The 72,089-nt window shown below is 40.5% G+C and overlaps 3 long non-coding RNA genes across 5 annotated transcripts; 1 reads left to right on the forward strand and 2 right to left on the reverse strand.

Annotated features, from left to right (window-relative positions):
• Positions 1-5,770: 5,770 nt before the first annotated feature.
• LOC125386619 lies at positions 5,771-14,295 on the reverse strand. Its single transcript, XR_007226958.1, has 2 exons — positions 14,249-14,295; positions 5,771-6,082 (listed from the first exon to the last, which is right to left on the reverse strand). It is a non-coding gene; the product is annotated as an uncharacterized LOC125386619 (long non-coding RNA).
• Positions 14,296-25,723: 11,428 nt separating this feature from the next.
• Positions 25,724-40,169, reverse strand: LOC125386618. 3 transcript variants are annotated; one of them, XR_007226955.1, is made up of 4 exons: positions 39,811-40,169; positions 33,110-33,261; positions 26,049-26,230; positions 25,724-25,961 (listed from the first exon to the last, which is right to left on the reverse strand). It is a non-coding gene; the product is annotated as an uncharacterized LOC125386618 (long non-coding RNA). The 3 variants fall into 3 exon arrangements; XR_007226957.1 differs by having other exon boundaries at positions 26,049-26,168; positions 39,811-40,168; XR_007226954.1 differs by lacking the exon at positions 26,049-26,230 and having other exon boundaries at positions 39,811-40,160.
• Positions 40,170-41,902: 1,733 nt separating this feature from the next.
• On the forward strand, positions 41,903-42,641 carry LOC125386802. The gene is made up of 2 exons (XR_007227223.1): positions 41,903-42,134; positions 42,297-42,641. It is a non-coding gene; the product is annotated as an uncharacterized LOC125386802 (long non-coding RNA).
• The last annotated feature ends 29,448 nt before the right edge of the window (positions 42,642-72,089 follow it).

Below are 72,089 nucleotides of genomic sequence, written 5' to 3' on the forward strand. Positions count from 1 at the left end.
CCACAATCCAACGGAAGCCTAGAACGAACACATGCTGTAATATCCGACATGTTAAAAGCTATACAAAACGATAATGAAACAGAATGTAACAATAAATTTTGTGTGTCTAGCATATAACACTATGGTTCATGATGCCACTGGATATACCCCTTTCCAACTAACATTTGGACACAAGGCCAATCTCCCATCTACCATATCCCAAAATCCGCAAAGAACATACGCTGATGAGGTCAGCTTCAGGAAACGAGAATGAGATGCCAAGCTACTTAAAGCCAGGGAAACTCTAATGAAGAGTAAACAAAGATACCAAAGAGATCAAAGAAAAAAAATTATTAAACCTCAATCCATTTTTAGAGAAGGAGATTTGATATTAGTTCATAATGATCATAAAAAACACAAGTTAGATACTGAATGGCTAGGGCCATACACCATTGAAAAAGTAAAAACCCCTTATTACGAAATAATGGTGAATGACTCGATTAGGAAAATACATGGTAATCGTATTAAACCTTATTTTCCAGGACGGTCTTCACCTTCTCCATAAGTAGTTATGCACTTTGTTTTTATTTTGTCTTGTCGATTAAGACAAAGAAGAAAACACACTTTTAGCCAATTAGCCTCCATAAAACAATCCTGAAGAAATACTGAGATTTTAGAGGACCAAAATCAATCTAAGGAGGGAGGTATGTAACGTAAATCACATCAGAGACCAGGACACACACACACCTTGGGCAGCATGGTGTCCCGGTCGGCATACTTCGCACCCGATGCACCGACGAGAGGAACACATGGCGACCTTGGCGACAATGTATATTGGTAGAGTACCTAAGGATTCATTTATGGCCTAACGGTCCTGCCATAAAATGTTCCAGAAGCGTAGCAACGGTCACGTACGCCTACAGGGTAGCGGGGGGTAATGAGAGAACAGATGACCGAAAGTAAAAAGATTGTAGGGACTTACTCTCGTACGGTCACGGCTAGAGTTCGGAAGTGTCTTATACTTGTATAAACGAAATAAAAGTCTTCTCCTTCATAATAAAATTTCTCTTTATTTTTACGTGACAAAAGCATGGCCGATGTGGACAAGGAGATGAATCCAATCTTGAAGAAAGGAAATTACGAGTACTGGAGAACAATGACGGAAGCTTCGTTGGTCTTTCTGGGCTGCTGGGATGCCATACAGCCAGGATTTACGCCAGCGGAAATGATGAAGCCCGAATGCATAAAGATGGACAAAGCACGTGCGTATATTTTCCGGCATGTACACCGCCAATACCTTGGGGATATCAGAACCCTGAAAACAGCAAGGGAGTGCTGGAAGGCATTAGAAGATATCCACGGAAGATTCACGTCGATGGACATTGTATTATGCATGCGAGAACTAGGAACAATGGAGAAGACCCCTAGCATGGATGTGTCCGAGTATTGCGGTAGAATACAAGATCTATGCGACAAATTATCCAACGTAGGTATAAAAATCGATAACCACGTTAGGGCGTGTTTCCTCTTAGCCGGCCTCGTGGCGGACCCGGATTACTCAACCTATCTCAGAACAACGAGAATCGATAAGGATCTGAGCGCGAGTGTTGTAAAATCTGATTTATTACTCGAGGAGAGGAGATTCGATGCGGCGGAAGGATCATCCGAAAGGGGCAGCGCAATGGCGACCCGGAGACAAGGGAAGTCCAAGCAGCACAAAGATGGCGCCAAGCCGAAGACAAAGGACGCACATGATCAGAAGTGCTACAAATGTGGCAAAATGGGTCACATATCGTATCAATGCCAAGACCAAAAGGGAGACAAGGAGGAAAGGAACCAGAAGGAGAAAAGGAGACAAGAGGACAACAGGAGAGATAGAGAATCGGAAGAAAGGCCAAGGTCTAAGAGACTTATATCGACTCTGGCTTTATCTTCGATCAGCCATGTGAGTAGGGAGATGATAAGTTACCTGGACTCAGGCGCCTCAAACCATATGACATCGGACAGACACCGATTCGTAGAATTCACGCCCGCGACGGGACAGATCAGAATCGGCAAGGGGTATCTGGAAGTCAAGGGAAGGGGAACAATCATCGTAAAGATGGCGGAGTCCTGCGGTGGCTGGACGCTATCCCTATCCAACGCTCTATGGGTGCCCGAGCTAGACGTAAATCTAATTTCGATTAGACAACTAGCGAAGAAGGGCGTCACCACAGTGTGCACTAGGGATGAAGCCATTGGAACGCACGATGATGGAGATGTGGTATTCAACTCGAAGGTTGGAGACGACGTATATTATGTGGAGACGATACCTGCGGAGGAGCACATGGCAGGCCTCTCCATGGAGCATGATCAGGAGAAACCAAGCCAGGATGACGGAGACATTGAGGTCATTGAGGCAAGGGCATACAAGGGTACCACGTCGTGGCACGAGAGATTGGGTCACTTGTATGGAAATGCAATGAGAAAGTTTCCTATAGAGAGTGTGAAGGAGGAGTCCAAGAGACAAGACGAGCTATGTGGAGTCTGCGTAAAAGGAAAGATGACAAGGGTGCCATTCTCGAAGACAGCCCACCACATGTGCCAACGTCCTCTAGAAATCGTACACAGCGATGTCAGTGGCAGAGCCCAGTGCAGATCGTTAGGTGGACGTAATTATTTTGTAACGTTCATAGATGATTTCTCCAGGTACATGTACATTAGGATCATCAGTAGGAAGAGCGAGGTATTCAAGTGCTTCAAGGAATACCAGATGGAAGTAGAAGCCCTACATCAATCGAGAATCTGTGCCCTTCAGACAGATAACGGAGGGGAGTATACAGGAGTTGACTTTGAGAACTATTTAAAGGAGAGAGATATCTTGCACAGAAAGACTGTTCCGAGGAACCCTGCGCAAAATGGAGTTTCAGAACGGGCGAACAGGACACTGGTTGAGATGTCTAGATGCCTACTAATCCAATCAGGACTCCCTGACTCTCTGTGGGGAGAAGCGGTGAACACTGCATGCCACATCAGGAACTTATGCCCATCCACTGCTATCGGAGATAAGATCCCGCTAGAACTGTGGAAAGGTAAGGGATGCGACATCCAAGGGGAGATCAATAGGCTAAGGGTATTCGGATGCAGGGTCTGGTACCTAAAAAGCCCAGGTGAAGGTAAATTCGACAGCAGGGCGGATGAAGTGATATTTGTAGGTTATGACAGGCAGGTCAAGGGATATAGAATCTACCTACCGAAGACCAAAAAGGTAATAATTTCTTGTCATGTCAAGTTCGAGGAAAACGTATTCCCCTATAAGCGTATGAAAGTGGATGCAAGGAATATCAAAAGGAGATTCACCGAATGGATATGGGACGTTGAAGACATCGAACTCCGAGGAAGATGTAATATAACCGATATAGGGACTAAAAGCGACGGTGAAAACGATGAGGGACACAGTGACTACTTCCTGGATAGCCTAACAAATGAAAACAGTCAGCAAGAAGTTGTGAGTGCATCAATCGTACCTAGGAGATCAGCGAGATTGCACAAACCAAAGACGTGCAATAGTTGTGCCTGTGTTGCGACAGCTTGTAGAAAGCAAGGTTCATGTGAGTCAGTGAATGTGCACGATGCTCTAAAGGGGCCAGATGCTCAAAAGTGGACAGATGCAATTGCGAAGGAGTTAGAAAATTTAGCGAACAAAGATGTGTGGGACATAGTGAAAAGACCTTTAGACAGAAATGTAACAGATTGTAAGTGGGTGCTAGTCATGAAAAGAGACCCAGATAGTCATAAGGATAGACTTGTAGCTCGAGGATTCTGGCAAAGGCCTGGAGTAGATTATTCCGAAACCTTTAGTCCAATAGTAAAGCGTAGGACACTAAGGATATTGCTTGCTCTGTGTGCGGAGAATGAGTGGTGTTACGAACACATTGATGTGGAGTGTGCGTATCTAAACAGTCCTTTGGACGAGGACATATATATGGAGCAACCTGATTTCTACAAGGTTCCGGGGAAGGATAGAACTCAGTATGTGTGTAAGCTTAAAAAGAGTTTATATGGTTTGAAGCAAGCGGGGAGAGTGTGGTTTAAGTATATAAATTGTATCTTGAGAGATATGAATCTGAACCCATGTGTGAGTGATCCATGCATGTATGTGAATACATCCAAGCATCTCATTGTGGCTGTGTATGTGGATGATATCCTCGTATTCGGTACGGAGGCTATGATTCACACGTTCAAAACTAGGATTAAGGAGAAACTAGATGTGAGGATGCTAGGAAGCGATACTCAATTCCTATCCATCCACTTGAGTAAGCCAAACAGCACTACCGTGGTGTTCGACCAATCCATGCAGATAAGTCAAATGTTGGAGCTGTTTGACATTACTCAAGAGGTTGGAGTGTCTACACCACTAGCTAAGGAGTGCGAGGCTGGTCTAGACATTGTGGATAGTGAACCAATAGACAATAAGTTGTACGAACAGGCTGTGGGGCATATAATGTACATCGCTACAGTAAGCCGTCCTGATGTCGCGTGTGCAATATGAAAATTAAGCCAAAGATGTGCGAATCCGACGGTGTCTGACTGGAAGGCAGTGAAACGTGTTTTTAGGTACCTGTTGAAAACTAAAGACTTAAAGTTAGTATACCAAAGGACAGGGCAACCTCTAAAAGTGTTTTGTGATTCAGACTTTGCAGGCTGTGCAATAGATAGGAAGTCTAGAAGCGGTTATGTTTTTATACTTGCTGGTGGAGCGGTGTCTTGGTTGTCGAAGAAACAACCAATCATATCTCAATCGATATGCGAGGCAGAGTTTGTAGCGATGCAAGAGGCAGCTAGAGACTCTGTGCGGATGTCCTTATTATTAAGGGAGTTAGGTCAATCGTCATATTGTCCGCGTCCATGCAAAATTTTTTGTGACAACATTGGAGCGATCACATGGGCCGAGAGTTCTAAACATGTTCAAGTGCGTTACTTTTATGTTAAGAACTGCGTGTCGAAAGGGATACTGGATTATACCTATATATCTAGTTCTGAGAATGTTAACGACATTCTAACCAAAGGGTTAAATAGAGTTAAGACCCAATATTTTACCAAAGCTATGGGGCTTGTAGAAACTAGCGATCAAAGGGGAGTGTTGAGAAATGCTCAGTTGGTATGACCGCTAGTTACTAAAAGGTTACTAAGGTTATGTTGGTACCAGGTTGACACCTGACGACGCTTTTTTGTCTTAGGTGTCGACCGCGTGTTATTTTTCTAAGACGCATCCCGAGTGATTAGACGCTTGCTGTGTGATTTGGCGTTTTGTATAAGAAAGAAAAGGTGTGATAGCCAATCCGAGTGGATCAGCTTGATTATCAACCCCAACCTTTATAAAATAACAAGGTGCATATATAAATGGATTATACATGGAAGTTGCACGATGGGACGATCAAACAGGATGTATCATGGACTCTCGATTTAAAGAATTGTTTCCATTATTACCAATAATATATATATTAGGGCGATTACACAGGATAAGCAAGATTTAAAGAATATGTATGAATGTCCTGTTTATAAAACACGATCGCGAAGACCTACTTACGTGTGGACGTTCAAATTAAGAACTAAGGAGAGAGCTAGTAAATGGATTCTTGGTGGAGTGGCAATTCTATTACAAATCTAATTTTATAAATTAAATTATGGATTAAATATGCAATTAAAATAAAGATTTTCGAAATTGACAAAGAGTGTTGATATTCTTTTTCAAAACACAGTATTATTTTATGCAAGATAATATTTATATAAAAGAAGAATACAACGCATCTCTATGCACGATTACAATTTATTTCTCTATTTTAAATTTCTTTACAACTTACAAAAACATTAATCCGTACACACATTTTGTAACAAAACGATTGCATGATCGCGAATTTGAAATTAAATTTTTAAAATAAAAAATATAAATTATTACAATTTTATAAACATAGTTGTTTATTTGCGACATTAAAAACATTTTGTACACGTCAAAAATTGTTGGTATCAGTCATTATCTTCTATTAAACCCATATTTTTTCTTTTCATAATATAGATCAGTCTCTGAACTCCCAGGATTTATAACTTTTGGACAACCATCTCGCTGCAACAAAACAAATTTCAAATCTTAATCTATTACTACAAATTATAAGACATATATATGTCGGCTTAACGTTGGGATTGGGGGTAGAAGTGTTCGATGAATCTTAGTTGGTATTGGCCATCGATGCGGTGGATCAATGATGGAGTTTATTGACACAAGTTAGAGGTATTACAGCGTTGGTAGTTAATCACAATATTTAGATACTCGCGGCACTATGACAATGGTCTCGGGTCCGGTAACGAATGCGCGGTCAACGGGATGTCGAACGTGTATATTTCGTGAGAGGCTAAGTTATATTCTGGTTGTCACACAGAGCAAGCACTACGTACCTGAGAATTACTTGTATCGTCCTTAAGATCGTACGGAAGAGTGTCTCTCCATCATGGTGATGCTGTCGAGGAAAACTATGATGGGTGTGTCTAAGGGCACGAGATCATCGGATTCGTGGAGAAAAGTCTTCGTTCGGAAAATGAGAGAAATTGGTGTTACTGTTAATTGGTCAATTTCCATGTTGGTGGTTAGGGAAGGATGCTAGCAGCCCTTGAGAGAAAGTTGCTATCGGGTAGCGTCGTTCGTGAGAAAAATAGACTTCTACAATTTTCCCATAGTTGGAACAAAGACTGCTTGTCGGTTTGAAGGACTTTCGTTAAATAAATCTTAAGATTTATAGCGGGTCCTCGGGCTAGCTGAACATGTACTGTGGGTACGCGTCAACATCTGGTAATCGTCTTACTCGAAGAATAGAGTCTGCGCGTGGCGAGCCACGGGACAGAAACCATTGAAACGTTTACCGTCGTGCCCTGTCCCAAGTATTTCTTTTAAGGAGAGCTATAGAGTTACTTCATGCCTTTGTTAAACAAAACGTTCATCCCCTTGACCGCGACTACGTTCGGCAACTGGTTGTCGCCTCGAGCCCGAGCTCACTATCATAAATCTCAAATAAGTACAGTCGAATCGAATGACAACGGTTTTCTTAATACGACTATGGTGGAATCTAAATTACAGTACTAGGTGTCTTCCCAAAGTTCCGTTGGGAAGGTTCCGGCGCTCTTTCATCTCCGACACGGCCATTCTGACTATCACATGTCCTCGGGTGTAACTAAAATATTGAGTTTCCTAACATTAGACTCGATACAATTAACATTATTCGCAAATTAAATAGATGTTCGAATAAGGCAAGGGTCCAGTGTAGCAACAAATCCTGTTCGGGGGTTTGGCAGCAAAGAAATAAAAGATAATGAAAATTAGTAGCGTTATAGTTGGTATTCAAGGTGATAGTTGCATCCTGCAGGTTATCAGTTGGATCGTAACGGCATAATGGACCACTTTCGATTTCGCACTCCAAAGGATCTCGGTCTTCTGGATCGTAAGAGCACATAGAGCTTCGTTCCACGATCTCAGCGAGTTTTACCATATTGTCGCCCCGAAAAGCATGCAAGTCACATCGCATGTTCTCACTGAGCCTTATCATACTATCACCACAAAAAGCGTGTGAACCACATCACACGTTCTCTCTGAGCTTTATCACATTATCGTCCCGAAACACGTGCGAAGTCGCTCTGCCGGGAGTTATTGGCATAGTGCTACTGATCTTCCGAGATCGAAGTACTCATATCGTCATGGTCACTGTTATTGTCATCACTACAGACATCCAACTCGGGAGAGATGCGACAATCTGGCATTTTCCTCAACCCGTCATGACTGTACTTGTACAATCGCTTACCGTCTAATGTCTCTAAGATATGCCTGTCCCCTTCCAAGACTTCTGCTATTACAAGTGGACCTCTAAATTTTGGATCTAGTTTGGTTTGATTTCTTTCCTCATTCTTGCGTAATACGAAATCACCGAGGGTAAACCTAACCACTCTAGCTTTAGCTTTGTCGAACTTGTCTTTCGTGTATTTAGCATTCGTTTCTATCCCTTTTATTGCCAGTCGTCTTACATTGGAGATACCGATTTCCTTCACTTCGATGTTACCGGGTAACAACAGATCGTATGATTTTGCCGTTCTACCTATTAGTAGTTCTAATGCTCTCGAGTTTGTCACGCGGTTAGTGGTGCAATTCAAAGCCAACTGTATTTCCCCAATCGCGTCTTGCCACGACCGCCCGGTCGTTTCTACTGTCGTGAACACGTTTTTTCAACGTGACCATAACACGCTCTACCTGTCCATTAGCTCTACTGGCACCTGTCACTATCAAGTGGACTTTAATTCGTTTGCTTTCGCAGAACTCTCGAAACTCTTTACCCGTAAAACATCTTCCCTAGTCCGCTATTATCTGACAGGGACTCCCGAATAAAAATATAGCGGATTTAAGCGCTTTAATGGTGTTATGGGAATCCATCTTACGAGTATGATGCAGGTATACAAATTTAGTGAAGGCGTCGATCAACACAATGACGTGAAGTGGTATGTCGTGATAGGTGTAGAAGGAATGCTCAGATGTTTCAACAAAAAACGTTTATTAACTCAACAACTGACGTACAATAACAACAAGCAACAAACAACAATTAACACAAGTAACGATTAACAATTAACAGTTAACACGCTTGGTAACGATCAGTGCTTAACGTAGGTAATAGGAAGTAGAACGCTCGTATTATGTAATCCTTCGCACTTCGCAGCTCGGGGCAGACTGAATCTCTTTGATTCAAAAGCCACGCTGATTCCTTTCTTTGTTAGCCATCGATATCGCGCGCGTTTGTTTAGAAGTCCGCGACGACTGCCACGTGTGCGGTCTCCCGAAAGTTCGGCGAAGGAGCCGTAGGGATATCGATGACACCTAAGGCTCGTCGGCATAGCGCTTTTAAGATAAAGCGCCTCGTGCCGCGTAACCGTTGGAAATTTCCGAGGTCGAGTGTCGCCACAGTACCCCCTTACCAGTGACGTTACAATTTTTTTTTTTTTTTTTACAAATGTCGGGGTTGATTCCGCATTCGACGACTTTTAACGCCTAACCGAAACCTGCCTGGGAAATCGGACTCTACGCCCTGATCGCGTAACGTGTCTATTCCGAGCGTTTTCTTCGTTCGTCCGGTTGTTGTCGGCTATATCGCTTTCGTCGCGGGCGTTCATTTGATCGGTGTTTTGTTCGTACCGAAGCCTCATCGGAATCGACACGTTACGAGTCTCGGCGGTTCTTTGTTCGAGGTCCTCCGGTATGATAAAAGCGGGCTTTAAGCGGTCTATGGAGACCGTCACGTCGCGATTATTTATCTTTAACGTGTAATTTTTTTCGCCTCTTTGGATTATCTTAAATGGCCCGTCATAAGGCGGCTGTAAGGGACCTCCGATCGCGTCGTGGCGCAAGAATACGTACGGCGAAGATTCTAACTCGCGAAAAACGAAAAACTTCTTTTCACCGTGTCGCGTAACCGGGTGCGGTCTGACGTTGCCCATTTGTTCCTTTAGTCGGCTCGCGTATTCCGAATTGGCCCGTTGATTCGTCGGTAAGAAAAATTCTGCCGGCAATCGTATGCCGGTGCCGTAAATCATTTCGGCCGCCGTTGCGTTGAGGTCCTCCTTGATAGCGGTTCGAATGCCTAACAAAACTATTGGCAAAATGTCGACCCAGTTGCTCGTGTCGTGGCACTTGATTGCCGCTTTGAGTTGTCGATGGAGGCGCTCTACCATCCCGTTGGACGCAGGATGATAGGCCGTCGTGCGTAGATGTTTGACGCCGAGCAACCGGCATAATTCCTCGAATAAGCGCGATTCGAATTAACGTCCTTGATCGGTTGTAATTTTCAAAGGTACGCCAAAACGAGATATCCAGGTCGAAAGGAGGGCCGTAGCAACGGTTGACGCTTCCATGTCGGCGATAGGGATTGCTTCGGGCTAACGCGAAAAACGGTCGATACACGTTAGACAATATCGGTACCCCTGCGAATATTGCATGGCGATAATGTCCACGTGTATGTGCTCTAACCGGCCTGCTAACGTTCCGAACGTTCCGACGGGTGAGGATACGTGCCTGGTGACTTTGCATCGTTGACAAGGGATGCATTGTCGTGTCCATGTCCGGCAATCTTGGTTCATGGACGGCCAGACGAAACGCGTTATCACCAGCTTTTGGGTGGCGCGTATCCCGGGGTGGGAAAGTCCGTGGAGCGAGTTAAATATGTCACGCCGCAAGGATTTCGGTACGTACGGTCGTACAATGTCTCCTGGCACATCGCAATATAATTCTACGTTGTGACCAGGGAAGCGCACTCTCTTTAATCGCAACGCGCACGTGCCGGTGTTAACAATGTCGCGTAGTTCGTCGTCGCTTTCCTGCGCGGCGGCGAGAGTTCGGTGGTCCACAGACATTCCTATCGCTTCGATGCGTGATAAAGCGTCGGCTACGTTATTGTTGGGCCCCTTTATGTATCGGATGTCGGTCGTGAATTGCCCGATGTAATCCAAGTGTCGGAATTGTCGCGGCGAGCACTTGTCGGGGTTTTGTTTGAAGGAATACGTAAGGGGTTTGTGATTTGTGTAAATTATAAAATGCCTCCCTTCTAAGGCATGTCGGAAACGCTTGACCGCCGTGTATATTGCCAGTAGTTCGCGGTCGTACGCGCTATATTTTCGCTGGGCGGAACTCAACGGTTTAGTGAGGAACCCTAACGGCTGCCAAGAGTCGTTGACGCGTTGCTGGAGTACCGCTCCTACTGCATAGTCGGATGCGTCTACCGCGAGGCTAACGGGAGCGCCAGGTATCGGGTGCGCTAACATCGTGGCGTTAGCTAGGGCGCGTTTCGATTCGCGGAAACTAGCTTCGGATTGCTTCGACCATTCGATGGGCGCGTTGCCCTTTTTTCCTCCTTTTAACAGGTCGTTTAGCGGCTGGAAAATTTTTGCTGCCCCCGGTATGAAACGTCGGTAGAAGTTAATCATACCGAGGTACCTGCGTAGTGCTTTAACGGTCTCGGGGAGCGGTACTTCTACAATGGCGTCAACACGTTCTGCAAGCGGCTTTATTCCGAATGCGTTTACGGTGTGTCCCAGGAATGTGATCTCGTTCACACCGAATTCGCACTTTCCGGGGTTGATGACTACCCCGTAATGATTCAGGCGTTGGAAGAGCATTCGGAGGTGTTCGCGGTGCTGCTCTTCGGTTTCGGAGGCGATTAGAAAGTCGTCGATGTACGCGAACACGAAATCTAAACCTCGGGTGATTTCATCGACAAACCTTTGACACGTTTGCGCGGCGTTTCGAAGCCCAAACATCATGTTGGTTGCTTCGGAAAGTCCGAAGGGTGTCGTGATCGCGGTTTTCCTGACGTCTTCGGGCGCGATCGGGATTTGATGGTAAGCGCGGATGAGATCGATTTTTGAAAAATAAACGCGTACCGTGCAGGTGTTGCGCGAAATCCTCTATATGCGGGGGGGGGGTGGGAATACTTGTCGGGCACAGTGCGGGCGTTCAACGCACGATAATCGCCGCATGGTCGTAGATTTCCGTCCTTCTTGGGTACGATGTGTAGGGGTGATGCCCACGGGCTTTTCGATGGCCGCATCACTCCTTGCTCGATCATGGTTGCGAACTCTGCCTTGACTTGCTTGAGTCGATCTGGTGCGAGGCGGCGAGGCTTGCAGGAGCCGGGGGGGCGGGTGTGGTTTCGATATGGTGTACCACAGCGTGTCGAATTTTCTCCCGTCCGAAGGCCGATGGACGGGTTAGATCTGGAAACTCCGCCAAAAGTCGATGGTAGACCGTTTCGCCGTATACGGTTTTGATGGACATCTCCTTAGTCGAGGCGGGATATCCTTTTGATGCCAGTTGGGTTGTGGTGTCGAGGAGTCGTCTGTTTCGCGGGTCCACGAGCAACCCATAGTGGCTCAGAAAGTCTACCCCGATGATAGGCGTCTGGACGTCGGCTATCACGAAACGCCATTCGAAGGGCCGACGTAACGATAAGTCGAGGGACATCATAATAGTACCGTAGATCGCGATTCGCGTTCCGTTGGCTGCGAACAGCTCGTAATCAGTTTTGTTCACCTGTTCGCGTATCCTGCTGCGCGGATACACACACGTGTCGGCGCCGGTGTCTACGAGGAACGATATTCTCGTCTTCCTATCCCTGACGAAGATGCGGCGGGTACCCAAGCCGTCGTCGTTGGCCGCGTTTACGGACGGCTGGTCGCGTTTCCCGAATTCCACGTGCATGGGGAACGACAGCCCCTCGCGCGATCTCCGAACGTCGCATGGTAATAACAAAGGCCGTCTTTCGGCGGCGGGTCTCGGGACCGCGAACGGCGGCGGTAACGCGTACGTTGCCGTGGTCGTGATCGTGGACGGCGTTGATTACTAACGCTTAACGCCTGCACCTGAACTCGCATCTGTGTCATCTGCTCGCTCAATGTGTTGAATGCGGCGACCCACGGTTCGTTTATACCCGGCGCCTGATGGGATTGCCGCTGCTATCCGGGAGGTACGCTGGTGATCCTGTTGAAACTCCCCAGCGATGAGGTCCGCCTGGTGCAATAGCCGTTCCGAGTCTGAGTCGTCCACGGCTACGAGGATACGCCGTATATTATCGGGTAATCGGGTCCGCCACAGCGAGAGGACGAAATCGTCTGGGGTGGAGAGGCTCGCGAGATTTCTCAAATGTTGATAAAATTCAGATGGCTTTCGGTCGCCCATCTCCTCGCTCTCCACAAGTTTTTTCACCCATGTGTTGTCTGTGTCGGTTAGTGCGAGAATAAGCGCACGTTTTAATTTCTCATAACTACCTGCTGATGGTGGGGTGTCCAGTAAATCTTCAACGTGCTGCACGTTACGGCCCTCGAGGCATTTAACGAGAGTCACGAATTTAGTTTCGTCATCTGTGATCTGCGCTAGACGGAATTGCCTCTCCAAGAAGGCGAACCATCCTTTAGTGTTCTCTGGCAGCAGAGGAAACATAGCGATCGTCGGGTTGGCACCCTTTCCCGAATTGTCGTTTTCCATCGCACTGACGCACTTCCTTCGCGTTGCGGGAATAACTTAGTGGCACTATCACGTCACTCACCTCTTTCTGAATAAATCACGTCGGGGTCACCAATTTGAGGTGATGAGGCGTGATAGGTATTGAAGAATCACTCGGTGTTATTTAACAATAATTGTTTATTTGCTTGTGTTCGTGGTATACACTAGCGCGGTGAAAACACGGTACAATTATCGGTTCGAGAGTACAAGTTCAAACTCGGCGCGGTACTTTACGCGGTGGTTCGAGTCGAGACGATTGCACAGATGTCCAGAGATTCAGATTCGCTATTATGTACGACTGCGGACAAACAATTCCGATAAACGTCTTCCAACTTGCTTCGCGGCTCGCGATAGCTCCGAATGAATTTGTGACGCGATGATGCTCCTTAGGAAAACTGTGTTTGGGTGTGTCTAAGGATACGGGATCATCGGATTCGTTAAGAAAAGTGTTGGTTCAGAGAGTGAGGGAAATGGACGTCGCTGTTAATTGGCTAAATTGTGAGTTGGTAGTTGGAAAGGGATGGTAACTGCCCTTGAGAGAGAGTTGCTAGCGAGGAGCGTCGTACGTGAGAAAAAGCAGATTTCCCGTAGTAGGTGGTATGTGTAGAGACTATTGAGACAAAGACTATTTGTCCCTTTAGAGAATCTTAGCTGCATGAATTCTAAGATTTATAGCGGGTCCTTAGGCTCGACGTAAATATTCGGCTAGAATGTATCGACATCTGGCAATCATCTCGTTCGAAGGGTAGAGTCTTTGTGTAGCGAGACACGAGACAGAAACCGTTGGGAAGTTTGCTGTCGAGTGCCGCTACACTATACGCCATTTCTGTTTGCCTGATGCGTCTGATTTCTTGGGTACTACCCATACTGGACTGTTGTAAGGAGAATCTGATTCTTCAATGATATTTTTATCTAACATTTTTTTCATTTGTTTTTCAATTTCTGCTTTATGGGCTTCGGGAGGTCGGTACGATTTGGTATTGACGATTTTGTTTTCGCGTAGGGTGATAGTGTGTTTTGTTAGGTTGGTACAAGGTAGGGTATCGAATTCTAGGTCAAATACGTCTATGTAATGTGGGAGGATCTTTTCGATAGAAATACGAAATTTGTCTTCAATATGGTCTAGTCTAATTATTTGTTTCATTTTAGCAATTTTATCGAGATCGTGTTCATAAGAAAGATCATTGGTGATTATAGTTGGTTGCTCACCAGTATTGCAGAAACATACTCTCGTCGGAACATTATCCAGATAAATTGTTTCGATTTTGGTTTGCCCTGGGAGAATGGTTTTCGGCGCCTGAAAAAATATTTCGTTCCCGTTTAGTTGTATTGATTCGTTGTTAATTTGGTATGAGTAGTTAGAGAGCATAGATAAACCAATTATTCCGTCTTCTATTAAAGGAAAATCATCTGGCACAACGTGAAATGTGTTCATGATGTTAAAGAATTGAAAGTCTACTGTTTCGTCAGTTTGGTATTTGTCATTGTCCATGTAAAATGTTTTAGCTACTGTCTTTTTAGGTTTAAATGTGGCACTTGATCTTTTAACTAAATTTATTCCTGCATTTCGGTATCAATTAAATATCGTTTGATTTCTGTTCCTGATCGAACTCCAATGGATAGAAGTTTCCCTGTTGTTGCGTGTACTCGTATGACGTCTCTCGAGGTTCTGGTAGTGCTGTTTCCTCTTCTCGTCCCGCATTCTCCATGTTTATATTGTAGCTATGCACTGGCGGAAGATTTCGCTGGCTTGCCGGTTGAAAATTTCGGCAGTAATTTGCGGTATGTCCTATTTGGTTGCACTCGGGTGTAACTAAAATATTGAGTTTTCTAACATTAGACTCGATATGATTAACATTATTTAGAATTAAACTAAATGGTCGAATAAGGCAAGGGTCCAGTGTAGCAACAAATCCTGTTCGGGGGTTTGGCAGCAAAGAAATAAAAGATAATGAAAATTAGTAGCGTTATAGTTGGTATTCAAGGTGATAGTTGTATCCTGCAGGTTATCAGACGGATCGTAACGGCATGATGGACCATTTTCGATTTCGCACTCCAAAGGATGTCGGTCTTCTGGATCGTAAGAGCACATAGAGCTTCGTTCCACGATCTCACCGAGTTTTACCATATTGTCGCCCCGAAAAGCATGCAAGTCACATCGCATGTTCTCACTGAGCCTTATCATACTATCACCACAAAAAGCGTATGAACCACATCACACGTTCTCTCTGAGCTTTATCACATTATCGTCCCGAAACACGTGCGAAGTCGCTCTGCCGGGAGTTATTGGCATAGTGCTACTGATCTTCCGAGATCGAAGTACTCATATCGTCATGGTCACTGTTATTGTCATCACTACAGACATCCAACTCGGGAGGGATGCGACAATCTGGCATTTTCCTCAACCCGTCATGACTGTACTTGTACAATCGCTTACCGTCTAATGTCTCTAAGATATGCCTGTCCCCTTCCAAGACTTCTGCTATTACAAGTGGACCTCTAAATTTTGGATCTAGTTTGGTTTGATTTCTTTCCTCATTCTTGCGTAATACGAAATCACCGAGGGTAAACCTAACCACTCTAGCTTTAGCTTTGTCGAACTTATCTTTCGTGTATTTAGCATTCGTTTCTATCCCTTTTATTGCCAGTCGTCTTACACATCGTCATGCACATGGTTAATAACGGACCATCTAAAGCCTCTCGGGACAATGGGCAAGCAGAGGGTTGTGCCCCGCCGCTGCACTTTGCGGTAAAGGGTACCTGCACGCAACTCATAAGTATTCGCGATATCTTCCGCGAGTTCGTCGTTTCGTAGTTTGCGGGTGATTTCTATAATTTGCGGGTCGCGACGCTGTTCGGCTAGTAGCCAGTCTTCCGGTATTTCGGCCAGATTGTTTTCTTTCTCCGCGATTTTATCAACTTTACGGTGGTCTAAGTCTACGGGGTTTCGCGAGAAGAAATCTACGTGGGCCATCTTCTTACCCTCTCGATACATAATGTCGAAGGTGAACGTCTGCAAGTAAGCCCACAACCTGTGGACTCTGTCACTTAAACGTACTTTATTACTTGACGCTTTCAGCGAGTTGCAATCCGTAACGACAAGAAATTCCCGTCCATGTAGGTAGTGACGGAAATGCTTGATGGCGTTTACGACTATCAACGTCTTTAGTTCGTAGGAATGATACCCAGATTCCGCAGGGGTAGTTCTTTTACTGTAGTACTCGATTACTCTATTTTTGCCGTCGACCTTATGCATCAAAATCGCCCCGTAACCCTCCGAGCTAGCGTCAGTGTGTAGTTCTATCGGGCAATTGGGGTTAAATATCATTAGCACCGGCGCGTCTGTCAGGATGGAAACTACCTGCTGTCTTATTTTATCGTGTCTATCGGTCCATGTTATACTTTTGTTACCTGAGGTGAGCGCATACAAGGGTTTCATCATCTGTGAGAATTTAGGGACGAACCTGCGGAAATACGAAGCTAACCCGATGAATTGCCTGATCTGGGTGACGGTCATTGGCGCAGGTAAGGAACTTGGGGCGTGTATTTTACCCGGGTTCGGGCGAACTTCTCCGTTGTGGATCACATACCCCAAGTAAAGTACCGATGTCTTCAGAAAAGAACATTTCGCGAAGTTGAAGGAAAATTCGGCTTTCACAAGAGTATCTAATACGGTGTTCAATCTTTCTAGAGCTTGATCTATCGAGTCGGCAATAATTAGGACGTCATCTAAATAAACAACGACGTATGAATACGCGAGGTCGCCTAAGGCGTTGAAAATGGCCCTCTGAAAAACGGACGGTGCATTTTTCAATCCGAACGGCATCGTTACATACTCATATTGTCCGTCGGGTGTAACGAACGCTGTGTACTCTGTCGAGTTTGGATGTATGGGAATTTGAAGGAACCCGCTGGCCATGTCCAGGCTAATAAAGTACTTCGCCTTCTGCAATCTCGTGATTTGATCTGAGATAAGGGGTAGGGGATACCGATCCGCGACCGTATTTTTATTTAGCGCTCGGAAGTCTACGCACAGTCTATCTGAGCCATCCTTCTTCTTCACGAGCAACATAGTGCTCGCCAATGGTGACTTACTGGGCCTTATAATGTTTGCTCTAATTAGTTAGCTGATTCTCTCCCGCACGGTTCTCCGCTCTTCCTCGCTAAGTCTGTAAGGACTTCTTTGGACGGTGACGTTAGGGTCGATTAGTCGTATTTCTAGCTGGCCCGTACTTACGCGAGTACGTGGGAAACCCGTAATGAACGAATTTTTGAACTTTTCGAGAATAGAAATCAATCGGCCTTTATCGTTACCAAGTACCTCAGTGTCTATTTCACTAAGATCGATCTCGTTTTCGACGGTCTCATTACAGGCGTTAACTATCTTCGTTTTGCAAATATCGAGGCTGTCGGGCGTAATACGTACGTCGAAGCCTTGACTTAGAATTTCGCGACCAATCATGATATCATATTTTAAGTGACTATCAGGGAGGACGTGAAAAGTTATCTCCAATGTAAGACCGTTGATACATATGGTGGACAAAATCTGTGACGTACTCTTAACACATGTATTCTCTATCCCTCGCATTACTACTATATCGGTCATTCTTCTGCCGGAAAATTTCGGGGCTACGGATTCCTGAAGTAACGAGCATTCGACTCCAGAATCGAAGCAAAATGGGAACGACTCACCCTGGTGACTCAGTTTACCGGTTGAGGCCTCCACCACGCAGAATCCGACTCGACGTTCCTTGTCGTTGCTGTCTCTTCCCTCCTTCCGCAACGGGCAGTCAGGTGCGATGTGGCCCTCCGCTTGGCACTTGAAGCAAACCACCTTGGACGATGTAGCCGGTCGGCTTTCTTCTGGGCGTCGTGTCTTCGGTTTTTCGGTCCGCATTCTCTTGCGGCACTCGGTCATTTTATGTCCGGGAATTCCACAGTGGTAGCACCTAGCTCGGTCCATTGTCCTGCTTCGTTTTACTCCAGGTTCCGTCGGTGGATCGCTTGACGAAGAAGTCAGCCCCTTCTTAGCGTACGAGAAAGCCCGCATCTCTTCATAGAATTGCTCCCGGGTCCGGATGTTACGCGTGAATGCTAGCCGCTCGGCCTCCTTGTCCGATAAACGCAATCGATAAAGGACGAAAGTGTTAACTGTTTCGATCATGGTTAGATTTTCCCATCTCGACCATAGGAGAGAGTGAAGACGATGGCCGAAAGCCCCCGTGGTTTCGTCCTCCAGTTGCTGTTCATTGAGGAATCCGACCATCATTGAGGTTATTGTCTCCGTGGTGCCAAAACGCGAGAGAAAATATTCGGTAAATTTTGTCCAAGTAAGACCATCGACCGGAATTTGCGAAAGCCGCCGTGCTGCAGTACCTTCCAGAGCACTGCTTAAAAGGAGATATAGGTCGCTATATCTTGTATAGACCTCGAAATTTCTTGTTGAGTTTTTGAATGTTTCTTCTCTGTCTCTTTTTAGGTTTATCTTATTCTCCATTATACCCTTAGGGACGATTTCAATCATTTTTCCATACAGTAAATGATTTGGAGCAAATCCCGTTACACTGTGTCTGGTGTTATTGTACTCTTCTACGCTTTCTTCTGCGATTTTTGTCCAGTTTCTTTTTTTTCCGAATTGATTTTACATCTGATCCTGTTTACTAATGTTTGATTTACCCTCTCGTTCAGTCCATTGGAGGATGGACAGTCTGTCGAGTTTCATTGGTTCTTGCCTTTATTCTTATTTATTCCAACGGTTTATGATCTGAAAGGACAGTGAAATATCTATCGATTAACCAATGTTGCCAGTACTGAATCGCCTCTTTAATAGCGAGCTTCTGCGTCTTTTGTGCGGGAAGTCCTATGATGCTGTTAGTGTCTTTGGTTGTCTTTTGAATTATGATTATCTGTTCGATTCAATGCTAAGCTGAATTTATGGCGGGCTCCGCCTCCTTGCTTTCGGTTTCACTGTCGGCGTCCTGTAAAGTTCACGGCCAACCGACGAGAACGAGTGCACTCAGCGCGGTATGCGCGTTGGCTTAAATAACTGGTTTTCTTATTTATTTTTAATGTGCAAAAAGATAATAAACATAATTAAAAGAAACGTAAGTACATTGAGTAAAAGAAACATAATTTAACATTGTAAATATTGTAAATAATTCTACAGGAGCAACAGTAGTTCTTCATCGAGCAACCGTGGCAGTCCGGGAGTGGTCTGAGTGAAGCATTCAAAAACAGCAAGAGAGTCTTGCCCGTTTACAAGAGGATATGTTACGTTTGTCTATGCAAAGTGACGAAACAAATAGATACTGGGTAACAGAATTCGGAAGTCTTGGGAGAACCGTCGCAGAGCTACGGACTGGGTTCGGATCCCTTGCGACCGATGATTCTGGTTCCATCATTACCGAAAGCAACGAAAGTAAATCGACGGCGATTAATCGCACCGGGAGTACGGTTAGGGCACGCGAACCGACCGGGTTAACGGTTCCAGGCATCCCACCTGCGCACTTCGACACCGAACAACCCGAGGTTGAAAAAAGAGGCTATTTTCCACCTGCTCTTTCCACTCTACGAGTTAAGGATGCAATACGTTGTATTCCAATGCTCAACGGAGACGATGACGTAGGTGTGGAAGAATTCATCAAAGAAGTGAGCAGTATGAAAGACCGTTGCATGGAGCAAGATTTAATGCTAAAAGCAATAAAGGTAGAAAAAATCGTAGGAAAAGCAGCTCAAAGTATCCGCAACATCCCCATTGAGTGCTACAGTGATCTGTACAACGCACTGAGGAACAATGTGGCAGCTCAAGTGACTTCGGAAGAATATCGGGAACAATTAAAAGAGTTGAGACAGGGACGGGAAGAATCAGTGCAGAGTTTTAATATTCGGTTCATAAGAATACTCAACCGTTTACTATACGCAGTAACCAACGAGTACCCACATCCACTTCTACGCAAGCTAATGATCGAAGAAACTACAAAGAAAATTGTCCGTGTGTACCTAAAGGAACTCAGGCGCGACATAGGTCGAACATTATTAATCATTGAACTCGTGAATCTTGAAGAAGCTGAAAAGAAAGCAGCCAACTTAGAACGCTACTCGCGAGAAGAACGGCAAGCCAATTGCTCAAGTAGTCGCTTGCCTTCCGCTAGTAATCGCCTCAACAATCAATCAATGCAGGTAAGACTAAACGAGAGGGTAAATCAAACATTAGTAAACAGGATCAGATGTAAAATCAATTCGGAAAAAAAAGAAACTGGACAAAAATCGCAGAAGAAAGCGTAGAAGAGTACAATAACACCAGACACAGTGTAACGGAATTTGTTCCAAATCATTTACTGTATGGAAAAATGATTGAAATCGTCCCTAAGGAAATAATGGAGAATAAGATAAACCTAAAAAGAGACAGAGAAGAAGCATTCAAAAACTCAACAAGAAATTTCGAGGTCTATACAAGATATAGCGATCTATATCTCCTTTTAAGCAGTGCTCTGGAAGGTACTGCAGCACGGCGGCTTTCGCAAATTCCGGTCGATGGTCTTACTTGGACAAAATTTACCGAATATTTTCTCTCGCGTTTTGGCACCACGGAGACAATAACCTCAATGATGGTCGGATTCCTCAATGAACAGCAACTGGAGGACGAAACCACGGGGGCTTTCGGCCATCGTCTTCACTCTCTCCTATGGTCGAGATGGGAAAATCTAACCATGATCGAAACAGTTAACACTTTCGTCCTTTATCGATTGCGTTTATCGGACAAGGAGGCCGAGCGGCTAGCATTCACGCGTAACATCCGGACGCGGGAGCAATTCTATGAAGAGATGCGGGCTTTCTCGTACGCTAAGAAGGGGCTGACTTCTTCGTCAAGCGATCCACCGACGGAACCTGGAGTAAAACGAAGCAGGACAATGGACCGAGCTAGGTGCTACCACTGTGGAATTCCCGGACATAAAATGACCGAGTGCCGCAAGAGAATGCGGACCGAAAAACCGAAGACACGACGCCCAGAAGAAAGCCGACCAGCTACATCGTCCAAGGTGGTTTGCTTCAAGTGCCAAGCGGAGGGCCACATCGCACCTGACTGCCCGTTGCGGAAGGAGGGAAGAGACAGCAACGACAAGGAACGTCGAGTCGGATTCTGCGTGGTGGAGGCCTCAACCGGTAAACTGAGTCACCAGGGTGAGTCGTTCCCATTTTGCTTCGATTCTGGAGTCGAATGCTCGTTAATTAAGGAATCCATAGCCCCGAAATTTTCCGGCAGAAGAATGACCGATATAGTAGTAATGCGAGGGATAGAGAATACATGTGTTAAGAGTACGTCACAGATTTTGTCCACCATATGTATCAACGGTCTTACATTGGAGATAACTTTTCACGTCCTCCCTGATAGTCACTTAAAATATGATATCATGATTGGTCGCGAAATTCTAAGTCAAAGCTTCGACGTACGTATTACGCCCGACAGCCTCGATATTTGCAAAACGAAGATAGTTAACGCCTGTAATGAGACCGTCGAAAACGAGATCGATCTTAGTGAAATAGACACTGAGGTACTTGGTAACGATAAAGGCCAATTGATTTCTCTTCTCGAAAAGTTCAAAAATTCGACACGCTGTGGTACACCATATCGAAACCACACCCGGCCCCCCCCGTCTCCTGCAAGCCTCGCCGCCTCGCACCAGATCGACTCAAGCAAGTCAAGGCAGAGTTCGCAACCATGATCGTGCAAGGAGTGATGCAGCCATCGAAAAGCCCGTGGGCATCACCCCTACACGTCGTACCCAAGAAGGACGGAAATCTACGACCATGCGGCGATTATCGTGCGTTGAACGCCCGCACTGTGCCCGACAAGTATTCCCACCCCCCCGCATATAGAGGATTTCGCGCAACACCTGCACGGTACGCGTTTTTTTTTCAAAAATCGATCTCATCCGCGCTTACCATCAAATCCCGATCGCGCCCGAAGACGTCAGGAAAACCGCGATCACGACACCCTTCGGACTTTCCGAAGCAACCAACATGATGTTTGGGCTTCGAAACGCCGCGCAAACGTGTCAAAGGTTTGTCGATGAAATCACCCGAGGTTTAGATTTCGTGTTCGCGTACATCGACGACTTTCTAATCGCCTCCGAAACCGAAGAGCAGCACCGCGAACACCTCCGAATGCTCTTCCAACGCCTGAATCATTACGGGGTAGTCATCAACCCCGGAAAGTGCGAATTCGGTGTGAACGAGATCACATTCCTGGGACACACCGTAAACGCATTCGGAATAAAGCCGCTTGCAGAACGTGTTGACGCCATTGTAGAAGTACCGCTCCCCGAGACCGTTAAAGCACTACGCAGGTACCTCGGTATGATTAACTTCTACCGACGTTTCATACCGGGGGCAGCAAAAATTTTCCAGCCGCTAAACGACCTGTTAAAAGGAGGAAAAAGGGGCAACGCGCCCATTGAATGGTCGAAGCAATCCGAAGCTAGTTTCCGCGAATCGAAACGCGCCCTAGCTAACGCCACGATGTTAACGCACCCGATACCTGGCGCTCCCGTTAGCCTCGCGGTAGACGCATCCGACTATGCAGTAGGAGCGGTACTCCAGCAACGCGTCAACGACTCTTAGCAGCCGTTAGGGTTCCTCACTAAACCGTTGAGTTCCGCCCAGCGAAAATATAGCGCGTACGACCGTTTTTCGCGTTGGCCCGAAGCAATCCCTATCGCCGACATGAAAGCGCCAACCGTTGCTACGGCCCTCCTTTCGACCTGGATATCTCATCTCGTTTTGGCGTACCTTTGAAAATTACAACCGATCAAGGACGTTAATTCGAATCGCGCTTATTCGAGGAATTATGCCGGTTGCTCGGCGTCAAACATCTACGCACGACGGCCTATCATCCTGCGTCCAACGGGATGGTAGAGCGCCTCCATCGACAACTCAAAGCGGCAATCAAGTGCCACGACACGAGCAACTGGGTCGACATTTTGCCAATAGTTTTGTTAGGCATTCGAACCGCTATCAAGGAGGACCTCAACGCAACGGCGGCCGAAATGATTTACGGCACCGGCATACGATTGCCGGCAGAATTTTTCTTACCGACGAATCAACGGGCCAATTCGGAATACGCGAGCCGACTAAAGGAACAAATGGGCAACGTCAGACCGCATCCGGTTACGCGACACGGTGAAAAGAAAATTTTCGTTTTTCGCGAGTTAGAATCTTCGCCGTACGTATTCTTGCGCCACGACGCGATCGGAGGTCCCTTACAGCCGCCTTATGACGGGCCATTTAAGATAATCCAAAGAGGCGAAAAAAATTACACGTTAAAGATAAATAATCGCGACGTGACGGTCTCCATAGACCGCTTAAAGCCCGCTTTTATCGTACCGGAGGACCTCGAACAAAGAACCGCCGAGACTCGTAACGTGTCGATTCCGATGAGGCTTCGGTACGAACAAAACACCGATCAAATGAACGCCCGCGACGAAAGCGATGTAGCCGACAACAACCGGACGAACGAAGAAAACGCTCGGAATAGACGCGTTACGTGATCAGGGCGTAGAGTCCGATTTCCCGATTGGTTTCAGGCAGGTTTCGGCTAGGCGTTAAAAGTCGCCGAATGCGGAATCAACCCCGACATTTGGTAAAAAAATTGTAACGTTGTCACTGGTAAGGGGGTACTGTAGCGGCACTCGACAGCAAACTTCCCAACGGTTTCTGTCTCGTGCCTCGCTACAGATAGAAGAGTATGAATACACAATCGAACACGTTAAAGGCAAAGAAAACCCAGTCGCAGATAGTTCATCTAGAATTCATGCGATTCAAAAAGTAGAAACCCCTGAAGGAACAGTAGTCTTAGATTTCTTACAACATTTTACGGAATGGAAAAAGAAATCCCAAAACGATTAGAAATGAAACCTAACGATCAATCTTTCTATCAATTAACTAAAACAGAATTAGAAGAGTTCGACGAGGCAATATGGTTACGGAAAATCGACAACATATTACGAAATAACAAAAAAGTAGGTATAGGAGACAACACGTTTGCAGAATTAGAAAAGAACCAGATCAAACATATGCTTCTATGTTTCAATGATACCCGATACCCTGTCATTTTTGCATGGGACCCAATCCAGGAATTAACCGAGGAAGAGATAGAAAAAATAATTCAGGAAAATCATAACGGTACGATAGGACATTTAGGAATCCAAAAGATATACCAAAGAATCAAAGAACGATGTAAGATCCAAAATTTAATAAGTAGAATCGAAGATCTCATTCAAAATTGTGACGTTTGCCAAAAAGAAAAACTAGTTAGAATACGACCTAAGGAAGAACCAGTAATTTCAGACACGCCTTTAAACCCCAACGACAAAATAGCCATGGACACTATACGACCAACGACAAAGAATAAGGAAACCAATTTATCCTATCAATTCACGACGAACTGACGAAATACTTGACGCTAGTTCCACTGAAGACACAACAAAGCGAATCCATTATTAACGCAATTAAATCATTATATTTATATAAACTCCCTAGAGTTCAAGTGTGATAGGAACTCTCTCGGTTTACGGACAGCACGACTCCTTTTCTTTCACGGACAGAGCGACTTTCTTTGTTTTACATTCATTTCCCAAACGGACGGACAGAGAGCAACATCAGAGATAATCAAGATTACAGAAGAAGGAGTAATTATTTAAAACATTGAAGATTGACGGAGAAAGATCGGCAGCTCAGGAGGTTGAAAATCGATTCTCGATTTTCAGCTAGACATTGCACAGAACTTGTTATTTATTGTTTAATGTTATTAATTGGTTCCTGTTTATTTAATTATTACTGTTATTAATTGTTGTTAATTATTAATTATTGTTTACTCCTGTATTTTATTTAAGTATTTTCACAATAAACTCCATTTTCAGATTTCAGAATCGGTCACTTGAATTACCCCGAGAGATAAACAATCTTACATTTATATATTCTCTGCTCCCAAGACAATCCTTACTGACCAAGGACAGAATTTTATTAGCGAGCTCATAACGAAATTTGACGAAGCTTTTAAGATTAAACATATCAAGACGACTAACTTTCACCCTCGATCCAACGGATCATTAGAACGTACTCACACAGTAGTTAAAGATCTAATTTATACTAGCCTACGAGATAACGATGATAAAGAATGGGATGAGATACTCAATGTTATATGTTTAGGGTATAATACAGCACTTCACGTAGGAACAGAATTTATCCCTTTTGAATTAACGTTCGGAAGAAAAGCTAATTTACCTTCCGCGATTGCAGAAACCACTACCTAACGTGTAATGATATGTCTTTTCCATGACAAAAAAAGTTGAACTAATATTTGAAGTTTACGAGACAAACACTAATACGTAGCGAGAAACGATACGCTCGAGATCAAAAAAAAAGGTCGTGCGAACTCAAACAATTTTCAAAGAAGGAGACTTTGTACTAATTCACAACGATCATAAGAAAGACAAAAGGGATACCGAATGGTTAGAACCATATCGAATACATCCAGTCAAAACATCTTATTATGAGATAATAATTGACAAGGTCGTTAAGAAAATTCACGGTAATAGGTTAGACATATTTTTCAAGACGTTCATCGTAACTACAACACTAATTTACGCTAAGCTTGGTGAAGGAATTAATTTTTTACCATTAGAATTATAGGTAGAAATTTATTGCGACATATCAGGCGACATTGTACGATGGTACGTACCGAAATCCTTGCGGCGCGACGTGTTTAATTCGCTCCACGGACTTTCCCATCCAGAGATACGTGCCACGCAAAAATTGGTGACGTCGCGTTTCATTTGACCGTCCGTAAATAAAGATTGCCGGACTTGGGCACGACAATGTATCCCGTGTCAACGATGCAATGTCACCAGGCACGTATTCTCACCTGTCGGAACGTTCGAAACTTCAGCAGGCCGGTTCAAGCACATACACATAGACATTATCGCGATGCAATATTCACAAGGATACCGACATTGTCTAACGTGTATCGACCGTTTTTCGCGTTGGTCCGAAGCCATTCCCATCGTTGATATGGAAGCGACAACCGTTGCCTCGGTTCTCCTCTCTACACGAATAGCTCGTTTCGGCGTACCTTCGAAAATAACTATCGATCAAGGACGCCGATTCAAACTGGTAAACTGCAACCGGTAAAAACTGTAATTCCGACACAAAACATTGTATGGTTATGTCGTATCGTCACGTATCGGTACTTTTGCCTAAGCCAGCCCGCACTCGAAGTCCATTGTTTATTGTGAACAACATACAAATGTAATTCTCATCTACTGGTCAATAAATGTTATATAGAAAAAAAGCACTCGTTCTCATCCGATCACGAAAGTTAAGCAGCGCCAGACACGGATAGTACTTAAATAGGTGACCGCTTGGTAACTCCGCGTGGTGAAAAACAAAACACCTTTTTGTTTTTCCAATCCTTTTTACTTCCCTTAATAATCTATTTTCAATAATCTATAATCTAAACATGAGGAAATAGAAATGTTATAGTATTACATGACTAATACCATATATAACACTCATTCTTGCATACATTTTTTCAAATATTCTTTTTTTGTACATTAAAAGCAAATAAATCACTTATTTCAGCTAACGTTCATACCGCGCATAATGGAATCATTCTCGTCTGAAGGCAATTTGAGAGATGGGGTAGAGTTTGATTCTTTTGATGTAAAAATTTGATTCCTCTGTGGGACATGCTAGCAGAGTCCTTTTTAGAGATATTTTTTATTTTGTTTGCCCACTGTTGATTTATAATGTTTGCGAATTCTTGTTTTGACACAACTTTATTTTGTGCAAAAGGTACTTTAATTATTCTGAATCTTCTTTTTGATCGTAGGAATAGTTTTATTTTAGATTGTTAATATTGGATGGTATCAAGCTTTTGTCTCGTAATTTTTTTTTTTTTTTTATTATAGGTATAGGGCTCGAAAGCCGACTTTCTTACTTTATTATTAGTACGGATTCTTGAAGAGCGGTTTGTATAAGTTTTTTTATTTTGTCTATAAATGAGACGATTTGCCTCTTGGTTAGGTTGACATTGTTGTGGATACTTAGGTCGCAGTACTTTTCGAGCTGATTTTGTAATTTTTTCTAGTTTATTTTTTTGTACTCGCACCTGGGTTCGTCACTCTGTGTTTCTAGGGTTAGGAAGTCAGATGTATTTTTATTTATCTGTAATACGGGAGCGTTATGGTCGCATTCGTAGTCTATAGTTTTGAGCCTGTTATTTGCCCGTAAATTAGGGAATTGTAATTGTGTGTCTCCAAGGCATATGTTTAGGTATGAACCTTCTCTTGGGCAAGAGTCAATCCATTCTTCGTGCGTTCTTAATGATTATTTTAGTTCAATTGTGTTTGTTGTTCATTTAGGGCTTTGAATATGCTTTTTTTGAAGTCTTCGATAAGTTTATTACGGTATGGTTTGTTACGGATATGGTTTTAATTGGATTTGGATTTTGCATTACGCGTGGTAATAAATTTGTTCGATGTGATTGGTTTTCAGAGACTTGGTTTCGGCTTATTCCTTGTCTTAGGATGGCTAAGAAATTTGACTACGGGGCGAATTTGCGGCTTATTTGAGTAACGCAAATTGTTGATTCTTTGCATTTGATGATATTCTCGCAAAGTTTTTTGCAAAGTTTGCACTCGCTTGGACCGTGCGGCTCCGTGCAGTTTGCATTTGTGACATTGCGTTATGTCATTTTTTCTGACTTTATCCAATTTACCCTAAAGTAATTTAGACGGTTCAATTTTAGTAGGTAACTAATATTGCTTTGTGGGGATACTTGGATTATGTAAATTGGAAGCAATTCATTGTTCTCTATTGATCTTTTTATTGAGAAGCACCAATATTTTGTCAATTGTACGTCAGACATCTGTAGTGCTTGTAACTCTGCGAGTATCTCTGACTCGGAGAAACTATTGTTTAGACCCTTTAGTAAGACCGTGTGGTACTTCTTTGATTTGGGTGTATATGCGTAAACGCTGTCTTAGTTGCAATTACGATTTCTTTCGCTTTGTTAAAGACTGGCATACTTCGTAGGAATAGCACATGTTTATCTGTGTGTATCCGTTTAATATGGAATGAATTTGTGTTTAGAGTCTCTTCAAAGAGTTTTACTGTCTCCTTCTGGTCTTGATTGGTAATGTATGTTGGAGGCGATTTGTCTCTATTTGTGGGGGGCAGTGGTGTCAGCGTTCTTTGTTGTAGAGGCTGGTGGCCTCCCTGGGTTGTGTCTGACTTCTCGGTAGCGTTGCCGCTGGAAATTCATTGTCCATTTCGCTGGGCTACGCCTGGGACGTTGAGGTTTTCGTTGATGATAGTATATCTCTCTCTCGATCCATTCTTTATTCTCTTTTCGGACATGTGATTTCCTGAGAGGCCGTATTCCTACTTGCTTTCTTCCGTAGGCTTCCGTTCTTTTTCCTTATTATGGTGGTTTCTTTTATTGTTCCTATTTGAGGGTGTTGCTGTATCCGAGATAGGCAGGACTCTTACGATTGCAATACGCTGAACCTATTTTTCGTTCGTATTGCCGATAATGGGGAGCCATCTGCTGAATTTATGGTTTCGTTTCATTCGCGGTCCGCGTCTCCTGTCGTGCTTTCCTTTTTGCTTACACTTTCCTGGCTACTTTGTGCCCTGTTATTCCTGTTCAACAGGTTTGGTGGGCGGTTGAGTTTCCGCGTCCTTTGGGTGCCAAAGCTTGTATTGCCAAGAAAGTTCCTGATTCACTTTTGCTATATTTTTCTTTTGGTTGTTTCTTTCCTTCTCTTATTTTCTTGATTGTTTTTATAGTGAGCATTATTTATCACTTTTCGTTATTGAGTTTTACTGTATAAATTGGCAAACTCACTAACAGGCCTTGCGCCTGGTATTTTTTTCCAGTGAGGACCGACCTGCTTGGGGGGTTCCCAGCACTCTGACGAGAAAGAATGCATTCAGCTCGGTATGAGCGTTAGTTGAAGTAATCAATTTTGGTATATAATATTACTGAATAAAAAGCTTTTACGTCGTACAATTATGTAAGAGGATAAAAGAGATATGTAAAATCATGCCCGGTTTCGTTTTCAAGAAAATGGACTGTGAAGTTAAGTAGAGGCAACTTCATAATTGACTTTCGCGAAAACAAAGCGAAAAATGTCATTTTACATTTTCGACTTCATTTTCGCCACGCGCAGGGAATCATCGCCCTTCGGTTTGTGTCACAATTTTTGGCACATGTATTTTTGCACTCTCTCAAACGACGTACGTATGTATAATACTTGCACATTCTCCAATTCCCAATTTTGAATACATATAACATTATCGGAAAGTATAAACAAAGTAATATATAAGTAAGCATGTATGCGAGAATGATACAACATATGGTGATAATCGTTTAATGCTAAAAAGATATTTTCTTCATGTATACGACCATATCTTATTAATACTTAGCCAACCGCGCCAGCACAGGCCAACCTATAAACTGCCCATCGTGCATATTTCTAAGTAAGGAGAACATCTAAACAAACTCGCAAAGGAAATAAAAAGTAAAATAAAAGATCATAATAATAACAAATTCTCAAAATTCATAGAAACACTGTATGCGCACGTGCAGTTTTCTAAGTAAGCAGGACTAATATTCACTAATACTTGAAAAACAAAAAAGTCTAAAAATTATTTAAGTCGTCAATTATATTTTACGGTAATGATTTTGTTTAACGATTTCACATATGGACGAGAACGAGTACTTTCAACGCGGTATGAGCGTTGGCTGAAGTAATCAGCTCTGTTATTTCATGTTATCACAATAGACAAAATATTTAAGAAAACATACATGTATCTATGAGGATAAATGGTATTTTTTTTAGACGTGCATACAGATACATAACATTTTTCCTGGCTTCGTTTCCCACACAATGGATTGTGAAGTTCCGTCATATAAGTACGCGTATACTTAAAAAGTAGCGAGTCAAGTGGACGGAACTTCGTAATTGATTTTCTGGAAAACCAAGTCTTGTGTTAAAAATTGTCACTTCATCATCGACTTATTTTTGTATAGGAAATCAGGCCCTTTCGACCTGCACCATCATAATACTCTAATTTTCTCGCCTACTTCAATTTTGAAATTATTTAGTTTCACTGCATTGCGTATAACTACCAACAGCAAAATATTAACATTCACGAACGGCTGTTCTGACAACGATCATAAATCGTCAAATCCACGTCATTCCATACTACCTGACAGCGGACCGTTAAGGTTTTGAATTGACCTTTGCACATGGCCCAACATTACATTTGCCACCCATTACGTAGGGCAATTAGGATCCGTCCCTTGTCCCTCAACACCGACAAACGCAGCAGCCTGTAAAAACTGCAATCATTCGACCAAGAAGAGTCTTTTTTTAGTCTCGAGTCTAGTCTTGTGTACAGTTTGGCCGTGATTTGAACTTCATTGTAATATTATACTTAATCGTTCTCGTGAATAAAAGCCTACAAAATTTAAAAAACACGGTCAAATTACGTTACTCCTTCTTTATCATAAATTTTACGTGACACTGTACTAGTTAGGTGACACTGTAGAACGGCTTCTTTGGTCTCTATTATAGTAACGCGGAAAGATCGCCGACATAGAGACAATGTCGGCGACGAAGAGCAAATGCCAACAAGCAGAAACGGTCGGAAAACTCGAATAGGGCTTAGCGGCACTCGGCAACAAAACTTTCCAACGGCGGTCCAAACATCACCGAGGCGCAAGTGCCGACAGGCCTAATCAGCCATCGATATCCGTAAGGTTCTTCCTTATAGGACATTTTTTGTAATATTGGAAGAAGGCGTAGGTAGCAACGGTGGCGGACGCGTAACGAACGCGCGCGTAGTAGAGATATTGATGGATGACGAAAAGAAACGAATCGGATCAAGAAAATAGTTGAGTTGTAACCGAGGGGAGAGAATCGTCAGTTGGAATCGAGAGTTGTACGTAAATACCAATGGTCAAAGAAGAAATCGGCAAGTACTTAAAAAGAAAAACACAAGGAAATAACGGCAATACATCCAAACCAGCTAGCTGCTGAAGCGAGCAAAACTCTCGTAAAAAGAAGAATAAAAAGAAAACACCCCACTGACCTCGCTACAGAAATAAAATAGTCAAACTCGGATAAAGTTAGAAAAATTTAACAAATGTCCAGCTGGACAAATTGTAAAGTGCAAATTAAATATAAATATAAAAAAAAAGAATAAAAAAAGAATAAAAAAAAAAAAAGGAAATGGATTGCATGTTTGCCCATATAAGAGTAATCCAAGCGATGAAAACTTTGAATAATGCATGTTACTTAACACCCTGCTGCGGTCTTCCATTCAACTAAATTATTCGGTAAGAGTTTGAAGAAGAAAATTACCTTTGCATACAAAGATTCGTTTTCGTTTGTTTTATCTTCTAAGTAAGGACCGGGGAAATGTAGTAATATGTTACTTATATCCTTCATAATAATTTTCATTGCAAAGAACCGGTACATTCTATTATCGCAAACAAAATTTTGGCATTAGTGAAATTTTTACAAACTCTTATTTTCTCTTTGAAATGTTCCAATGTATTTATAACATTCTCTGCTATTTCTTTCGCAGCTTTCCTACGCGGGTCATATTACCATCTTATAATATAATTTTGTATCAGTGCGTTCCCTAGATTTTCTATGATCGCACGTCTTTTTCTCAAATATGTCGGTTTCAACGGTCGGACAAAATTTTGCTCTATACGTTTAAAGAATACAAAAGTTCTTAGAGAAAGAAAGGAGAGCAGTAAGAACAAAGAGACCCGAAGAGCGCGCAGCAGGGTTAAAAAGAACATGAATTTAATTTCCAAATATTTTGGATTCTCGCATCCTGATATTAACCTTCTGCTTAATCTATTTTCATTGTTAAGAAACATTTTAAACACAATACTATTTACAATACAAAGATAAAATACTTTATTTTATGTACCGCGTTGTGAAAATAAAGATAGTTTATTTTTTACTACATATTTAAAATATTTTATTCGTACTGTAAAACAACAACTACTTAAAATGGTATTTAAAAGAAATATCCAGAAAGAAAATTCAGAAATAGAAATAACTTTTTATTATATAAATATCTAACTCATCGGTTTCATCGGTTACTCTGTAAAATACTATTTCGAATCAATTTTACAGTCTCTCACACCAGTAGTGACAAGTTTTTAACCGCAATTAAAAAAATATCGTAATCAATATTGAAGTAGTCGAGTAATAATAATCTTTTAATGTTTCGAAAATCATATAGAGTAAATAGAAAAATAATTATTTGCAGATAATATTGACATAATTTAATCGTTTGAGCCCCAGGGGTCTTTGAAAAACCAGGGTCGAAACGTGCCGAACGGCACGATAGCCTCTTAATCGATTGCGAAGAGAAACAAGCGGCACAATAGCGCTCGTCATATTTGTTACTCTTACGAAATACATCTATATATTTATATACGCGTACTATTAGTTTATAAATATTTCAAGTTTTGTTCAATAAAAATCATCAAGATAACAATGAAATACAAAATACCGTTAGTCGTCCGTAGAGTTCAAATGTACTGGGACTTTTCGACACAAAATCTAAACAGCCCGATCACGCTGTTTGCTACTCAATCGGTTAAAGAAACAACGATACGTCTAACGTGCGCGTGTGTCTGATAACGACGATACCGCGCTCTCTAACTTGTTCCCCGCCGAATTAATCTTGGGTAACAGCTTTAATGCGCGTAGAACAATTGACAAAGTTAAAATTGGAAAAAAGAAATATCGAAGAACAAACGATGAGAATGTTTCAAATTGTTTTCGACGATTAAAACGAAATTTACGAATACAACTGAAGCGAATGCCGCGACGCGATTTACGACTGAACGAATGCGACTGAATTATCGTACGACGATGCGAATGATTAACGATACACGCGTGTCGATGCCGCACGCATTTGAAAGACCCGCACGAGACGGTTTACTAATCGTTCGCTCGCTAAAACGATACTTACCTTCATCGATGCTTGGAGATACTGTTCGCAACTGAAGATTTCGCACAGGACTGTCCACTGATCGTTACGCCTGATAGAACGACTCTGTCCTCTCCACTAACGCTTGCAGCCATGTCCACGAATTCTTGAAGATATTGACGCACCGAGGAAACCTGTTCAGAAAAGTATCAACTGATCATTACGACTGACGAAACGATTTCACCTGCACGAGCGCTTGAAGAGCACTGAGAAATTGAAACGGTTGTTTAGTCCACGTTTAGCGATACGAAGGCACGGAAACTGACTCGATGCTACATGTTCGCGATTGAACTACTCGAACGAGACTACCAATACCGTTGTTAAACTCGAACGTGTTAGACCCAAGTGCGAGCGTCGAATGAGACTCCAACAAGGCTCAAAACGAATGACCCCAAATACGCACGCTGATTGGTTTTCAAGAAAATCGTCAAACGGCATATTCGCCCGCAGGATGGCGTTTACTGCGCGAATACGCCCCAAGTGGGGCGATCCTTCGCTGGAAGAGCGTGAACGATACCTGGATGAATGCCATGCATAGATATTATTGGCCGAGGGGTAAGGGGCGCTCGACCGTTCGGACCGTTAAAATCCGTCAATTATCCTTACAAAAAACTCATAGCATAGGAAATTAGAAATACTGCTACGAATGTTGAAGGGAATCGTTTTAGCTGTTGGAGTACCCTTCTAAAATAGCGCCTTGACTGTGAAAGCGAGCTACAACGAGCTACAACGAGCTACAACGAGCTACAACGAGGCAAAAGCTACGTACTATCCAAAATAAACAATCTAAAATACAACTATTCTTACGACAAAAAGAGAAGATTGGCAAACAAAATAAAAAAAAATATGTCTAAAATGTTCCTGCAGACAAATCAAATTTTTAGGTAAAAAGAATCTAACTCTATCCCTTCTTTCAAACTGCCTCCAGAGAAAGCTCCCCTCCGCCAAGATGCAGGTATAGCGATAGAGAAAATCAATAAAAGCATGGAGTCTAGTTATTTCATAACATGTAAAACGACGGAAAAACTATACGATATCGGTCATTATCACTAGTGCTACGAGTACCTAATCTTGTTAATAAGCCTGTGCTAATAATCTCTTCATTGTATCACAGCAATGGCTAATTCTAATGAGAATTCATTAAACGCCCCTCTCCATAATCCTCACTTCAACCCGACATATATATATATATATAAATGTATAATATATTTTATGAATACAGAAATAATTATATATTTATGTTTTCCAATATATTTTCTAAAATAATTATATATTTAAAGATTATTAAATAATAATGTTTTACATAAACAATAATATTTATATAAATAATTATATAATATATTTTTTTTGTTTAAATTTTAAAATATATATAAATTTTTATATAATATAAATATTTATATTAAAAGTATATTTTATTTATATTTATAATTAATAATTATATGTTAATATATACTTATATATAAGATAATCTATTTTTAAAAAAAAATAATGCATTTTTTATAAAAACATCATTTTTTTATATATATATTTTTAAATATTAAATTTTTTAAAAATATATTATTTATAAAAATAATATTTATAAAAAATATATTCTTTATAAAAATATTTTTTTAAAAGAATATTAAATATTTTTATAAAATATCATATTATTATTACTATTGTTTAATACAATATATATATATATATATATATATTCAAGCAAATTTTTAAATATTTAAATTTTATTAAATTTCCACTTTTTTTCTTAAAAAAAAAAAAAAAAAGAAAATCATAATAATTTATTAATAATTTACATTTTATTAATTTTAGTTATTAATTTTTAAATATTATATATTTATTTTAATTTAATTTTAATATTTTAATTAAATTATATTAAATATTTTTAACTTAAATAAAGAATAATATTATTTATATAAATATAATAAATTAAATTAAAATCAATATATTTATACTCTATAACGAATTTATAAATTTTTTACTTAAAATTTAATCAAAATTAATATAATTCTTTAAACAAATTATAAACACTAACAACATATTTAAAAAATTTTTTTATTTTTAATAAATATTTACATTAATAAATTTATATACTTTTAATAATTCTTGAAATTTTAGTATTAAATAAAAAAATAATTAATATATTTTTAATAAATTATAAAAATAATATTTTTTAAATTTTTAAATTATTAAAATTATTTAAATTAACATTTATATAATAAGCTAAGTTCAAGCTAATAGGCTCATGCCCTATCGATGAATTTTTAAAATTTTTATATAAAACCACATTTCTCACAAATGAACCAAAATAAATAAATAAATATTTTTTAAATAACTATACCCTAAATAATTATATTTTTAAAAATTTATAGTTTTAAAAATTTTATTATCAACATTTAAATAATAAATTAAATATAAATTAATAGATTTATATTCTATTAATAAATTTTTTAAATTTTTATATAAAAATATATTAATTATTTAAAATATTAATATTAAAAATAAATTTCATTAAAAAAAAAATATTATAACTAAAATATTTTTATTTAAAAAATTAAATAAATTTAAAATCAATTTATAATTTAAATATTTAAATACGTATATATATATATATAATAGGATAAATTTAAGCTTATAGATTCATACCCCGTCGACAAATTTAAAAAATTTTTATATAATTTATTTTATAAAATTTAATTAATATTATAAATTTATTTATATTAATTAAATTTAAAATTATATTTATTAATCTTTCAATTTTATCAAAATTTAAATTAACAAATTTAAAATTATCCTCCCCCCCAACCCAATTTTACAAAAATTAAACTTATTATTTTAAAATTTTATTTAATAATATAATTTAAATTAAAATTTATTTTATTAATTGAAATTTAAATTAATAAATTAAATTGATTAAATTTTATTAATAAACTAAAATAATATTCTTATTAAAATTTAAATTGAACTGTATTTTTCTTTAACAATCAATATAATTTAAAATATATTTATTAATTAAATTTCAATTTAAATTTATTCTTTCCAAAATTTAAATTATAAACTTATGTAATATTTCTATTAAAATTTAAACTAATAAAATAAATTTGATTTATTTCTAATAATTAATATAATTTCAAATCTATTTATTAATTAAATTTATATTTAACAATTAATATAATTTAAAATCTATTTATTAATTAAATCTAATCAATTTAAATTTATTCCTCCCAAAATTTTAATTCATAAACTCAAATAATATTCACATTTAAATTTAAATTAATAAACTAAATTTCTCTTTAACAATCAATATAATTTAAAATCTATTTATTAATTAAATTTTAATTTAAATCTATTCTCCTTAAAATTTTTGGTTCATAGACTCATAATAATATTTCTATTTAAATTTAAATTAATAAACCAGATTTCTCTTTAACAATCAATATAATTTAAAATCTATTTATTAATTAAATATAAATATAAATATTTGGCTGGTAGTGCAACTGGTTTAATGGAGTAACGTTAGTCCTGAAGAATCACGGTGACGTATATTATCTACGTTAAGTAATAAAGAACAATGCTTTTATATAAATATTAGAATATATTAAAATACCAGAATTATAGAATATTAGAATATATGAGAATACCAGAGTTATAAAATATTAGAATACGTTAGAATATTAGAATACAATAAAATATCAGAAATGTAGAATATTAGAATATAGGTTAGACTATACGTTATAATAAAGGCAATTTTTGAGCTTTAGAAAAAAATTCATACATAATTTATCATGTTTAAATGTTACATTTAGTCCCATTTAGAAAGATAAGAGTCGCCTGAAGATTCTAGAGATATTTTTACATAAATAAGAGTAGTATTTTTACTTCTAATAACAAATAGGTTGAAGAATAATTGCGTATAAATATTTAAAGAAATATAACTCGTAAACACGAATATGTGTATACATTTAGTAACAAAATTAAATATCGCTAATTGTATACGTATAATAGAATAATTACATAAAATCTAGTCAATATCAACATTAGATACATATAAATATTCTTTTTTTATATTAGATTATTCATATAAAAGTTTATATAACCTAACCCCAATCTGGAAAACAATCATGGATTTCAACGACTACTGACAATTGAATATGAACAGAATTATATGCATTCATCATTATTATGTTTGAAACTTATAACCAATTGGGATATGACAGCAAAAAATCATATAACAGAGGTCTTAGGAAAATATGTACTGTTCTTCTTATCTTCATAGAATGTTTGCGTAAAAAATTTCAAGTAAAATTTTGTTACAAAACTGCATGTTACTCTTTGTGTTTTTTAGGCTTTGTAACACATGAACACAACTTTTAAATTCATACAATTGACAATTATTAAGTTTAAGATTGTGTCACTTAAATTTAAAAAATATTAAATAGGATAAATGTTTTAAAATTTATGTAGATATTGTAGCTGCTGTAAGTATTATACAAGGTATTCCTCCAACTCTGTTCACTTCATTTTTATTGTTTCAAATAATAAGAGAAGAATAAGAATTATTTACAAAAAATTAGGAAGAAGACATACTTTGTTGTAATAGTTTCTTTGTAGGCGAAAAGGTAAAACGCTCTGTAGAATTTCTGTTGTCAAGGCATATAACTTTTATGTCTGACTTCAATAGAATAGGGATTATATTGAAAATAATTCCTCATACATTTGAGTTTGTCGAATTTATTACTTGCATTGTGAAATATTTCTATTATATTTTGCAGTGTTACTGATATACTACCCAACAAAACATCCAAAAATAACAATTGTAAGGTTCGAGCAGGCCAAAAAATTGTGTTTCTGGTATGAAAAATATGTGTGGTTTAGACTTTCACAATGTCTCAATATCAATATTCTTGTAAGAATAACGCCAACAATCTAACACTGCTGTTTCTAATAGTCACTATTTACTGTTTGTTTGTATCTAAAATATTAAACGTGTACTTATCTAAGCAAAGGTTGTACTAAATTACAAGCCTCATTACGATAAACAATATATGCACACATACACATCTAAAAAACACTAATAAAATTAATCTTTCTGTAAAGAAAGATAGAAGGAATCTTAGTAACACTGAATTTTACAATTAATCTAATGAAGTACTTTTATGTTCATTATTCAACATTTTATGAAATTGGAATATAAGACATTTCACTAAAAAATGAAACTGACATGAAGGTCTTAAAAGATCTTGAAAGAACTCTGAAGATCTTTTGTATATGATATCACCATATATATATATATAAAAGAAAATACATTGTCATCATATTAGATCTGTTTTAGAATCTAAATATATTTTATAACTTACTGTTTTCTGTTATTTAAAGTAATAAGAGATATTTCAGATAGACAAAGTTGGTATACATCTTTTATAATATCCTTTTGTAAGTTAGATTTAGGATACTCAGTAATTTGTTAAAGTATTTGAAGACGACCTCTAAATCTTTATTATACATGAAAATTGTAAAATAATATCATTCTTAATAGTTCGCTTAATAATGTTAAAACAGTCTGATAGAAATCATTTGTCGCTATGTCTATTTAATGAGGCTTATCATTTTGTTAGGCCATAAATCTCTTAAATATACTATAAATATTTACACATATTAATAAGTCTGTAAGTAGTAACCAGTCATACGAGGTTCTAAACATGGTTTCTTCTAAGTTACATGTACCATTTTATAATCATATAGGAGATATACATTATATTGTATACCTAAACAAATATTTTTTGAGCCGTTTGCTTAAATAAGAGAGAATTTATTTTAGTATAACCAAAGAAAAAAAATCTAAATATTTTCAAAATGTATATGATTGACTGTTTTCATAATCATTATTACTAATATTTATTACTAGTAATAGTAGTTAGCAATACTAATATTACCAACTACTATTACTAATACTTTGTGGTCGTGTGCTTTTTACATTAACAGCAGCGACACGGTAAAGTCCTAAGTTTCTATGTTATTCATTTCTGGTGGTTTTAGACAAGTCCACAGTAACTTTGTAAATAGGTAGATGTAAAATGACAAATGATAATATTAATTAAAATCGTTTTACATATTGTTTTTGGAATATACAGTAAAAAATTCATCTAATTGGAAATTTGCTGTACATATATATATATATATAGATACATATCTTTTCTTTCTTTTTTTTTTCTTTTTTTCTTTTTTTTTTTTTTTTTATTTAATTTGTACTTTACAATTTGTCCAGCTGGATATTTGGTAAATTTTTCTAACCTAACATACATACATATGTATGCAATATCTGTATAGATGTATATTTCAATATTATAATATGAATGATTTCTTATTTGTATAAAATTAAATTATAACTTCCAATGTTCATAAAAGGTGACCTTCACGGATATTTAAATTGTTGTCTGTTTTAGAACTTTAAGCGCTACATATATACATAGAACACGAACGTGAAAACCACTAACTTTCAAATAACCTTTTTATGAGATATGGACGTCACAGCAGAAAGGAAGTTTCCTCTCTGGTCATAGATTAGAAGATTAAAAATATGTCATACTATCACAATTATATAATAGAGGTTTATGTAATGGATGGAGTGTTTAAAGTGTTCAATTTGTTAATAGTAATTTTGATGGAAGTGCAGAAATGCTACCTACCTTTCCATTTCGATGATTCTTAGACATGTCCTAAAACTCAAAATTTCTAACAACTGTGAGACTGCAATAAATGTCTATTATAACCATAGATATACAAAGAGTTAGAGTACGCGAGTCATATAGTCTTAAATTATCGTGTAAGTGGATGCGATATAGGAGTAGAAAGAACGCTGCATAAAAGTGTCTTCTGTCCTTGTCTAATCAGGCATGACACTGACAATGTTTGTGTTGGCTATACACTTATATGTTTGCTATACGAACGAGCATGCGTTATTAGACAAGGACACAAGAGGCCTTTATGCAGCGTTCTCTTTCGCTTTCGCTTTCGCTTTCTCAGCTCGCCCTCGCACTCTATCCTTATATCTCTATGATTATAATTTACAGCTAAATTAAAAGTGAATATGATCTATGTTTCCGATTTGGTTTAGATTTTTCAATGCCGTTGCCAGAGGGTTGAGTTGCATGAAATAATAACGAATCAATTATTAGAATAGTAGGCGAATGATTAATTAGATAACATTATTCTATGAAAATAATATTTTTTATTATTTCACGTAGTGATTCGAGAAGCTAACTCAAACTCAATACATAGATAATATTCATTTTTGATTGAATTACGACAGATATTTCTTACAGCCTCGAGTATGTTGGTTGTGCACGGTGTTTTAAGTTCGCTTGATCCCCGTTGATAACAATGGTTAAGATTACTCTATTTACATATTACAGTATAATAAGTATACTGCAGCAACCTGCATTTGGTATGGCAATGCTCGAGTGCCATGCTATAAAACTTCAACTCGTTTATATTTATATTATTTAAAATCTCGTCAACTTTATATTTATTTGTATTAAATTGCAATACATTATAACAGAAAGTCCTTATAACAGTACATTATAACAGAAAGCTTGTATCTGTACTGATACAAATTACAGTAAATGTATTAATAGCGTGCGCGTTAATGGAATTATGCGGGATGTTCGGTCACAGGTGTAAAAATATTTAAGGGGTGATTCCTGAAACTAAAATAAAGTCAAAATCAAGGATAAAAAAAATTGCGTTTCGGGCTCTGTTTTTTTAGTTATTCGCAACTAAATATTAGTTTCTTTCTGAATGGACTCTCCACTACTATCTTGTTACATAACATGTTTAGATTTTAGAAATTTGGTAGGAGGGTAAAACAGTTTTGGAAGGGCAGGATCATTTCAACAGTCAAACATAAAGAACAAACATAAAGTTTAATTTAGTAGAGGTTTAGGTTATTCTACTGTAGATATTTTTGAGCCTTTCCGTTTTTAGTTTTTTAAACGTTTTGATTTCTTTTACTTTTAAATATTATTTGTCATTCATTTACGATTTTTCTTACAAAGCGTCGCGCAAGATGGTTTACGTCGTCAAATGTCATAATATTCTTTTCTACGATTTGTGCTAGGCAAGCCTATGTGTCGTTCGATTTGAGGATCCCTGTGCGTCTCGCTGTTTAGGCTGACCTACTTTTGTTCAGTTAAGGAGGTTTGCTCGGACACAGAGACATTTCGGCTAAGTTTTAATTGACAATAACTAAAAAACAAAGCTGAAAACGCAATCTTTTTATTCTTGATTTGCATCTTATTTTAGCTTGAAGAATCGCCTCTTAAATTTTTCTACAGCTGTAGAGTATCGCCCTGTATATGTGTATATATATATATATATATACACATACAACCCTGAGAAACAAATAGCGTGGAAGAAATCTGAACACATTTACCATTTATAGAAGACTAAAAAGAAAACACCCCATTGACCTCGCTAAAGAAACAAAATAGTCAAACTCGAAGATGGTATCCCGCTGGGGGTAGCCATCCACATATTATTTAGCAATTAAGTTAGAAAAATTTACCAAATTTCCAGCCGGACAAATGGTAAAGTACAAATTAAATAATAATAATAATAATAATAATAAAACTTACCATTGGGGAGCTGAAGGTACTTGTTTAGTTTAGAAATTTAGCTGTGTCTGGCAATAAAAACGAACTGATCGCACGCTCGATGGCCGCTGACCATTGATATTGAGCCGATCGGAGGATGCTCGATCTTCGATTCCATCAGCGATTAGCACGAGCTGTAATTGGAAAATAATATCATTTAGGATTCAATAAAATCGTCGAAAGTATTAGTAGAGTACATTTGTTGACAGAAAGTAAGACAGAAATATTTTGGCAATTGTTTGAAATGCTCAAAGTTTTCGCCGACTAGTGGTAAAATCGAAGGATATTTGCGTAGTTGAGAAAAGGTAACGTACCTTTTCAAACGGTTATGCCCATGCCAGTCGACAAAGACATAAAAGGTTGGTGTTTACCAATATGAGTTTTCATGACGAAATATTTTAGAACTTAAAGTAGACCCAGACGAGTAATTAGCAATCGAGACTTTTGTTTTCTCGACTGGGCCATTCAAAGAATTCCTAACTAATAATGCGGTCGAACATGTTACATTCGGTACTCCACAGGCAAACGGAACACCGATGCTGGCAAAATTGTCGGAAACACCCGGGAAATGGCAGTCTTGAGTCTAGAGTCCAGTCGAATTCGCCTAGAACAATACAATTTGCAGGTCAACGGGAGAAAGTCTTTCGCAATTGTTGTTTGAAATAAATCAGCTTGGCTTCATTAAGCGACAGGAATAAGTGACAAGCCTGAGCAAGAAAATGAACGCGTCTACGACAGAAAACATAAAAATGCGACAGGGTATCAAAATCGACGATACGTGATGATCGGATACGTGATTCGGACGTCGCACCGGGAGTAGATAAGGAATTGGTACCGAAATTTGAAAGCCCCTACGTTATTAAAAAGATTTTAGAGAAAAATAGATATGTTGTTACAGATATAGGTGGGTTTTAATTAACACGTATGCCCTTTACAGGAATAGTAAGAGTCGATCAGATGAAATTTTGCATTTCAGAGGATAATTAACAATTAATAATTCGATTATTTATAAAGCACACCTTCTGTCATTTTACTTTTGTATTTGCGTGATTACCTCGAAAATGAAGGTAAATTCGCCGGCGATATTTTCGATATGTGTGTATACCCATGCGATATACATAGGTTAAGAATATATTTTTGTAATATTTATCGGAAATCCGTGTCTACGTATGCATCGCATTATTTTAGATTTATTGTTACATCAGTTTTGGTTTGATTTTGCCGTCGGAATATCTTGCATTTTATTTGACTACATCGTACTGACAAGCTCTGTTTGGATTCGTTCTGTAGTTCGTATTTCTTTCGTTTATGTTAATGAGAAGTCGTAAATTCGTGACTATTATCAAGGTCGTCACTATTGTCAGGAATGGCTGTAGACGGTTATTTTACGACTTTCTCAATTAGCCTCTTTGGAAACTTAGAGACAGTCCAGACCATCACGAGCTCTGAAACAGTTAAGCATCCCTAAATATGCCCTGACCGTTTTTCCATCGTATTGTGTGCTAAACGCTTCAGTTGAAATCCAGGCATCTTTGTAAAGTTTTAACCCTTCTCCTTACACTTTGTACTCATCTTAACAATAAAGGTTATCTTTATATATGTATTTAGGATATGTCTATATATTGTAGTATCTTTAATTTTGCGCCACCTTCGAAAAGGTTGCGGTATATATAATATGCTGTTTAGTAAGTGAATGAGTAATCCTAACTATTGTTATACGTGCGTATAAATAAAATATAAATATGGTTGACATTATTTAATTCTTGTAATATTCCTTATTTGTATAAATACAAAGAAAATTATTTGTCACTTTGCAATGCATTTCAAAATTGATAATATTTCTTTGGAAAAGATTTTTCATCTTATTATACATTCTTTAGTGTAGCGACCAATAATACAGGGTGAACGTAAAACGGTTTTCATTGTTATTGATAAGGCGGTAATTTCTTTCTATCTATTTATTACTCTTGTTTCGTTTCTTTATACTTATTAATGAATAAACAATTGTGTGGGCTATCCAGTGCTGTATGCGAATAAGGAATAAACCAGCTATACTGCGCCAGCAGTATTATACTTTGAACAGTGACAGAGAAGGATATTTCTATAACTTAATAGTGCGTCAGACATCACTTCGCGGCGAACAGATTTCCGTCGAAAATGAATAATTCGCAGAAGATCGTATCCTGTGACGATTTATGCCGACTAAAGAATATACAATGACCACTTAGATTTATATGTCGGGTTATCGTTAGAAATTTTAGGCGTGAAATAATTAATAAGTATAACGAAAGCTATTGACAATGTTCCTGGGCTCAATAACGAATCCACGGTCAACGGGTAAACTCTTTGTACAATGGAATACATTTTGTAGCACGCAGACACGTTAACTCAGACGCTGGGTTACTTTCAGACTGACAGCCAAGACGATGACAGTAAACTCTCTAAGGTGATTGCAAAATAAAAGACAGATACAGTCACATATGTCAAATACATATAGATCGGGAATATCAACAAATTCCCAAGCGCCGTAACTAGGCAGTCCCGCGTAAACCAGCATTGCTCCTGATCGAGACTTGATTGCTTATACAGCGTATCCCTCAACATCGGTACCTCCTCTGTAAGACATTTCGTTCATCCCGTGACCGTGGCTACGTTCGGCGACCAGTTACGTCACCTCGAGCCCAAGTATTGGGGATCTTCCTAAAGAAAGGCCCGATGTCCCTACATCTCCGACATATATAAAGATTGACGTTACTGTCGTTGAAATATTTGGGATAATTTTGTATCTGTCTGTTTCCCCTTGCCTATTGAGAAAGGCACTGCTATAACCGCGTGACAGGACAAAAGTTTGAACAGGAGAAACGAAAGTGACGTCATAAAAGATAGTTGATTGTTGATGAGATCTCAATGGTATCTTACGAGAATTTGCGAATAATTCATTTAAGACTGCAAGAATTCAAGATATATAAAAAAATATTTGGTGACAGAAATGTATTTCTCTTCGATGACATCTCTTTCATGCGATTATTCCCAGCAAAAGAACATTGTTGTATTGTATAAAAACAGTGGTGTGCTGTAAAGATTAATTTATAGTACCAAGTTTCATTCTGCGAACTCATCATTAATATGAGGTAAAAGGATGATACAGAGTTTATCGACCTATTAGATAATTTACAGTTTGGCGAAATAACAACTTCTGAGTTTGAAATACTATGAGTGCGAAGGAGTGATATATAGCAGTAAGAATATTCCAGATAGTAAGATTCGTAGACGAATATAACACAAAAATGATTGATGAATTAGCGAAATTACGTCGTGTGTACGTTATTCATTGAGTAGGCGAGAGTCGGGAAGCAGCTACATGCGAGAAAAAAACTTCCGAAAATATTATTCATGCAGATGTAAATAATCATGGATAACTGTTGCATGCAATAACATTAGCCGAGGGATCACGAGTTATGTTGCGACGAAACATACCAATTTCCGTTGGTTTGATAAACGACGCAATGGGAATGGCAAAGAAATTTATTTGTCAGAAATTTATTTGAAGAGGTCAGCTGAAAGTGAGAGAATTGGAAGCAGATTCAAATATGCTGACGGCTACATTCCCATATCTCCAGTAATAGCAATGTTTCAACTGACGAAATGTTACGGAGATGTTGAATAAAGAATGTCATCGCTTGTGCTAAGCTGGACAGTAGCGGTACACAGATTACAAATGGCTATAATAGATAGGACCGTAATTGATCTTGGCAAAGAGAATTTTGCAAAAGTGCAAATCTATGCCGCTTCTAGTCGTGTGGAAAGTTTAGGCAGCTTGGACATATCTGATCTAGCATCGAATGAAATTTTTAACAAACCATGTGACGAAAGAGCACTTGCAGCGACCAGTTTCCATGGAGAAACGCTCAGACACAAAGAAATGAAATTGGCGAATAATAACATATCATTCGCAATAACAATAGTTAAGAATGGAAAAGTAGGAAATTTGTAAGCTATCTCTACAAGACGTATAAGATTACGTCACAATAGCTTAATTCAATCCAAAGTAATCAATAAACCTTTAAAATTCTATCTTGCTTTTGGCATCTAATGTGAACAAATGGTTATTTATAACAGTGTCCTCTGCGGGAACCAATGCGGCTTCGCAAATCGTGCCCAAAGACGAGCAGGTTATTATCCGCTAACTGTGAGAGGGCGATTGCGAAAACCGGTAGGCGTTTTCAGCTACTGAAGATACCGTAACTCGTTGCGATTCTTTCAACCGCAGCAGGGTCGAAGGTTACAACAGCGAATAGTTGTTTGTAGATATTTGCTATTATTAATTATTATATCAAGAAATCAGAATTTATATTTCAAACGAATATATATTTCAAATCGAATTTATATTTTCAAAATAACGCCCTTGTAAGTTGGTAATAAGTTGAACGCCCTTCGCCGACAAGAGGTCGGATTGATAGCTCGTCTACGCACTACCTCAAATTCTCTTGCAGCCGCCTCATTCTCGCTTTTGGTTCGCTTCTTAGAACTCGCGACAGAATTTGTTTGTACAACTCTATAATTCGCGCGATCCTCGCTGCATCCTACAAAAACTTCATCGCAACCGTCCATGTCGTTTCCACCCGACGCTATTGCGGTTATGTTTGTCGCAACCGATTCATCTAACGAAATTTTGTTCATTACGACGGTGTCCTTGAGACAAGCACTCGTGGGAACTACAACTGCCTGCTTGTGTCGACACGAGATAGATCTACCTCACGCGCTCCCGTCTCTATGTCTACTTTAAGGACCTCTGGAAACCCATCGGAATTCTCGTTTTTTATTCTACTAATGGAGATATCTCCCCTCTTCATGTTTATCTCAACGGTATCCAGGAAGTCTGTACCTATCAACAACGAGTGTTGCATCGCAGTGTTCGGAACTACGTGTATCGTTATATGATACAATTCACCGTCTATAATAATATCTGTCGGAAATTTCCCGAGCGTAAAATTTCTTTTAGACCCGATACTGTGAAATTCAATAATGTCTCGACTTAATTTGGGCGCTCCGATTCTTACATACTGATTATACCGCATCAAGGTTAACTCGCTACCGGTGTCTACCAGCGCGCTCAGTTCGAAATTTCCGATCTTCACGACTTTACCACGCTTCGTCGGTAACAATCGAAACACACTACCAACCTCTTTAATGGACTCGCTCAGATTGTCGCACCTCGATGCAATGTATCCGTATTCTCTACACTTGAAACATTTAGGTCCCCTCGACTTGTTCGGACACTCTGCACACACGTGTTCTTCATCACCGCAATTATAACACCTTTTATACTTCCTTACATCTTCCGACTGCTTGTATCTTCCATTGTCCTTAGCTCTCACCGGTCTCATAGTTGACTCTGCTATACGGGATTCTTGTTCCTCATAGATGATAAGATTTTCTTTTAGCTCTTTTATTGATTTAGCCCCGTACAATATTGTTTTATTGACTTCTTTGTCTCTTATTCCATCTATGATGTACCTTATCTTTGCTGCTTCTTCCATATTCATTTGACTGGCTATACCAAGCATTCGGTACATGTACGCTGTACATCCTTCGTCGTCTCCTTTTTTTTTTTTTTGTTTCCTGCAGTTTCCGGTGTATTTGCCAAGTGTTAAATTTTTTCGAAAACTCCCTTATCAGACCTTCTTTTAACTCGCGCCAAGTTCTAGCATGGCACTCATAATTCACAAATATTTTTGCCGATCCGTTCATCAACTTTTTTGCATAAATTACCTTTTATTCTTTTGTCCACCTACATATGCTTGCAGTTTCTTCGAACGCCTCGAACCATTGATTAATATTTTCGTTGTTTTCGCCTGTAAAAACTTCTAAGGCGTCTTGGACATCCTGAAAACTTACTGTTGTATACCTACGTGCTTTCCTACGGAATTTGTCAGGTTTTTGATATACACCTCGCACGTTCCTTTTGCTTTCTCTTTCGTCTTCTTCGTCGTCTTCAGTTTCGCTTTCGTCGTCGTTCTCTTCTTCCGACGACGTATTCTCTTCTTCCATCGCCGCCTGTAGTCTCACACGTAGTTCAGCTTTTCTTCCTCTCGTCTCTAGCCCCATACTAGCAAGACGTTCTCTTAATTCTTTTGTCCTAAGCTTCTCGAGATCTTCGTCTTCATCTCGATCACGCTTAGTTTTTGGTATTGCCCCTGAACCTTGCTTCTCCGTGGTCTTTTTACCGTTTGCTGGCTCTTTAGGACTTGGTTGTCCAGTACTATATGCTCGACTTAGCCTGGCAACCAACACTGACCTTGCACCAGATATTGGTAGATTTAACTGTGCAAGCTTGTTTCTTAATTCTTCCAGCGTTAGATTTTCCTCACTTGAAAACTGTTCTTCTTCACAATTTGCCATTTTCAACTCTTTTCTTTTCAGCACGAGTAGTTCCGTAAAACGTGTCGTTCTCTGTCTGGTTTCAATCCCGGATGAGCCCCCAAAATGTAGTATCGGAAAGGATAGGATTAGGATAATTTAGATTTGTAAAATTCTCCTAATGCTATTTATTTAAGATAAATAAAAATAACAGAGATTTATTGGACAGAGAACGATAAATGTTCAACTTGAACTAAACGCAAAAATCTTATTCTACTCAAATCACTCTCGCAACTCTATAACTCTAACAACTAAATCTCTCAAGAACGCTAGCAACTCTGGCAACTCCGCTGACTCTTTCAACTCTACAACTCTACTCCTCCGCTTCTCGACTAACTCTGACCTCTCGATAAAACGTTCTCACCTCTCGATCAACGTTATTTTGTCCTTTTCCTAATCCGGTCCTGTTTTCGTGCCGCAAGGACTAGATGACTTTAGTCAATAGGTTTTTCTCTTATGTAAACCAACAGCCGAAGGTCAGACGACAATGTTTTGGTTTGTTTCTAACCAGGTTTTTTCCTCACGATACTACAATACACATGTATATATATATATGTCGGAGATGAAAGAACACCGGAACCCCTCCCTGGATTCGCGGGAATACCGTAACGTTGTAACTTAGATTAAACAAATGCCGCTCCGACTATTCGAGATTTATGATCATGAGCTTGGGCTCGAGGCGACAATCAGTCGCCGAACGTAGCCGCGGTCAAAGGGATGAACGTTTTATCTAACAAAGGCACAGAGTAACTCTATACCTCTCCTTAAAAGAAATAGTCGTAGCGACACGTGGCAGTAAATACTTCAATAGTTTCTATCCCGCGGCCCGCCACACGCAGATTTTGTCCTCCGGGTAAGATGATCACCGGGTGTCGGCATGCCTTTGCGGCGTATGTTTAGCTAACGTGAGGACCCGCTATAGATCTTAAGATTTAGTCAAGCGAAGTCCGTCAAATAGACTTTGTTGCAACTACGGGAAGATAGGAGAAACCTATCCCCCACGAGCGTTGCCCCCCGTCAACAACCTCCCCTCAAGGGCGGCCAGCATCTCTTTCAAAACGCCGATATGGAGATCGACCAATTAGCAATAGCGCTAATTTCCCTCTCCTTCGGAACGAAAGCTTTCTTTGACGAATCCGAGGATCTCATATCCTTAGACCCACCCAATATAGTTTTCCTCGACGACATCGTCGAGACGGAGAGGCATTCTTTGGTACGTATGTATATATATATGTCCGATATAAACGAATCCCTATTGGCGCTAGACGTGATCATCATGCAATAGAGGAGATATTTACTAGTGCAAATATGACTATGAACGAATTGGACAAGTAATCGCGATAATTAGGTACTCGAGAAGCTAATGACAATGATCCTAGGCTCACTAACGAATCCGCGGTCAAGGGGATGACGAACTCTACTTTTCTTCAGCGTCTAAGTTGTACTCAATGTTAATGCACGAGGCAATCACTACGTATCTGAGAGTTACTTGAATCGTCTTTGCGATCGTACCGGAGAGTGGTTCTCCATCACGGTAACGCTGTCGAGGAAAATTATGACGGGTGTGCCTAAGGGCACGAAATCATCGGATTCGTGGAGAAAAGCCTTCATTCGGAAAGTGAGGGAAATCGGCGTTACTGTTAATTGGTCAATTTCCATGTTGGTGGTTAGGGAAGGGTGCTAGTCGCCCTTAAGAGAAAGTTCGAGAAGAGGAAGCGTCGTTCGTGAGAAAATAGATTTCTCCTATTTTCTCGTAGTTGGGACGAGGACTGTTTGTCGGTTTGAAGGACTTTAGTTAAACAGATCTTAAGATTTATAGCAGGTCCTCGGGCTAGCTGAACATGTACTGTGGAGACGCGTCGACATCTGGTAATCATCTTACTCAAAGAATAGGGTCTGTGTGTGGCGAGCCACGCGACAGAAACCGTTGGAATGTTTACTGTCGCGTGCCGCTACAATAATTTCTTTTAAGGAGAGCTATAGAATTACTCCATCCCTATGTTAAGTAAAAGCGTTCATTCCGTGGCCGCGGCCACGTTCAGCGACTTGTTGTCGCCTCGAGCCCAAGCTCGCTATCCCAAATGTCGGACAATTGTAATTGAGTTAAATTATAGAGACTAAAATGTTGGGGGTTTTCCGAAGAATTCCAAAGGGGAGGCCCCGGTGTCTTTTCATCTCCGACGTATATATATCGGAATAGAGAGAAAAAACGCATGGGTGAACGTATTATAGAAATGCTTTATTCAGAAATGTTAGAAATTCGAATTTCCAATGGTTTTTATTCGATAGAATAATGTATTGATAGATGGATTTACTATAGTGGATTAAACGGAAAACGATGATTATTTAACGTGAACTTAATGCAGTAGTATGATATGACAACTCTCGATTAACGACTCTTGACTCTAGACTTTCAGGTGGCCAACTGAACATCAATGACTGCGGTGCTGAAATATATTGATGGTCGTTAGACCTATTGAAGTTTCCCGACCCTTTCGGTTTATCGGCATTTGCGCTTTATCATCGACATTGTCTGTATTGTCGGTGATCTTTCCGCGGTACTATAATAGAGACCAAAGAAGCCGCTGTAAAGAGGATCGTTGTGCCAAAGACTAAACACTAGAGAAGATTTTTTTTTTTTATTCATTAGAATATTTACAATCAATTCTCGTTGAGAATTATCAGTAACTTAATTTGGCGTGATACAATGACATGGATTATAATAGCTTTATATTGTTGATTCTAGTAGAACTAAGGATTTAATCTAGTGGGTATTTTCTTTTTAGTCTGCGGATCTGGTCCGTCGTGTCCAGTAGTTGGGTGACTAGTGGGTTGTGGTGGTTGTTGACTCTTGTGTTATATCTGCTTCTGGACTTGTGTATTTCATCTTTGACTGTAGGTATCTTGAGGTCACGGTGGATTATTTCGTTGGTAATATACCAGGGTGCATTTAATAGGGATCTTAGCGTTTTCGATTGGAAGCGTTGGAGTATTTCAACGTTGGAGTTACTTGCTGTTCCCCATAGTTGGATTCCGTAGGTCCAGACAGGTTTTATTACGGCCTTGTGGAGGGTTATTTTGTTCTGTATGTTTAGTTTGGAGCGTCGGCCCGTGAGCCAATAGAATTTTCTTAGTTTTTCCTTTAGTTGCTTTGTTTTTTCCGAGATATGTTTTTTCCAAGTTAGCCTCCTGTCCAGGGTCATGCCGAGGTATCTTACGGAGTCCTTGCTTGGGATTATTGTGTTGTTAATGGTGACCTGGGGGCAGGTTTGTTTTCGGAGCGTGAAGGTTACATGGGAGGATTTTTTTCGTTTATTTTAAAACCCCATTTTTGGAACCACTTTTCCATGGAGTCGAGACCTCGCTAGAGAGTAGATGAGGCAATTGCCGGGTCTGCGTGGGTAGTTAATAGTGCTGTGTCGTCGGCAAATGTTGCTATTGTTACCTCGTTAGATATGGGTAAGTCGGCAGTGTAGATGGAGAATAGTAGGGGTCCGAGGACACTACCTTGTGGTATGCCGGATTCTATTGGGAATGTTGCGGAAGTGGCGTCTAGACATTTAACTATGAATTGTCCGTTGGTTAGGTAGGATTTTAAGATGGAGTAATATGGGTGGGGTAGGATTTTTTTAAGCTTGTAGAGTAGCCCTTCATGCCATACTTTATCGAATGCCTGTTGGATGTCTAGGAATACCGCTGAGCAGTATTTTTTCTTTTCAAGGGTTTGGCTGATCATGTGGGTTATGCGGTGGATTTGCTCTACTGCTGAGTGTTGTTTTCGGAAGCAAAATTGGTGATCTGGGAGTGTTTTCAATTCTTCTAGGAGTGGAAGGAGACGATTCGTGAGCATCCTCTCGAATAGTTTAGACAGGGTAGGTAAAAGACTGATTGGGCGATAGGAGCTGGTTTCATATATTGGTTTACCGGGTTTGGGGATGAGAGTGATTAGTGAGATTTTCCACGCCTTAGGAAAGTGTTCAAGGCGGAGGATGGCGTTAAAGATTGATGCGATGAGTGCAATCCCTTTTATGGGAAGTTCCTTGATTGCTTTATTTCCTATTAGGTCGTGGCCTGCTGCTTTCTTGGGGTTTAGGCGACTGATTGCTTCTATGATCTCTGCAGAAGTGAAGGGTTCAATAGGAGGGGACATTTGGAAGGGGGTGTGCTGGTATTCGGTGACGTCCGCTGCAGCTATGGAGGAATGCGGTTGGAATACTTCAGTCAAGTGTTTGGCAAATAGGTTAGCTTTTTCTATAGGGCTACGCGCCCATCCACCCTGTGGGCAGCGGATTGGAGGTATTATTTGTGGGGGGCGCGTGAGTTTCCTGGAGGCTTTCCATAGTGAGTAGTTGGAGTCGGCTGTGGGGGACAAGCTGGCGAGATATTTGTGAAAACGGTCATTATTGTAGTTTTTTATGGTTTTGGATAGTTTTCTAGTTGCGTTGTTTAGTTTGCGTTTGTCCTCCGGTGTTCTATGTGTCTGCCATATCCTTCTTAGTCTACGTTTTTCTGCTATTTTTTTAAATATGTACTGGGATTATTCGTGATTGCTGATGGATGTTTTTGCCGGTGTGGAGAAGCGGATAGCGTTTATTATGCTCGCGTTTAGGTATTCCGTGGCTGCTTCGATTTCTTCATTGGTTTTTAGTGAGGTTGAGGCTGAAGTTGTGTGGGTAAAGACTTCTCTAAAGAGCTGCCAGTTGGTGTGTTGGTTATGAATGGAGCCATTAGGTGTATTCTCGATGATAGTTGAACTGACTGTTACTATCACGGGGGAATGATCAGAGGAGAGATCAGCCGAGGAATTGATTTGGACGTGTCTTGACGAGATATTTTTAGTTATGAGGAAATCAAGGAGATCGGGTATTTTGTTTGTGTCGGTGGGCCAGTGTGTGAGTTCGTATGTGGTAAGGTAGTTGAGGTTGTTGGTTATTATGCTGTTGAGGAGGTTTTTGCCTCTTACTGTAACCAGCCTGCTGCCCCATTGGGTGTGTTTAGCATTGTAGTCTCCTCCGGCTATGAATGTATTGCCCAGGGTGTCCAGGAAGTTGTCGAAGTCTTCTTTGGCGATGGAGTGTCTGGGAGGGCAGTATACAGCTGAAGTGGTGATTGTACCATGACAGTCTTCTATTGCTACGTTTGTTGCTTGGAGGTAGTCTTTCTGGAATGGTGGAAGTTCGTAGTGCTTAATGTTTGATTTGATTATGATTCCGGTGCCGCCGTGGGCCTTTCCGCTGGGGTGTTGGGTATGGTAGAACTTGTATCCGTTTATGTTCAGGTAGTTTTTGTCGGTGAAGTGGGTTTCAGATATGAGCATTATGTCGATTAGCTGGTGTTTTAGGAAGAGTTCTAGCTCAAGTTTGCGTTGCGCTAGACCGTTGGCATTCCACGGAGCTATGCGTCTTGGTTTTATTTTGTGTCGGGGCGTATTAATTTATCCATGATGAGTGTTAATAGCGATAGCAAATTGTTTATTTGCTCTGATTGTTTCTCTATTAGCTTTTCAAGTCTAGAGACGTTGTCTGTATTAGGTGAGATGGGGGCACTATTTTGGGGAGTATCCCTGTGGCTATTTGGTGTATTTCGAGTGCCTTGTACCGCTTGGGCATAGGAGTTTGAGGGAGTGGTGAGTTTGATAGGGCTGGGTGTTTGATTGGTTGGGGGGATTGGGGTAAAGGTGAATTTCGGCGAGCTGGGTGTTTGGTAATTTACCTCTTTTGTTCTAAGTTTGGGGTACTTGTTTGAGTACAGAGTTTTGTAGGCTGAGCAGCCTTTGTAGTTGGCAGGATGATCACCTTGACAGTGGATGCACTTCGCTGGGGTTTCCGGTGATTTCCTGCATTGGTCGGTGGGGTGTGTTCCTGCACATTTGACGCAGCGGAAGGTATGGTTGCAGTATTTCTGCGTGTGCCCGTATCTTTGGCACCTTTTGCATTGCACTATCTCCTTTTTGGTTTGCGGTGGTTCGAGTTTTACGATGGCGTTCATTAGGCGGCTGATGTTGTAGATTTCCTTGTTGTTGGGTTTCTGTTTTAAATCCATGAAAGATAGGGATAGCGGGTCTTTTGTGACTCTATGCCTTATGTTGCTGACATTGGTGACTTCGTGGCCGAGTTTCGATAGTTCTATTTTTAGTTCGTCGATGTCTGCGGAGTGGTGGATGTTTCGTAGCACCACCCGAAAAGGTCTTTCTTCTTTGAGTTGGTAGGTGTGGAAATTGGCGTTCAGGGTCTTAAGTGTCTTGGTGAGCTTCCTGTAGGCTTCTGGATTCGTCGGCAGGATTTTTACTTGGTTGTTGGTTATCTTCAGGTTGTAGTCCTCCTTGGAGATATCTCTCTCTAAGGACTTGATCATTGTCTGGATGTCGATGACATCATTAACAAATATTGGTGGGGGAGGGGGGCTTCTCTGTGCTTGTTGGTTTGGTGGCGGGCCTGCGATTTCCATGGCGTCGTTTGAGGATTCTAGTATTGCGAACCTATTGTGGGTGTTGATTTGTGTTGTTTGCTGTTGGTTTGAGTTTATGTTTGGTGATTCAATTTTGCGTTTTTTCGCCTTATTGGCGTCGTTGGCGCATGGGGATCTGCTGCACTTCTGCCACGGGGGGAGTAGTGCGGGGTAGTTGTAAGTTTGCGTGGGCGAGCCTGGTGGTGATTGCTGGGCCATCATCGAGCTAGCTATTTCAATATAAATAACTAGTCGTGTGCCTATGAGGCAAGGTTCGGGTAGGGGTTAGATGCGTAGGCTTTTCTTCTCTCTGGCGGATAGGAGACACTTGGGAGGATTGGAGCACGTTGTGTTCACTTTCGACGGTTGGGTGACACGTGTTGCTTTCGAACTTCACTGGGCACTAGAGACACGTCTGCACGCTTCGGCACTCAACAGCGAACTGACCAGAGAAGATGTAGAGTTTTTCTAGCAATGAGACTCACTGCAACAATTTGTATTATTACACATTACTCCATAAAATGACTTTTTTATTCTTGATTTTTATCATATTTTAGCTTTAATAATCATCCCTTAAATTTTTTTACATCTGTAGTCGAACATCCTGTATATAACTCGTTCAGAATAAGGCGCTTGGAACGAATGTAGCTTTCATTTTTGTTGGTTTGGATAGCCTCAATCATAAAAATAGATATGCGTGTCAGCTAAAAACTTTGTATCTACAAATAAGACCATGAGGCATCGTGTGATGGTGAGCGAGTTAGCGGAATAATGCTCTTGCTGCTCTGCAGTCTCAAATATAATTTTCTGAGCAACAAATAGTACAGCATATTCCATATTCTTTTGTGCAAAACGGTGTTGGCATATCCTATGACTAAAAATGAGGGAAAAAATGTTGTGTTAATCCATTTCTAAAAAGTTAGAACACAAACGCGAAACAACCGATTAATTTTTCGTTCGATAAAAGATATAGTATCCTCGTTATATTACAAACTTCTCATTGATTTCTTTATATTGATTCCTGACGTACATTAAATCATGTTACATAAATTTCTTCGTTTACAATTAAAAATCACAATTAAAAATCTGGTTGAACCAAAGAATTACTCGACGTTGTTGAGGTGCGACATTGTTGGTACTCGTTGCCTGTTATATTTAAACGAAAATTTCGCTAATTTCGCATCATCATTACAACTTTTTGATAAAAAGTTTATAAGCCTATGTTTATATGATTCTTTTATTCTTAATTATGGAATATGCTGGCAATGTTTTACGATGAGTGAATAGAATACTCTATATTACATGTGTACATATGTGTGTTGAACATTTTGGCTCTACTTAACAAGTAATGTGTTATTGAACGTTTTGTCTGTCATTCGGACAAATGTGAATGCTAAGGCAAAACGACTGACGTCTACATAAACATTTTGTAGTGTAAAGTTAAATTGTTTATCATTTATCTAGTATTTCTATATATTAACCTTTTTTGCCGTTTTCATATTTACAAATAATTTGATATCACATAAATGATCTGTATATATACATATAGAAGCATTATTATGACTAAGAACACGCGAAGCAATTTTTAAAGAAGTAATAGGCTCTTTTAACTGTTTCTTAACTGTACACACAGGGTAGTCGACGAAAGTCGACAAAAAGACGTTGAGATTACCAAATCAATTTTATAGAAATTAGTCACACTACTATTACAAAATAGATTTCAATTGCAAACTGTTGATTACATATACAAATAGCCAAGTTCATGTTGATTGAAAATATTACAATGTCGATTGAAAAAAATTACAACAAAATAATTTTCCAATATCTATGTAAATATCCATGCTTCTCTCTTCCCCTCTTTCTAAGTAAGACAACAAGTAATTTAAAATATTAGCTTTTGTTACAGCCATTACAATAGAAATTTGCTAATAATTGGATTGAGTATTTTTATGCAAATTCATCTTTTTGAGAATATAGATAGGGAGGAAAATTCTTTTATCACATTATACGCACTTTATGTAATTTTACACTTTAAAATTTCCTATGAATACCTAATATGGTCATCTACTGAGAATATTCAATATACGGGATGAAGGTAACCGGAACCACTTCGATCACTGTGCATGTCATGATTTTAGTGACAAATGTTTCAGATATAAGTTGGTTTCAAAGATGCACGGAAGGTCAAGTTTTGTTTTTTGTGAACTGCTCGAATTCAAGTTACTATTTTTAGAGGTATCGCAGTGGCTACAGTTATGCCACTTATAAACTAATGTATTTTTATATGAATAGGTTAATTCTTTTCTATATAGGATTATGAGTTGGATCGACTAACATAATAAAAAGTATATGATTTTATTTAAAAAGATAGATCTGACCTTCATATGTATTTTCGCATTCTCCTACAAAGACACTAATCGCGTCAAATTCTGTCCTCTTTGCAACCATTCAACTTTTATCTGAAATACTTTTCACTAAAATAGTGAAGATGTAGTGATCGAAGTGGTTCCAGCTGTATGACCTGTTCGTGTATGTATATACATACATTTATGCTAAGGGACTGTTTCTTGTGTGTACTTGTACCTCTCATAGGTGAAAATAAATCAACGGTGTAAAGGATCACTTACGATGGTAGAATTAAAAATTTTCGCGCGAGATTAAGAAATTATGTGCCTGTTTCTGTAAGCAATTCAGCTATCGAGTATAAGGCGATGTGACCAATTCGTCAAAAATCGTGTCGAATAAATTGTCTGTTCTTAGCATAAATCTTCTAGATAAATGCAACTGTATGAATTTGTATGAAATATTTTAGGAGACCACATTTCTATATGTTATACGGATCCATTGTGGGGTACTGCAAACAGAAAACACCATCTTCTTAAAACAAAATTTTTTGAATGTACTTGTGATCGATGCAAGGATCCCACAGAATTTGGAACAATGTTTAATGCTTTAAAGTGCAATCGAATGTAAGTTAAGTTAAAAATTAAGTCTTATAGAAATTATTATGAAAACGAAGAATGGATTACTATAAATAAAAATATTTTCCCACTTTACAATATTGTACAGAACTGATGCAAGTACAGTAGAGTCTTCTTTATGCGAATTTATAAGCAGATATACTCTTCGGATAATGGAATTTTCTGATACTATAACAATCATTATTCTCGTGTGAAATTTCATTTATTTCAAATACAAATTAAGATTAATCGATAGCTTCTCTAAATATTGAATATCAATATCTTTTTGACTGCTAAGTCACGTAATTCTTTCAACATAAGTAATTACATCGCAGCGGAAGACTTCACACACATACAAAGCACACGCTATAGGGCTCAAGAATTAACACACCTCGAAGTAGAACACTAGAAACATTTACTAGAACTAGTGATCTCAACATATTATCCACAGGAAGACCAACACACTGGCAGACGGATCTAAACAAAATTCCTCACTTGCTTAATTTTGCAGGTATAAAAGGAGTAAACGCAAACAAATTAAAAGTAACACCCAGTCTGGAGCTTAGCTCCCATCATACACCGTTAATAATAGAATACGCAAGCAAACTAATACTTTATAACAAATCAGAGTCGCTTTGCAATAGAAGCATCAAATGGCAAACATAAAGAACTAATCAAGAGCGAAATCAACTGCAATATTCCATTGAAAACACCTGAACGCATCGAACAGGCAGTAACAACATTGACAGAAATTATGCAAGAAGCAGCAGGGGCAACTATTACTTATAAACCAAAAGAAACCAAACATCCTTGACAAAATCAGAGAAAAAAGGAAAGCGAAAGTAAAATGGCAAAAACATAGAACATGTGAAAACAAAAAACATCTATACAAACTTGCAAAGGAAATAAAAAGTAAAATAAAAGATCATAATAGTAACGAATTCTCAAAATTCATAGAAACACTCTCTGTGGAAAGCCACGAACAAAATAAAGAAGCCAATAAAAATAATCCCAGCAATTAGAAAAGCAGATAACATATGGGCCTGAAGCAACGAAGAGCAAGCTACAGGATTGTTCAACCACCTTTGTAACACATTTACTCTATATAATATTAACAACAGTAAAACCAAATATCATTGAGACGAAGATGCGCAAAATACTAGTAGCTCAACTGACAAGCACCGTACCATACCTAATACAACAGTTCAAGAAATGAGAATCATAATGAAGAAAACAAAAAACAATAAAGCACCAGGAGTCGACCCAATCTATGGTAAAATCTTGAAAAACCTTCCCCCAAAAGCAATACGTTTAATCATAATAATGTTCAATGCAATTTTAAGAATTCAATACTTTCCTAATCTATGGAAGTTAGCACAGATCATAATGTTAGCTAAACCAGGCAAAGACCCACAGCAAACTGTATCTTACAGAGCAATATCACTACTTCCAGTGTTTTCCAAAATAGTAGAGAAAATAATATAACCAACAATAGAACAAGAAAAATTTATACCAGATTACCAATTTGGATTCAGAAAAGAACACTCCACGATAGAGCAAAAGGCACAGGCTCGTCAACGAAATTTTACCAGCAATAGAAAGGAAACAATACTGTACAGGCCCCTTCATGGGCATTGCGAAAGCATTTGACAAAGTGAACCATGAAAGCCTCTTACAAACAATCAAAAAACACTTCCCGGAATAAATCCACCACTTACTCAAATCATACCCAAGCAACAGAACCTTTATAGTAAAAATAAAGGATGTATATTCTGAAGTAAAAGACGCTGCCTGAAGGCAGGGGTACCGCAAGGAAGCGTCTTAAGCCCAATATTATACACACTATACACGGCCGGCATACCAACAACTACCAACAGCAAAATACTGACATTTGCGGACAACACGGCTGTGCTAGTCAGGCATACTAATCCAGCAACAGTAGCTACATTACTACAAGAGCACATCACAAAAATAGAAAAGTGGCTACAAGATAAACAAATAAAAGCAAACCCCAATAAATGCCACCATATTACATTTACACTAAGAAAACAGAAACCACCAAATATCCAATTGACTGGCACGCACATAACACAAACAAGGCAAGTTAACACGTTGACGCCGGCGCCGATATTCAGGGTTTTCTCTATGATGTGGCGCCCGACTGCACGGTCTGCTTCGTACGGCTGCGCAGCGCCAGATTAGACTGTTCAGCACTGTTAATTTATAGCAAAATTACAAAAGCTATACGATTCCTGTTGGGTTCAATGAATTCCGTGGACTTCAACTAGTACATTGATATAGAATAGTTTGGCAATATCAATTTGCAGATATCTATAAATATTAAGTAAAGCTGATGGGACCAACTTTGACCCTAATTTTGGAGTACTCTTTTCGATTTTTCTCAAACAGTAGAGATCTGACGCGAATTCCGACTATTGCAACGTATACCAAACAGTGCAAATAAACCAACTACTTTGCATCATTAGTCTACATCCACCTTGAGCGGTAATATTGTTCAAGGGGCGCAACCTCAAGATAACAGTTGCGCCTGACTCATCGCCGTCTAATTGATAGGTCGCAACAAGTTCTGTATCAAATTCTTACAATTAGCAGTCACTAAATTGAATTAAGGAAAGAATACATTGTATACGAACACCAATACAATATGTACATGCCTGAAACAGAAAAGGGCACCTATTACTGAGAAGTATCATGTTGGAATAGCAGAACGTTCGAATAGTACTGTATTCGGATAACGGATGTTCAGATAAAGAAGGCTCTACTGTAATAGAATTTAGAAAAGGAAGCACAATTTCGTAATTGTTTCTATATTCGCGGAGATATAGAGGATGTTTCAAACTATTACATTATATTTCGAATATAAATCTTTTAACACTTAGCCAACCGGCGCGCGTCACAATGAATTATACGTTTCCACCGCGCATTTTTCCAAGTATCGAGGACCAATATTCAGTACATAAGTAACAAAAAGGTCTAAAAATTATTTAAGTAATTAATTATATTTTGTGGTAATGATTTTATTTAACGATTTCACATATTGTTTATGCAATACATCATGTTTAAAAGTATAAAAAAATATAGGTAATATTAAAAACGTTCAAGACGATTAAAGATAAATAACACAACTTGAACGTGAAATTAAAAATTCATAATGCATTTTAATATTTTTCTACAATGTAGTATCGTTCGATCATAACTCTATTTAGTCATAACGGATAGTGTAACTTTTTAATTAATTTTAACACCACTAAATTGGCGTATTTTGTTATATACTGTACATTATAAAAGCAGAAAAAGTGGCGCAATTAATTGGGAACAATTCCAGGTAAACAATAACTGATAATAACAGCGAAAAAATAAAACACGTTGCTAAAGCCAAAAAGGGAGGTCTCCCTATTCGGTTGCCTAAGTGTTAAAAAGCTTGTATCATACAATTTCATGGTTACGGGAAATGCTTACAAAATTATTTATCTCAAAGTTTAACTTGTGATGCATATATCAATACTTTATCCTTATTTGATGTAAGAACAAATGTTTGTATTTGTAAAATGTATCCGAAGTATGCCACAGATATATCCGGAAAATATTTCACATCACACACTTCTTGACCGACGTCTGTGTTTCGCTATTTCAATTTGTTATATCCCAGTTAATATTTTTTATTACTATGATATCTTCTTCTATCTGCCAACAAAACAAATATTACTAACAAACGAGGAAGATCGCTTTGATATAACTGATCAAAATGTAACATACGAGTTAAGAGAATGCGAAGATTAGAGATTCGGGTCAGATCATTGTTTTCCTTTTAAGGGGGTATTTTAGTCTAGAGGTATGAATTTCGAGCGATTTTTGAAGCTCTGTACAAACGAAACAAAAAATATTTTTACTATCCATTTTTTTATGATTTGTATCTTGATATTTTAAGATTACATAAAAAATTAACCGAAAAAGACTAAAAATTCACAAAGTTATGAGCTGGCAAAGTGGAGGTCCAAAGAAAGGGTGTCCTGGCGTGCATGATATCGACCCTTCTGGTCGTCTGAAACAAAAAAGCTGAACGGATTCTTAATTAGAATAGATTCGACTATAGTATGAACCTTGGAAGAGTCAACAAATTATTTTTTCACAAAATGGCGGCCGTTTGAAAATAATTTTCCTTTTTGGCATGTTTTTTGGCAATTCCGAATTTTTTTAAAATAGTAAAATTAAAAATTTTAATCCGACCATGGTTGAGGCGATAGAAAAATATATAAAGAATATTCGCACCAAATTTCAAATAAATCGATTTATTGGAACTTGAGATATCGTGCATGTCAACTTGAAAAAAGTAATTTTGAGAAAAACGCGTTTAAAGTTTTGAGACAAGTTTACTCGGTCAACAGTCCTACCCAAGCAGCCGAGATAAACGGACGTGCGAAACAGTGCTTCAGTGAAAGTGCGGCAAGTGGGAAAAGAAACAAACTTTGGGGATGGCGGTAAGCAGAACGGACACGTGCACGTCGCTCCGTAGGCATAACCGAAATATCTGGGTATATTAAAGAATTCGGGCGGAAAGTGCACGAAAGTGAAGTTTCTAGTGCTCCGGAATGAGTGGGAACACAAGAGATAGGTGAGCTCGCTGGTATAAAAGCGAGAGAAACGATTGAAAGTGCTGTGTGTGAAAAGTGTGGTTAGGGGCAGAGCGGGGGCCATCTTGGGTCGCGCGACCGAAGCGGCACCGTGCGGGCTACCTGGGTAACCAAGGAGTGGTGGAGAGCGCCCCCGTGGAGGGCCAGTCAAAACTCCCCGCGTCGAACAGACACGAATCGCATACACGCGGAAGTATACAGTGGGATTATACGACGACCGGCTAAGTCGAAGGACATCCATCTCAAACATACATATATATATATATATGTATATTAAGACACAAACACAATAATGGACAAGTACTGTAAGTCGAGTAAACTTACGGCTCAGGGGGTTTCGGAGCTTCCAGGCCCCGTCGGGGATTCGAATAGCGTCCCAGGCTCGACCCGACGGTCACCCAACGACTGGACGAACGGCGAGGGGAAGGTCGATCCCAGGGCCTCCCCTCGTTCGGTAAACACGACCGGGGACCAAGAAACATCCGCAGTTGTCACAGAGGAAAAGACGTGCACGAAAAGCACTAGAAGATACCTCGAATTTGATGAAGACATCGCGGGAATCATCGAGGATGTCGAGATGCCAATGCAGGCACTCAAGGATAAGACACCACCCACCGAAAAGGCGACCCGAATCGCCAAGGAAAAAATCTTCAAAGGTGACAAGATCACCAGATATATGAGAAAGTCCCCAGTGGAGGGGAGCGAGTGCAAGAAAACGAGAAGCCTGGCCAGGAGCCAGCCGAGGGCAACGAGGGACGAAGCGGCCAGCACCTCGGAGCTAGACACACCGGCGGAAATGTCGGACAGCGGCAGCGAAGCGGCGGCACCAAGGGAATGTCTCAGGAGGAAGGCCATGGCGAACAGAGCAACGGCCGAGACCGAAGGCAACGACGAGGACAGTATCGTCATTAAGATGAGCGAATGGAAGGCGATGACGGAAATCATCACAGAAGTCTTCCGCGAAATCCAATACATAGGTAGCAGACTCTACCTCATGAGCAAAAAGGATACCGACATCAAGAAAAGGAGGGACGCCATCAGTAAAAAAGCGATCAAGCTCCACTCGATGTTGGACGAGATGAGGCTCAAGAGGAACGCGAGGACAGTCGCGGCCACCAGGATGACCACCCCTCCGGGGAGGAGTGAGGAGAAGGAAGGAAAAAGGAAGGAGATATCGGCCGTCGAGGGGAAGGGCGACACCAAGAGAAAGAGACCAACGACCGTGGAGGCCTCATACGCAGGAGCCTGTGCCGGCAACAGCTCGGCAAAAGCGACTACGGAATGCACGGACAGCGATGTAAAGGAAGACTGGATCCCTGTCCGCGGAAGGAGAGGAAAAGGAACAGACACGCCGACGGTGGTCAGGAAGGCGAACGCAGGAAGGGTGGCATTGGACAAGCCAAAGAGGCCGGAGGGACCGAAGAGGATACGTAACAGACCCGAAGCCATCCTCGTCAAAGTAGGGCAGGACAAGGAGTGGATCCAGGTCTACAAAGACGTGATGGGGGAAAGGGAGACCCTAAAAGAGAGCTGTGGGATTAGGAGGACCAGAACAGGTGACATCCTGATCGAGCTGAAAGCAGGTAGCAACGCCAAAAAGACCGCGGCGGATATGAACACGGCGCTAAGAGGCAAGGTGAGAGCGCTACCAATGCGCGACAAGACCTCCGTAGAGATCAGGGATATAGACCCGCTCGTAGGCAAGGAAGAACTAGCCAGGGAGATAGTAGAGCAACTGGGCGTAAGCGTCATCACTGAGGTCGAAGTAAAGACCATAAAAATGGCGCCGTGGGGCACCCAATCGGCAATAGTGACGATACCGAAAGCCTACCTGGCCAAAGAGGGGGTGAGCCGGAAGATCAGAACCAGCTTGACGATAGCCTCGATAAAGGCACTACCCAATGTGGTAAAGTGCTTCAGATGTCACATGTTTGGGCATATCGCGAACAAGTGCACGGCGATAAGCCCTGGAAAGGAGATTTGCAGGAAGTGCGGAGCCAAAGACCACACGATAGCTGCCTGCGTCAACGCACCCTGCTGCTCCATCTGCAGCAAGGAGAAAGGAGTGAAATTTGACCACGTAACCGGATCCCTGGCTTGTCCAGAATGTAGAAGGCGGTTGAAAGCGAGTAAATGAGGATACTGCAGATAAACCTCAACAGATGCAAGCTGGCGCAGGACATGATGCACCAATGCGCGATCGAACTTAGGCCGGGTATAATAATAATTTCCGAGCCGAACAGGCAGCTACCGCACTGGTTTAATGACACCAAAGGAGGCGCGTCGATATGGGTCACACTCCTCAATGGCAAGCTGCCTGATGAAACAACGGAGGTCAAGAGCGACGGGATAGTGGGCGTCCGCGTCGGCGACGTCTTCTGCTTCAGCGGATACTGTTCGCCCAACATAAATAAGCGAGCATACTGCAAATACATAGACACGCTGTCTGCTATGACGAAGAGCGTTGCTAGAAGACACGACAAGGTCGTTGTGGCCGGAGACTTCAACGCAAAGTCAACCTGTTGGGGAGGATCGACCACAGACAAGAGAGGGAGAGTCTTAATGGAGGCACTAAGCGGCCACCGGGTGTTTCCATTGAGGCTCAAGGAAAAGTACACCTTCTTCATGAACGGGAAGACGAGCTTCCCCGACATAATAAGCGTATCCAACAAGGTCAGCAAGATACACGCCGGAAGCGCGGTCTTGCACAAATACTCGGCCTCGGACCATCTGTACGTGCTCCACAGGTTTAAGACGAGGAAGTCCCGAACCGTATCGAAGTTCTACAGGTACGTGACCAAGGACATGTCGCCGGAGGAGTTCCTGAGCAGATTCGACGACACACTGAAGAAGGAGGACCTCAACGCGGCTATCCGAGAGGATGGGGCCGAGCCCTTGCAAAAGAGCATCGAAGGTACGTGCGAAGGGATGCTAAGGAAGTCGAACGGTGCGGCGAGCCGCAAGTACGCGAACTACTGGTGGAACCCGATGATCGCGGAACTGAGAGCGCAGGCGCACAAAGCGCTCAGGAAGGTGACGAGAGAAAGAAAGAAGAATGCCGGCAACACCGAGCCCCTCGTCAACGCCTACAAGGAGATCCGAAGGCAGATAAAAAAGGAGATCGCCTGTAGCAAAAAACAGCTTGGGCAGAATACTGCAAGATACTGGAGAGCGACCCTTGGGGCAAACCCTATCGCACGGTCATGAAGAAATGTAAAAGCAAGGGACCAACAAACGACATGCCGATCGACATGGTGAAGGCAGTCCTACAGAGGCTATTCACCGTGGGACACGGACCCCCCCCATTATGAGGGCCGCGAAGAGGCAGAGACCGAAGAAGAAGGAGATATTAGCCTCAACGTCGCCATCGGCGAAGGCGATGTCGTCGATGCCGCCGGAAGAATGAACACCAAGAAGTCTGCAGGAGTCGATGGCGTGCCGGGCGAGATCGCGAAGCTGGTAGCGAGTCGCAGGAGCGAGCTCGTGACAAGGGCGTTCAACGGCATCACCGAATCAGGAAGGATCCCAGACTGCTGGAAGACGGCCAGAGTAATACTGCTAAGGAAACCGGGAAAGGATCCCAGTTTCCCCAACGCGTACCGGCCGATAAGCATACTCCCAACCATGAGCAAGATCTGGGAAAAATGCTTTAAGAAGATCATCGAGAGATGCATCGGGATGGACCCATTCCATCGGAGGCAATATGGCTTCAGAAAGAAGAGGAGTACGGTAGATGCCATCACGCAGGTGATGAAGTTTGCCAACATCTGCAAACAGAAGAAGGTAATATGCGTGATGATCACCCTGGATATTAGCAATGCCTTCAATTCGCTCAGCTGGAAGAGCATATACGAGGAATGTGACAAGAGGAAGCTGCCATGAAAGGTCAAAAGGCTAATCGGCAGTTACCTATCCGGAAGGAGGATCATCGTGAGCAACCAGCAAGGCACGGTGGAGCACGAGGTGGCGGCGGGAGTTCCGCAGGGATCCATCCTCGGACCATTCCTGTGGAACTTGGTATATGACCGGTTGCTCGAGAGACTCGACAACATGCCAATGGTCAGAGCAGCCGCCTTCGCGGATGATCTGGCCATCACATGTTCCGTCGGGTGAAACGAAGATGCCTCCGTCAAGGTCAACACGATGCTAAGGATCGCCAACGATTGGTGCACGAGTGTCGAGCTCACCCTGGCGAGGGAAAAGACGGAGGTCATGCTCATCACAAGCTTGCGAGTGCCGAGAGTGGTGAAACTCAGGTTGGGCTCCTCGGACATCGAAACGGTCGATCGCATCAGGTATCTCGGAGTCGTCATTGACTCCAGTCGGAGGTTCGGTTGCGCATATCGAGATGGTGTGTAACAGAGCCGACAAGTTAATAGGAGCCCTTAGGGGAATTCTACCCAACATCAACGGGCCGCCCAGCTTGGCTCGTAGGCTCTACTACAATGTGTGGGAGTCCATCGTAACTTACGGAGCACCGGTGTGGGCTAGAGCAGCATATACCGATAAGAACAGGAAAAAGCTGAAACGAGCACAACGAACGACCCAGTGCATAACAACGACGGCATACCGTACCGTCTCCCACGCCGCACTTTGCGTGTTGACCGGGAATCTCCCGATTTACATAAAGATAAAGATGCTCGGAGAGACCTACGAGAGGAACAAGATCCATGGGTCCAGGATTGACACGGATGACGGCTCCAAGCTGAAGGAGGAACTGGAGGCGATTCGCAAGAAGGCCCAAGAGGACTGGCAGAAGGAGTGGAACAACTACAAAAAAGAAAATATCACAAAGAAGCTATTACCGAGTGCGCTGCTATTTACCAAAAAGAAGATGGACATCGATCACCACACCATGCAGCTGCTAACCGGGCATGGGAGCTTCGGGGTCTATAGGAAAAGGATTGGCAGGGACAGCGACAGCAACTGTCTCGACTGTGGAGACCCGAACGACGATGCAGAGCACGCCCTCTTCGCGTGACCGAAGTGGACGGACAGAAGGATCGAGCTGGAGAACGCTCTGGGAGGGAAGATAGACGTGGGCAATCTGATCGCCACGGTGACCGCCAAGGACGAGAGCTGGAATAAATTCAGGCAATTCTGCAAGACCGTCATGTGTCACAGGAGGGTGACAGCGAGGGCCTGGGAAGAGGCAAGGAGGAGAACGAGCGTAACAACAACGAGCGGAGCAATGAGGGCAAGAACATGGAACAACGAAAATCCGCAGAAGGAGACCAGCCCAGTATTCTGAACTGGCTGAGAGGACGATATGAGCAGTAACTGCCCGAAGAAGTAGATACAACGGGGCACGAAAGGACAACCCTGATGACTGCCGACAGGTTTTACCGGGGTTGTCTGCCCTCTAAGAGGAGGAAGAAGGAGGAGGGGTTTTTAATGGGTATGGCAACGACATCCGACCGACTCCCACATAACCCAGTGATGCGGGTCACTGGGCATGCGTAATAGCATTTTCCCCTCCCCACGCAAAAAAAAAGTGGGAAAAAAAATAGTAACGTCAACGCCCATCGCTAAATGGTGGAAAATGCAAATACCAACAATAAAAATTACAAGCAAAGGCGAAACATATTCTACGAATAGAGCTACAAGCATAACAAACCCAAGACAATCGCTAAATGAAGAACAGGAGTATTCAATTATAAATGAAATAGATATGGAATCAATACAAAACAATTATGAGAATAAAACCAACAATGAACTAACTCATCAGGACGAAAGCTGGAAGGTGGCAACTTGCAACAAAAAAAGAAAAGTAACACCATGCACAAGCAGTAGGAAAGCTATAGTAGCAAATAAGCAACAATGGCTACAAGAAATCAATCTTCGAAACTCCTTCAGCACACTGCCAGAAGAGAAAGTAACAGACCCAGTTGAAAAACCAATAACCCGCATCGCTAAACCACCACCAATCTACATAGATGCTCAAATAATAGACCCCCTCATTGAACTACTAAACAACACGGCAGGAAAAGAAAATTATAGCATAAAACAACTAAAAGTAGTCCAAGTCAAAGTTCGGACCAACACCCCAGAAACATTCAGAAAAGTGACAAAAACACTAAAAGAGAAAAACGCGGGGTATCACACTTACCAGCTCAAAGCCGACAGAAGTTTCAAAGCAGTAATCAGGGGATTACACCCAAAAACAAACACAAACAACATATGCGAGGAACTAGCAAAAATCGGACACCAGGTAAGATCAATGAACAACATAACCAGATACGATACTAAACAGCCATTACCGCTATTTCTAATAGAGCTTGAACCTAAAAACAACAACAAAGAAATATTTGAAATTAAAAAAGTTCTAAACACAATAGTAACAGTGGCGCCACCAAGACATAAAAAGACATACCGCAATGCATACGGTGTCAACAATATGGACACACAAAAAATTACTGCAACAGAAACCCGGCGTGTGTCAAATGCGCAGAAACGCACCTAACAATAAACTGTCCATACGTAGGAAAAATAAACGAAGTAAAATGCTTCAACTGCAATCGAAACCACCCAGCTAGCTACAAAGGCTGTGTAATCAGAAAACAACCGCAACGTAAACTGTTTCCGCCGCTACGAAACAGGGCGTACAATAACTTACAAGCGCAACAGGATAGCACAGAAACTGAGACAACTCCAAATTCACAGCACGCAATGAACACTAACCACAGTAACACCAACACCTTTGGTAGCTAAAGTTCTGCTCGGGCAACCGAGGTAAACAGACGTGTGTAATCAATCATGTGCTCCAGTGAAGTGATTCAGAGAAGTGTTTCAAAGTGAAATAAAATTAACGATTAGTAATAGTGAGGGGAAGTCCAACAATGCAGCAGCAGATACCAACAATTAAAATTGCAACTGAAAGAGAAATGTATTATATAAAAAGGTCGGTAGATTTACCAGGCCTATAGCAACAGCAGCAATGTAATAATAATCAAAACGACATGGTTATAGAAGAAATGGAAGAGCAGTGGAGGCAGGAGGAGTGCAGTCACGATAACGAAAGATGTTACCAGGACGAAAACTGGAAAACGTAAAATAACTCCAGGAACAAGTGCCGCAGGAAACTTAGATACAGAAAAGCAGCGATGGCTACAAGAATTACCATTAAGAAACTTCTTCAGCTCATTAACTGAACAGTCGCCTTAGGTAGCAGCTATTTAGCTATTTAATCCTAAGCCAGAAAAATTGTGAAACTTCTGATTGATAACAGGGCATAGGACTTTTGCGTTCTATATAACAATACTTTTACCTATGGAAAGATTCCATAAAAATAAAAAGAGATCTGCCTATTTCTTATTAAGAAACCGAGGAGGGAGAGTTGTTTCCTCCCCATCCGATTGCCAACCATCAGAGATCTTCTTAAGCATTATGTAGATACGGGAATGTGTAATTGAACCCAAATTGTCTCGCTCTGGGGCCTGATAGTCTTGCAAATTTTCAAATCGGTATTAGAAAAAGGAGAGGATCCATTTTCACAAAGTGGCTAAGCTTGCGATTTATTTAATCGCATCCTATCCTACGAGAAACTGATAATAGGAATTTCTCACAAGTAATCAAAATAGTTTCGATGAATTGTTTTCACTGCATTTGAGTACAGACACATTTTGACTGATTTTAAAACAGGTATGAATAAAATTTCTGTTCATAAGGAGAGGGATAGTCCACAGGATTCCATACTGGGACCAACTTTGTGAAACATTATCTATGATGGCGTTCTCAGATATTTCTTACTACTCCGACGATTTGACCTGAGGTGTATTGTGTTGTCCGTGATAATTGTAGTAGCTGACTGTAGATGTCGCTGCTGGGGTACTGCTGTATTTTTCTTATTTAAGAATCGTGGAAGAAAAATCGGACTACGAGCGCCGATATTTGAACCCAGGTCCCGAACGTTCGTAACCTAAGGCGCTAACCACTGCACTGCCGTCGTCCGACTCTAGTTATTGTTGAGTGGTGGTATTTATGCTGTCGAGTGCCGCCACACTCATTATCGCAGATCTCGGACAATTATAATCGAGTTAAAGTATAGAGACTAAAATATTGGAGATCCCGGTGTCCTTTCATCTCCGACATATATATGCAATTCCCTATTTATTTGTACGTATTACCTATATAATATATGCATTACATCAAAATCCTGAAGTAAAGTCAAATTTTTTTACTCATTCGATATGTAAATTCGACCAATCGCGGGGAGACGCAATCGCGAGGAAACACGTCAACGGGAGTCGTAAATTCCCGCTACGATTATAATAATCGACGCTGCGAGTAGATCGATCCCTTGATTTCCGTTAAGACAATAGGGGTGGTTGAAATGATATAACTCCGTGATTAACAGTGTTATAACTTATATATTTTCCAACAACTTCGTATAATCACACACACTAGTAACGTCGCTGAGTATGGGGATTGCCTTGATCTTATTCAGATTCTGACTGCCAATTTGATAGATGAAAGCTCTCGGGTCGTAATAGACGCAGCGATTTATCAGATCCGACTTTGACTGAATCGAATCAACAGAATCAACCGAATGACCGAATGAATAGACGTCGACTGCTTGACCTCGACCGTCTGACTGACTGACTGACTGGAACTGTAGGCACTGTGAGAGCTATGGGAACTCTAAGCACCGTGAGAGCCGTAGGAACTCTTCATCGGAGCTAGAGAAACTCTCTAGTCGGAGCAATAGGAAACTCTCCGTTGTTTTCGTTAGGCCACTACCCGCTTTCTCCGTAATTCTTAAGAGCGCGTAATAAACCCAAGGACCTTTCTAATAACCGGCCGAAAACACTTCTAGAATTAGAAAGTCTTTTCAGGCAAACAGTTTGACTTAAACCATATGTGCAAACAATGCAGTTAGGATTTCAACTTTATGTTGAAATAAAATATTAATTTGTCTCCTTGGGCCTATGGAGGGTTCAAAGGACGGCACGTAGACCGTTGGCTGTCAAGCCGCGAGGGATGGAGTGTAGATGTGTTGCGCGGCAGGACACGATATTTTAAATGAATTTCCTTATTGTGTCATCATATAACACAGTACTACATTCAATGTATATCTTTTTTTTTGCGTGGGGAGGGGCAAATGCTATTACGCATGCCCAGTGACCCGCATCACTGGGTTATGTGGGAGTCGGTCGGATGTCGTTGCCATACCCATTAAAAACCCCTCCTCCTGCTTCCTCCGCTTAGAGGGCAGACAACCCCGGTAAAACCTGTCGGCAGTCATCAGGGTTGTCCTTTCGTGCCCCGTTGTATCTACTTCTTCGGGCAGTTACTGCTCATATCGTCCTCTCAGCCAGTTCAGAATACTGGGCTGGTCTCCTTCTGCGGTTTTTCGTTGTTCCATGTTCTTGCCCTCATTGCTCCGCGTAGTTGTTGTTACGCTCGTTCTCCTCCTTGCCTCTTCCCAGGCCCTCGCTGTCACCCTCCTGTGACACATGACGGTCTTGCAGAATTGCCTGAATTTATTCCAGCTCTCGTCCTTGGCGGTCACCGTGGCGATCAGATTGCCCACGTCTATCTTCCCTCCCAGAGCGTTCTCCAGCTCGATCCTTCTGTGCGTCCACTTCGGGCACGCGAAGAGGGCGTGCTCTGCATCGTCGTTCGGGTCTCCACAGTCGAGACAGTTGCTGTCGCTGTCCCTGCCAATCCTTTTCCTATAGACACCGAAGCTCCCATGCCCGGTTAGCAGCTGCATGGTGTGGTGATCGATGTCCATCTTCTTTTTGGTAAATAGCAGCGCACTCGGTATTAGCTTCTTTGTGATATTTTCCTTTTTGTAGTTGTCCCACTCCTTCTGCCAGTCCTCTTGGGCCTT

Source organism: Bombus terrestris, chromosome 17, assembly GCF_910591885.1.
Source record: "Bombus terrestris chromosome 17, iyBomTerr1.2, whole genome shotgun sequence".
Lineage (NCBI taxonomy): Eukaryota > Metazoa > Arthropoda > Insecta > Hymenoptera > Apidae > Bombus > Bombus terrestris.